We start from the raw sequence: 61,031 nt of genomic DNA on the forward strand, positions 1-61,031 counted from the left end.
CGGAGCCCCAGAGCCCCAGAGCCCGGCTTTCAGCCCCAGAGCCCCGGAGCCCCAGAGCCCGGCTTTCAGCCCCAGAGCCTGGCTTTCAGCCCCGTCAAACAGCACTGCAAGCATCTGGGGAGTGAACCAGCAGGCAGACGGGCGTCCTCTCTCCCTCTCCCTCTCTCCCTCTCTCCCTCTCTCCCTCTCTCCCTCTCTCCCTCTCTCCCTCTCTCCCTCTCTCCCTCTCTCCCTCTCTCCCTCTCCCCCTCCCTCTCTCCCTCCCTCTCTCCCTCTCCCCCTCCCTCTCTCCCTCCCTCTCCCTTTCCCTGTCTCCCTCCCTCCCTCTCTCCCTCCCTCTCCCTCTCCCTGTCTCCCTCTCCCTCTCCCTCTCCCTCTCTCTCTCCCTCCCTCCCTCTCCCTCCCTCCCTCTCCCTCTCCCTGTCCCTCTCCCTGTCTCCCTCTCCCTCTCCTTGTCTCCCTCTCCCTCTCTCCCCCACCTCTATCACGCACTCTCTCTCTCTCTCCCTTTCAAATAAATGAATAAAAATATACATTCTAACTTTATTCAGGTAATAGTTATGCTTGACCTAGAGACTTGGGGGAGATCTGTATTGATAAGTCTGGGGGGATCACAGGGGTGTACAAATTTATCAGTGTTTATCCCTTTCTCCACACCAGGACTCCCGGTCCCACTTCTTCCTGTAATGTCGCTATTCTCCAGAACCATGGCCTTTCTTCTCTTCTGCTCTTCAGTTTCAGGGTTTTAAAAAATTTTTTCAAGCTTTTATTTATTTATTTTCATTCCTTTTTTTAAAGATTTATTTATTTATTTATTTATCTGAAAGTCAGAATTACAGAGGAGGAGAGGCAGAGAGAGAGAGAGAGAGAGAGGTCTTCCATCCACTGGTTCACTCCCCAGTTGGCCGCAATGGCCAGAGCTGGGCTGATCTGAAGCCAGGAGCCAGGAGCTTCTTCCAGGTCTCCCATGCTGGTGCAGGGGCCCAAACACTTGGGCCATCTTCTACTGCTTTCCCAGGCACATTAGCAGGGAGCTGGATCACAAGTGGAACAGCCGGGAGTCGAACCAGCACCAGCACCGCCGGCAGCAGCTTTGCCTGCGGCACCACAGCGTCGGCCCCGCCTTCTTTCTTCAACTCTGAGAAATGTGTGTCCATCAATTCTTCCACCATCGGCTCCTTTGCTGCTGATTTTTCCTTCTTTGGGGCTTACCCGGAGGACGGTCCTTCCACCCCGGCCTCCGACTACTCAGCTGCCACTTGGGTTTTCTCCGGTTCATCTTCCCAGAGAGAGGGTTCCGGGCTCTCTGCACACCACATTCCAGGCTTGGGTGCACACAGAAGAGGCGCCTCCCCACTCTTGGTCTTGTCTCTGCCTCCTGTCTGTCTTTGTAGCTCCCCTATTCCACATTCCCTGTGTCCTTGGCTCATCCTTGTGTGTGTCCCTGTGTGGGCCGCTGGTTCTGCACCACACGCTTTGTTGGTAGCCCAGGAGTCCCGGGTCCTCCAGACCCCAGATTCAAGGGCAGGAAGGAGCTGAGCCCAGCACTGCAGACCACAGCCAAGGCCGCCCCTGCCTGCTGTCCCCTGCACACCGGGTCTGAGGTCACGGTTGCCCTGAGACCCCTGGGGAGCAGCCTTTGGGAGGTGCCTCCCCGAGGGCTAAGAGGCTGGTCCTGGGGGCTTGCAGGGGAAGCTCCTCCTGCCTCACCCCACGCTCTCCACAGCCCTGCAAGGACTCGGGGGAGCCGGCCTGGGGACGGGGCCGAGCAGGGACAGCCCCTGGGGCACCCAGGACCCCTGCTCTGGGCTGGTGGCCTCTCCCTCCCTCCCTCCCTTCTTCCCTCCCCTCCCCTTCTCCTCCCTCTCACCTTCCTCTCTCCCTCCCTCTCTCTCTCTCTCTCTCTCTCTCTCTCTCTCTCTGTTGTCTCCTTCTTCTGATTTATTTATTTATTTATTTGAAAGAGTAACAGAGACAGAGATCTTCCATCCACCGGTTCACTCCCCAAATGGCCACAATACCTGGGATGGGCCAGGCTGAAGCCAGGACCCAGGAGCTTCTTCTGGGTTCCCACATGGGTGCAGGGATCTAAGCACTTGGGCCATTCTCCGCTGCTCTCCCAGGCCATTAGCAGGAAGCTGGATGGGAAGTGGAGCAGCCAGGACTCAAACCAGCGCCCATAAGGGCTGCCAGCACGGACGGTGGAAGCTTTACCGGCTATGCCCAAGGCTGGCCCCTCCTCTGGGATCTTCTCAGAGCCTCCTCCAGCCACACTCAGCCCCTGCTCACTCGCTCGCTCTCTCTCTCTCTCTCTCTCTCACACACACACACACCTATACACACATATACACACATAACACCTACACATACCTACACACAGACACACACATACCCTACACACAGTCCTATCCATACACCTAGAGACACACCCCTACACACACACACACCCCACTACACACCCCTACACACACAGGCTCAAACAGCCATCCGTCTGCAGGAGGGAGGGGTGTGTCTCGCTTTGATTTTCTTCCCGAACTCCACGTTTCTCTGCGCAGGTTCTCCAGTGTTCCTGCCAGAGAGCACGCTGCCAGCTCGAGCGAGTTCACCTCCAAACCAAGGGTCAGCACACCGTGGACCTTGGCCGCTGCCTCTTTTGGAAATAAAGTTTTATTGGAGCCCGGCCGTGCCCACTCATTTACATGGTATCTGTGTTTGCTTTCCTGCTACAGTGGCCAAACCAAGGGGTTGCCGCAGAGCCCTGTGCTCCTCAAAGCTTAAAACATTTGCTGGGGCCGGCGCTGTGGTGTAGCAGGTAACGCCGCTGCCTACAGTGCCGGCATCCCATATGGGCACCAGTTCAAGTCCCGGCTGCTCCACTTCCGATCCAGCTCTCTGCTGTGGCCTGGGAAAGCAGAGGAGGATGGCCCGAGTGCTCGGCCCCTGCACCTGCGTGGGAGACCTGGAAGAAGCTCCTGGCTCCTGGCTTTGGATCGGCTCAGCTCCAGCCGATGCAGCTATCTGGGGAGTGAACCAGCAGATGGAAGACCTCTCTCTCTCTCTCTCTCTCTCTCTCTCTCTCTCTAACTCTGCCTTTCAAATAAATCTTTTAGAAAAACAACATTTGCCACTGCCCTTTGTAGGAAGTCTGCTGACCCCCCGCCTGGAGGAATGTCCCCCCCTGGAGCGGCCCCCCCCCACCTGCTTCACCTGCCCCGGGAGAGGCTGAGGGGTGCTCCCTAGCCACGCCGCCGCCCTGTCATCAACGGGGTGCAGCTGGGCACCCGGTCAAGCCCCGGCCAGCACACACCAGACGGAGCCAGTCGTTGAACTGGCCACCCCCAGCGGGCACGGGCGGGCAGAGCTGGCCTTCATCCCAGCCCTGTCCAGGAACTCCCCTCCCCCGGAAGAGACCAAGGGCAGGCCCACGGCGTAGCCACACGCTGAGCTGGTGACAGCTCTCGGGGACGCCCGGTAGTCCTGCAGGTCTGGCGACAGCTCTGGGGGACACTCAGACAGCCCTGCAGGTCTGGCCCAGGGCAATCTTCACTGCTATTGCTCCCGAAGCTGCTTCTCCTCCTCACTCAGCTTCCCCTCACTCAGCTTCTCCTCCTCACTCAGCTTCTCCTCACTCAGCTTCTCCTCCCCCACTCAGCTTCTCCATGCCGCCCAGCTTGCCGTGGACCTGGCTTGGAAGCCTGGCCTGGAAAGGGAATGTCTTCTAGGTCCTCACCACATCCCAGAGCAAGGTTAGGGCTCGGGGGGAGGGGCGCTATCTCACACGGCTGTGAAACTCCCTGGGGGGCACGCGTGCCCACCGGTCTCTCTCATGGGAGGACTTCTGTGAGATCCTCAGAAACACACACACACACGCGTGTCCTCTTGACACGGGCAACGTCTTTGTTCTGAGTTCCTGGGCTTCGGGGTCTTCCTGGGCAAGGGGCCCCTGAGGAGACCCCGGGCAGCTCCCTCCATGTCCTTCTGTCCCCGTCAGCTGATGTACACCCTGACTCCACGCTAGCATCGGCCCCAGTGCACCCCAGGAAGAGCTACCCCGGGACAGGGCAGCCCCTGCCACGTGGGAGGCCCGGAGAACAGCCCAGGTAGAAGAGCAGGAGCCACCGGGGAGTCCCGCGGAGACAGGGAGCCACCGGGGAGTCCCCGCGGAGACAGGGAGCCACCGAGGGGTCCCAAGGAGACAGGGAGACACCGGGGAGTCCCCGCGGAGACAGGGAGCCACCGAGGGGTCCCAAGGAGACAGGGAGACACCGGGGAGTCCCCGCGGAGACAGGGAGCCACCGGGGAGTCCCGCGGAGACAGGGAGCCACCGAGGAGTTCCCGCGGAGACAGGGAGCCACCGGGGAGTCCCGCGGAGACAGGGAGCCACCGAGGAGTTCCCGCGGAGACAGGCGCGGAACATCTGGCTGCTCACAGAGGCCGAAACCAGTGCAGGCCTGACACGCACAAACGAGGAAGCAGGAAAAACAAAGGCGACCAGAAACTCCTTCAGAACAAAAGGACGCGCCACAGAGAGGTGCATCTGCTGACGCTCCCGGGAGCGACGCATCGGCAGCAGGCAGAGCACAGGGCCCAGCGGCGGCTGCAGATAGCCCCCGTCATCAGCCTTGACCCTGGAAGGAGTTAATGACCGGAGCTCAGAAGTGAAAGCTGAGAGAGGAAGCGGTGGTTCAAAGGCCTGCACCTTACAGCAGGGAACCTGAGATGAGCTGTCGGTTACAGCGCGAGCTGACAGCTGCGTTTCTTACTCTCTGAACTAGGGGGACAACACGGCCATCAGGACCTGACAGAGGACCGGAAAGACCCCAGACTGACGGACCGAGAAGCAGGAAAAGAGCAGCCAGCACTGTGGCACAGATGGTTAAGCTGCCACCTGCGGCGCCGGCATCCCACGTGGGCAGCGGTTCGAGTCCCAGCTGCTCCACTTCCACTTCCAATCCAGCTCCCTGCTGATGCACCTGGGAAAGCAGTGAAAGAAGGGCCAAGTGCTTGGGCCCCTGCGTCCACGTGGGAGACCTGGAGGAGGCTCCTGGCTTTGACCTGGGCCTGCCCTGGGCATTGCAGCCATCTGGGGAGTGAACCAGCAGATGGAAGACCTCTCTCTCTCTCTCTCTCTCTCTCTCTCTCCCCCTCTGTCTCTGTCTCTGTCTCTGTCACTCTGCCTTTCAAATGCATAAATATATCTTTCTAAAAACAGTGAAAGAGAGAGAAAAGCCTTAGCAGAGCCGGACACGAGAGGCTGAAGGTTTGCCTCCAGGGACGGGAGCGGTTCGTCGGCTCTCGCCTGACTGATGCTTGCAAAGCTCCTCGTGGATTCTGCAGAAACGGTCCCGCGGCACCAGGACCTCCTCCTGTGCTCTTCACCCAGCTGGGCTCTCCTCAGGCTCGGGCTGGACGCAGCCGCCCCAGGGTTCTCTCCCAGCTTCTGGGCAGAGAGGGCGTGGAGGCGCCTCGCCGCCCCCGGCCGGCCCTCGCCCTGTGCGCCCCTTCCCCTGCCCGTCGCTGAGTTGATCCTTTGCCACACTGATCCGTGCGGGAAAAGTGTGTCTCTGAGCTTGTGAGCCTTTCGCACAAACTCCGGGGCCCGGCGGACAGAAATGCAGAAGCCAGCGCTTGTGGCCAGCGTCGGGGCGGGGAGGCTTAGGGGGCCAGCGCTTGTGGCCAGGGCCTTGAGCCGGGGAGGGCAGGCTTAGGGGGCCAGCGCTTGTGGCCAGGGCCTCGAGCCGGGGCGGGCAGGTTTAGGGGCCGAGCCGTACGCCTGCTCTAACCCGCAGCAGTTAGCGTCAGAATTCAGCTGCGCGTAGACACCGGCGGTGTCCGGGGATCTGACCTCGGAGCCTGGCGGTGGGAATCCTCCACTGCTCGTCCTCACTTCCACTGAGCTGCAGCAGCTTACCTCCCAGTCGCGGGTTCGCCGGCCAAGATGGGGGCGCCCACCCCACAGGGTGGCAGTGATGGAAAACACAGGGCGTGGCGGGGGTGAGCCAGGGAGCAGAGCACCAGGGCCAGGCCACGCTCGGCTGATACAGCCAACGGTCAGAACCGCCTCCCCCAGGCCCAGCTCAGATCTCCACCCCTAACCCGCCAGCCGCTAACAGGGTGTCAGGGGTCCCCGCCCCAGGACTGCGGGACTTGGGGGCTCCCAAGCCACTGTCCACACTGAAGCACCACCAAGGGTACGATGTTACTTTACGTTTGGAAAAACGGAGGAAAATCCTGACCCATGGATCCCTAAGCCAGACCAGCCTGAGCCCCAACTCCCAGGCCTCTGGAGTCCAGCGTCCCTCCGCTCCCCTGGAGCCCACCAGGCCAGCTACCCCCACCCCAACAAGGGCTGTCCTTGGGCATCCGGGCCCCCCAGTGGCCAGTGCCCCCAGCAGCCAGCCTCCGGCCTCCCCTCGGGAATTCCTGAACTCTCGTCCGCGTTCTCAGAGCACGAGGGCAGGGGAGCGCTGGCCGCGGGAAAGGCGTGGCGTGAGGCAGACACCCACACGGTGCCAGGACTCTTCTCTGGCTAAGTGTCCCTGTCCCTGCCCCATGTCCCGTGTCCCTGTCCCTGTCCCTGTCCCGTGTCCCTGTCCTGTGTCCCTGTCCCGTGTCCCGTGTCCCATGTCCCATGTCCCATGTCCCTGTCCCGTGTCCCTGTCCCATATCCCTGTCCCTGTCCCGTGTCCCTGCCCCATTTCCTGTCCCAGTCCCATGTCCGTGTCCCTGCCCGGTGTCCCTGTCCCTTGTCCCTTGTCCCTCCCTTCTTTCCCTGGAGGAACTAAATCCACATGATTTTAACAAGATTTTTTTTAATCTGGAAGTCAGACACAGAGATCTCCCTCCTGCTGGTTCGCCCACAGCAGCCGCCAGTCTCCCACCTGGGTGGCAGGGACCCAGCTCCTTGAGCGACACCTGCCGCCTCCCAGGGAGCTGGAATCAGAAGCAGAGGCAGGACCCCCACCCAGACAGGGGATGCGGGTGCCCCATGAGGAGGTGAACTTCGATGCTCGGTGCCCGCCCCGAATCCACACGATGCAAGTGACGCTGACCGCTCCTCCCGCAGGCTGGGCTCCCGGCCCCGCTGGCCGCATCGCCCTAGCCGGAGAGAGGACTCGGGGTGACGCCAGCGGACGGGGACCCTGAGCACGTGCTGTGTGCTCTGTGTGCTGGCGACACCGGACCCATGACGGCTGTGTGCTCTGTGTGCTGGCGACACCGGACCCATGACGGCTGTGTGCTCTGTGTGCTGGCGACACCGGACCCATGACGGCCGCAGAAGCTGGCCGGTAGGAGCAGCTTGAGCGTGGGGCCACGGAGCAGGAAGCAGAACCGAGAAGCCGTGGGTGAGGAGGAGGATGCGGGCCTCGGGATGCTCGGACCCAGGCGAGCGGCGCCCCAGCCGCCCAGTCGGCGGTGCCCGGACGGGCGTCTGACCACAGTGCGGCCGCGGCCTGGGCCCGTTTTGCTTCTGTGCTTCCCCATCCGAGAATCGCGAGCAGAATCCCTCGGAGACCTTGGCGTCTGCAGTTATTTTTCTTTGAGCCATTTTGGTGCCGAAACCCAAAGAACGCAGCCCCTGGAGGGCGGCAGGAGACGTCACCCCCCCCAGGAGCCCGGCTTCCTGGCCGCACCCCGGGAGCTGTGGAAAGTTCCTCTCAGGTCAGACTGAGGGGGCGGCAGGGAGGCCTCCGGTCTCTGACGACAGAAGTTGGGGGATCGGTTCAGGGGGTCCGAGAGACCTCAGGGCCAGACGCAGGCAGCTTTAACCCGACGCGCCACGGCACCGGCCCCATAGAGCAGGAACTTCCAAAATATTCTAAAAAAAATGTACTGGGTGGGGTCGGTGCTGCGGGGCAGCAGGGTAAACCCCCAGCCTGCAGTGCCGCCATCCCATATGGGCACTGGTTCGAGTCCCGGCTGCTCCACTTCCCATCCAGCTCCCTGCTGATGTGGTCTGGACAAAACAGAAGATGGCCCGAGTGCTTGGGCGTCTGCACCCACGTGGAAGACCCGGATGGAGTTCGAGGCTCCTGGCTTCCACCCGGCCAGCCCTGCCCATTGGAGCTGTGAACCAGAGAATAGAAGACCTCTCTGTGTCTCTGCCTCTTTCTCTGTAACTCTGCCTTTCCAATAAATAAAAACAAAGCATAAAAAAACCATAAAAAAACCATAAAGGCTTAAGCAAGGGGCTGATGGGAGAAACCTTGGGCGCACACTAACGGCTGTGCTTTGTCTGTGGCGTCCTCTGCCCCTCTGAATTCCCTGCCCCTTTGCTCCCTGACGTGCCTGGGGTGTGGGGGGGAGGCAGAAGCGCTGTCCGTGGCAGCTGAGCCGCAGAGCAGCAGGACCTGCGCTGTTCTGCCCAGCCGGAGCGTTCGGCCCCGCGCAGCAAGGGGAGGCTCAGAGCTGGGCCGCGAGCCTCACCTTAGCTCACCTGCCGCCTGCACCTGTCTGTCCTGGAGAGCGGAGGTGACCGGGCTGCTATCTGCTGGCTCTGCAGCCGAGCTAATAATTGCTCAGGGCAGGGATCAAACCGGTCGATCCCAGAGGGCAGGGGCCCTGGACTCCTGCTTTCCAGGAAAGCGAAGGAGAGGATCCTGGGGGAAGTGGTATGAGGCAAAGCAGAACCAACGGTGGCTGGAGACCGGGGTCTGTTTGGCCGGGTGTCCTGGCCTCCTCTCCTGCCGTGAGCAGGGGACTGGCGATCCTCGAGTCTTCCTTTTATATATAGTCTCCTAAAAACTGGCTTTACTTGGGATTCCCATAGCCCGTGTCGGGCCTGAGCCCCAGTCCTGCTCCGGATTCCAGCTTCCAGCTGACGCGCACCTCGGGAGGCGGCAGGCGATGGTCCAGGTCGTGTGGCTGCTGCCACGCACAGGAGAGCCCTGGAGGGAGTCCTGGCTTCCGGCTGCCGGCTTCAGCCTGCCCAGCCTTGGCTGCGGTGTTGCAGGCATTTTTTTAAAAAAAATATTATTTATTTATTTATTTGAAAGGCAGAGTCACAGAGAGGCAGAGGCTGAGAAACAGACAGAGAGAGAGAAAGAGAGAGAGAGGTCTTGCATCCGCTTGTTCACTCCCCAGATGGCCACAATGACAGGAGCTGGGCCAATCTGAAGCCAGGAGCCAGGAGCTTCCTCTGGGTCTCCCACGCAGGTGCAGGGGCCCAAGGACCTGGGCCATCTTCTACTGCTTTCCCAGGCCACAGCAGAGAGCTGGACTGGAAGAGGAGCAGCCGGGACTAGAACCAGCGACCAGATGGGATGCGGCGCTGCAGGCAGAGGCTTTACCCGCTACGCCACAGCGCCGGCCTTGGAAACGGTTTTCTTTTTCTTTCTTTCTTTTCTTTTCTTTTTTTTTAATTTGACAGGCAGAGTTAGACAGAGAGAGAGAGACAGAGAGAAAGGTCTTCCTTCCATTGGCTCACTCCCCAAATGGCCGCTACGGTCGGCGCTGAGCCAATCCGAAGCCAGGAGCTGGGTGCTTCCTCCTGGTCTCCCATGGGGTGCAGGGCCCAAGCACCTGGGCCGTCCTCCACTGCACTCCCGGACCACAGCAGAGAGCTGGCCTGGAAGAGGGGCAACTGGGACAGAATCTGGTGCCCCGACCGGGACTAGAACCTGGTGTGCCGGCGCCGCAGGCGGAGGATTAGCCAAGTTGCCATGGCACCGGCCTGGAAATGGTTTTCCTGATTGAAGTTCAGGACTGAGGACCCCTTTGCACGTGAGTCCTGCAGCGTAGCTCGGTGCACACGAGGTGAAGCCGGCAGCAGCTGAGCCACAGGCCCCGCAGCCCCACAGGCGCCCAGCTGACGCACGAGGCCAGCTCCGGGCTGTAACCGAGGACCCTGCCCCGGAAGTGGCCAAGGACGCTGTCCCGGAAGTCACGTCCGTCTACTGTCTGCTACATCTGAGCACGTGGCAGCCCTGAGTCCTCTGACAGCTTCCCAAACCCGAATCTTGGTCAAGGTCGGTTAAGATCTTTAAGTTTGCAGTCATTTTGTCCTTTGGAAAATTTTCTGTTATTTTGTTAGAGAGAGAGAGAGAGAGAGAGAGAGAGAGCGAGCTCATCTGCTGGCTCACTCCCCCAAATGCCCACGACTACCAGGGCTGGGCCTAGCGGAAGCCAGGAGCCAGGAGCTCCATCGGCTCTCCCACGAGGCGGCACAGACCCGGCTACCTGCTGCCTCCCAGCACGTGTGACCGCGGGAAGCGGGATCGAGAGCAGAGTGAGGACTGGACCCAGGCGCTCCGCCACGGGAGGCAGGTGTCCCCACCGGGCCGCGGCTGCAGCTCCTGACTCCTGGCTTCAGCCGGCCCCTGCCCCGCTGCGGTGGCCATTTAGGGAGTGAGCGAGCAGACAGATGGGAGACCTCGTTCTCTGTCTCTTGATGTCTCTCCACCTTTCAAAAGACAAAACGTGGTGTTCAGAAAACACCGCTCTCCCCCGGGACGTGAGGTCGGCAGGGGCGGCACTGTCGCCGTGACAGAGGCAGTGGCAAAGGGGCCGGCTCCTGAGGCCATGACAGGTGCAGGGTTAGCTGGTGCCTAAGTGCGGGCCCCCGAACGTCTTAACACAACAGACACCTGTCCGTCAGGGCTGCGCCGTGAAACATGGCCTCGGACGGCTCGCCGGGTTCTCGCCCTCCTTGGAGTCTTCAAATATTTGCTCTGTCATTTTCGTTGATGCGGACTCATCAGATTGAAGCCGGCTGAGGTGACAAAGTCCCCCAGGCGTCGCTGTGGGCGTGCACCTGCCACGACGAATTCTGTGTCAGCATGTCTTGGCCAGCACGCCCAGAGATAGAGCTGGTGCCGTCAGCAGCTTGGAGTAAGCGGAGAGACTTCTGGAACGTTGCGGGCGTCGTCTGACCGGCTGAAGGCCGTGGACGAGGGGCCGACCTGCCTCGCAGAGGGGGAGCCGATCTGCCTCGCAGACGGGGGCTCTGCCGCGTCCTGAGAGGGCACTGGCTGGGACCGGTCAAGGCGGGCCCCTGGGTGCTGCAGCTGCTGGCCGCACAGCGGTGTGTGTGACGTGTCCGCGCGTCCCGGGGGCAGGCACTGGCCTGGGGTGAAGCCACCAGTTAGGACGCCTGCCTCCCACGCGGAGCGCCTGGGTTCCAGTCCCAGCTGCCTCCAGCTGCCTGCGGGTGCCGGCCCTGGGAGGCCGTGGTGACGGCTCACGTGGTCGGGGCCCTGCCGCCCACGCGGGAGACCTGGGGGGAGTTCCTACCCCTTGCCCCCTGCCCCAGTTGTCGCGGCATCTGGGAGTGAACTGGTAGGCGAGGGACCCCGCCTGCCCTTCTGTGAGTCTCTCTGTCCACTAAATAAGTAAACAGTTTTGTTAGAAAGAGCAGTGGCTTCCTGTGTGCAGCACCGAGACCTCGGCAGCAGGGAAAATCCTGGTCTTCCCGCCTCCAGCCCACCCGGTGGCGGGCGTGGCCGTTTCTTTTCTTTCTTTCTTTCTTTCTTTCTTTTTTTTTTTTTTTTTTTTTTTTTTTTTTTTGATAGGCAGAGTGGACAGTGAGAGAGAGACAGAGAGAAAGGTCTTCCTTTGCCGTTGATTCACCCTCCAATGGCCGCCGCGGCCGGTGCGCTGCGGCCGGCGCACCGCGCTGATCCGATGGCAGGAGCCAGGAGCCAGGTGCTTTTCCTGGTCTCCCATGGGGTGCAGGGCCCAAGCACCTGGGCCATCCTCCACTGCACTCCCGGGCCACAGCAGAGGGCTGGCCTGGAAGAGGGGCAACCGGGACAGAATCCGGCGCCCCGACCGGGACTAGAACCCGGTGTGCCAGCACCGCTAGGCGGAGGATTAGCCTAGTGAGCCGCGGCGCCGGCTCTTTTTTTTTTTTTTGACAGGCAGAGTTAGACAGAGAGAAAGGTCTTCCTTCTGCTGGTTCACCCCCCAATGGCCGCTGCGCCGATCCGAAGCCAGGAGTCAGGTGCCTCCTCCTGGTCTCCCATGTGGGTGCAGGGCCCAAGCACTTGGGCCATCCTTCACTGCACTCCCGGAGCAGAGAGCTGGCCTGGAAGAGGAGCAACCGGGACTAGAACCCGGTGTGCCGGTGCCACAGGCGGAAGATTAACCAAGTGAGCCACAGCGCCGGCCCGGGAGTGGCCATTTCTACCCTGACGAGGGTGGAATCAGTACCCATGTTTGAAAAGTGGTTGTTCACAGATTGAATATTTGATTGTTTTCTCTGCTCCAAAAATTACTGAAGTGTCAGAACAGCCCACCGTGCAGTGGAGAGAAAAACAAATGAAATGAGAGAAGCCGACACACGCGCTGGCCCACGCGCACGACGCTCGGGGAAACGAGAGAAGCGGACACACGCCCACGCCCACGCGCACGCCGCACGGGGTCCCCGTCTGTCTGCCTCTCACCACAGCGCGGGTGTTTCGCCACACATAGTTTGTAGCCACGTGTCAGGTGTGTATAGATTTTGAATTTTTCTGATTTCCTGATAAACACTGAACCTTTCCAAGTCAACAGATTCCCCTCTACATCTTTACTTAATTTAATTTTAGGGATTCATTTATTTGAAAGGCAGAGGGGGGGGGTCCTCCATCTGCTGGTTCCCTCCCCAGATGGCCACACGGCCAGGGCTGGGCCAGGCTGAAGCCAGGAGCCGGCAGCTCCACCGGGGTCTCCCCTGTGGGTGCAGGGCCCAGGCACTGGGCCGTCCTCTGCTCCTCCCCTGGCGCATTAGCAGGGGCTGGATGGGACGGGAACCGTGCTCGGAGGTGGGACGCCCAGGTTGCAAGCCGGTTAACCCGCTGCCGATGGCGCCCGCCCAGGGAGGACTCCTGGGGCAGAGACCAGGCTGGGGGGGTTCCCTGCCGAGCGACAGGAAGCTGATCCCCAGAGGCTGCGCGGGGTTGGATTCCACTTCTGGAACGAATGTTCTCGAAATGACGGGAGAGGGCCCTGGAGAAGAGATCAGTGGTCGCCAGAGATAAGGGCGGGAGGGGGCGGGAGGAGGGGCCCTCGCGGTGACGTGGTGATGGGAGTGTGTACTTACCCAGGTGACTGCACAGCACTAAACACACTCACACACAGACACGCACACATATAGACACACATACACACACAGACACACACTGAGACACACACACGTAGACACACACAGATACACACATAGACACACACACATAGACACACACAGACACACACATAGACACACACAGATACACACAGACACACACACAGACACATACATATAGACACACATACACAGACACACACAGACACACACTGAGACACACACACTGAGACACACACAGAGACACACACACAGATACAACATAGACACAGACACACACAGACACACACTGAGACACACACATAGACACAGACACACACATAGACACACACAGACACACAGACACATACATATAGACACACAGACACAGACACACACACACAGACACACACAGATACACACATAGACACAGACACACACATATAGACACACATACACAGACACATACACACAGACACACAGACACACACACATAGACACACACAGATACACACACACATAGACACAGACACACACATAGACACACAGACACACACAGATACATACACAGACACACACATAGACACACAGACACACGCACATAGACACACACAGACACACACATAGACACACGCACATAGACACACACACATAGACACACAGACACACACAGACACACACACACAGACACACACCCCCATCCAGGTAACACGGGCACATCGGAACAAGAAGCGTAGATTGTACCGACGTCGGCCTCCTGGCTGTGCTACTGTTGGCCCAGCCCTGGTCACCGCGGTCGTCTGGGGAGTGAACCAGCAGATGGAGGATCCCCCTCTCCCTCTCTGTAACTGTTTCAGACAAATAATCAATCTCTTTAAGACAGCTCTTTACATTTTATTGCTGAGTATGTGAGCAGCTGGCAAAACGTGCGTGGAAATGTGTCTTCTGAAGAACATGCATGGGTTTCAAGACTTCGTGCACCAAAGTGAACGCAGGGACTCGTGAGGCCCCTCAGCTTCCGGGGTGGACAGCCGCGCTCTTCTCGCCGCGGAGCCATTGTCAGTAAACGGCTGGCACCCCCCCCCCATATAAGAAAGACGTATTTATTCGTCTGAGAGACAGAGAGAGGCAGACAGACGCCCGCCAGAGGAACGGGGCCCGGGCCTCCCACGTCGCGGACTGCAGCCCGGCTACTCGCCCGGCACCTGCTGTGACTGCGTTCGGAACCGCTGAACCACACTTGAGATGGTGAAGCTTTCACAGGCAGCGTTGTCTGGATTCCTGCGATTTTTTTTGACAGGCAGAGTGGACAGTGAGAGAGAGAGACAGAGAGAAAGGTCTTCCTTTGCCGTTGGTTCACCCTCCAATGGCCGCCACGGCCAGCACACTGTGCTGATGCGAAGGCAGGAGCCAGGTGCTTCTCCTGGTCTCCCATGGGGTGCAGGGCCCAAGCACTCGGGCCATCCTCCACTGCACTCCCGGGCCACAACAGAGAGCTGGCCTGGAAGAGGGGCAACCGGGACAGAATCCGGCACCCTGACCAGGACTAGAACCCGAGGTGCCGGTGTCGCAGGCAGAGGATTAGCCTAGTGAGCCGCGGCGCCGGCCGGGTTACTACGATTTTAACAGCTGGAGAAAGCGATCAGCGGGGCCTGCTGGTACAGGCTGTTTGCTGCGTTTCCTGGCCGGGTCCGCGTCTGCTCCCGTTGGTCTCCCCGGTGCTGGCTGGCACCCCCTGCCCGCTGTGCTGCTGACTCCAACCCTGGCCACCCCCGCTCCTCCCAGCAACAGGGCTAACGCAGCTCGGTCCTCCTGGCGCTGCCTGGAAACTGCCCACTCACCTCTCTCCCAAACACATGGCAAGAGAGGGCCAGGGGTCTAAAGTCGGCTCTCTGTGTCTGTCTCGTGAGCCACCCCCTCAGCCACGACACCGCCATCAGCTCCGCCTCCCCGTCCTCACAGCCTCGCCCGAATGGGAGCTTCGGCTGCAGAGGAAGCCCCTGGCCAGTGGATTCGGGATGGGCCACGGAGGGCTCTGATTGGCTCAGCTCTGATCACGTGCTCTCAGAATGACCTAGTCCCTGCGGCCAGAGTGCAGGTTCTGTGATTGGCCGGGCCCAGTCCCTGCGGCCAGAGTGCAGGTTCTGTGATTGGCCGGGCTTGGGTCACACGTGAACGCGGGTGTCTGGAGGTCAGGGCCTGGGACCCCCGGAGGATGCTGAGGGTGGTGGGGGTGGAGGAAGAGACTTGCAGGCGCTGCCGGCTCCACGCCCGGTGAGCAGGCCTGCTGCCTGTGCCACTGCCGCCTTAGCTGGTGTAGCCAGGTGAAGGTCCAAGTGGCCGCAATTTGCTATATTTATTTATTTGAAAATCAGAGTTACAGAGAGAGAGAGTCTTCCATCCACTTGTTCACCCCCCAAATGGCCACAAAAGCTGGAGCTGGGCCAATCTGAAGCCAGGAGCCAGGAGCTTCTTCTGGGTCTCCCATGCGGGTGCAGGGGCCCAAGCACTTGGGCCATCTTCTGCTGCTTTCCCAGGCCATAGCAGAGAGCTGGATCGGAAGCGGAGCAACCAGGACTCGAACCAGCATCTATATGGGATGCTGGCACTGCAGGCAGCGGCTTCACCTTCACGCCACAGCGCCGGCCCCCAAGTGGCCCCATTTTGGGAACAGTGGGAAAGAGCAACGGCGGCCAACTCCCACGACGCTGACTTTCCCCCGGGGAGATCTGTGGGAAGACGTGGAGGAGCCAAACTTGAGCTCTGAGAGGCCACCAGGTCCTCCACTGTCAGCCAGAGCTCAGCGGCAGACACAGCGGGGGGGGGGGGTCCCAAGCCTCCCTTCGACCTTCTCCCCCGAGTGAAGGGGAGGAGAGCGAAGCTCCCCCCTCCCCAGCACCCAGAGGGATTCATTTCCCTGAACTTGGGGCAGGAGACTCGGTCGTGAGGTCGTGAGTGCACAGTCCCCCCACCCCGTGCGAAGTCTCCCCAGGGCCGCCCTGGAGACGGAGGGAGGCTTCATCCCGTTCTCTGCAGGGACAGTGAGGGGCCATTCCCGGGCTCCGACCTGATCCCTGGGGACACCGGGCACTGCACCCATGGTGACCTCTCAGATAGCCACACCACGCCAGCCGCTGGGCTTGCCCAGACACAGTCACAGCGCCCTGGGCGGGAGGGGCCTCCCCACTTATCTGTCCCCTCCCTGGGCCTCGTTTGGCTCCCTGGAAGGCACTGGGTTAGGTGGGGCCCCCGGCTCCCCTGGGCACTCACAGGCTGATTCCTGAAGGCCACCTGCCCCGCTCCAGAGCCTGCCAGGGCTCCCCTGTCCCCTGGGCACCCACTTCCGTTCCTCAGCCTCCACCATGGACACCAGAGGCCCTGCCCACTGCACCCCCACAAGGGGCCCCTGGCTCCTGCCCGTGCCTGCGCTGTCTGAGGACCCCCGTGAGCAGCTCTGCGAGTCCGGGGCCGTGTGGCCTTGGACACGTCCCCTCCGTGCCTCTGAGCTCTGCCTTTGTCCACAGGGTTGAGTGGAGTCAGCACCAAGGTCCCTGGCATGAGGCCAGCACCGGGTGGGGCCAGCTGGCCCATGGGCTGGGGCAGGTCTGATAGGAGCGAGCGCCGAGCAGGCCGGTGACACCCCCACCGCAGGGGACAGCCCTGGCACGGGAGCGCGGGGCGGCGCTTCCTGACAGGTAGCGGTGAGTCAGCCACCTCTCCTGGGAGAAACAAGTGAACCACGCCAGGTCCCAGCCCTCAGGAGCAGGGTGTGGCAGGAGGGAGATCGGTGAGCAAGCCAGGCGCCCAAGCGGGCCGTGGGGGAGGCGGAAGTGCACGTGGGCGCCTGGGCCACAGAGGGGAGGGCAGGCGGCACCAGCGGGGTCCAGGCTGGGAGGGCGGCTCTGAGCCTGCAGAGCGGGGCTGGGGGAAGGGCGAGTGGGACGAGTGGGACAGGGCAGGGGGCGGAGAATGTTCCGGGAGGTGTCCTGTTGGGGCGGCAGGGTTGGGGGGGGGGGCTCTGGGCACGTCCTCGCGGCGTGTCCTGCAGCCTCTCACTGTCTCCCGGCAGCTGCAGCGTCCAGATGTGCGCCCCACCCTCGCGGCCCCCCAAAGTCCCCAGGGAGCACCACGCAGCTCCTAGGGGAGGCCAAGCCGTTCACATCCCGAGGCCTCTGAGACGCCGCGCGCTCCTCGGAGGCTGCAGGGCCCGGAGCTTGGGCCCAAAGCAGGGGAGACATCCAGGCCGTGGGGGGCCAGCAGCAGAGCTGGAGAGACCTCCAGGGCGGGGTGTGGGGGAGACAGGCTTCCAGAGCCGTGCGCGGCTGTCCCTGGCTCCGCCTCCGCTCTAGGGGGCCACCCCACTCAGGGCCTCGGTTTGCCCTTCTGAGAAATGGGCCTACAAGGACTGGGAGGGGCTGGACCCAGTGCTCACCTGGTCACCCGTGAAGAAGGCCTCGCTGGCCCTGGGCTGGGAGGGTCTCACTGGTCTTACCATCCTCCTGCAGACAGAAGTGACGGCAGGTAGGGGGCCACAGCACCAGCCTGCAACCCCTGCTCCCGCCGTTGTAGAGGTCCCCGGCCCCTGCCCCACCTTTCACCTGGGCCGCTCCCACAGTGCCTCTGCCCCCTTCCCTGGCTCCCGGAACCCTGGGGCTCAGAGACAGCCCAGGGCACGCTGGCCGAGGAGGAGACGCCATGTCCCTAATCAGTGCCTCTGGGATCTAGCCACAGGCCTGCTTGCCATGAGCGTGGGTTTGCCACATTCAGGTGTGGCCAGAGTGGGAAGTGGCGGGCAGGGATGTCCGCACGGAAGCCCCGTACCTCCCTAATGGCCCCTGGCCTGCACGGGCACGCACGGGGCAGGGGGGAGGAGCTGGCAGCCTCCTCCGAGCTGTGGCCCAGGAGGGCAGCCCCTGCAGGTGCAGCTCGGGCCCCAGGGCAGCTGTCAGCAGCCTTTCTGGGCTGGGCTGTCCAGGGTGGCAGGCGTCACCAGGGAGCAGCCCGGGGCTGGCACTGGGCTGGAACAGGGTGAGGCCTGCGGCCTGGAAGCGGGGAGCTGCCCAGTCCTGCGCTGGGCGCCCTCCCTCACACAGGAGGCCTTGAGGGACCCCTGCTGCCAGGACCCCTTGGTCACCACCTCCCTCTTCCAGCTCTGGCCCCGAGGGGTCAGCCTGGGGGCCGCCACAGAGGCCCAGCGTCACCGCAGCCCAGAAGGGGACAGGACACAGACCCTGACTTGGGAGCCTCCTGGGGAGGAAGTGCAAGTGTGGAGAGAGCGCGGAGGCCACAGCACCAGCAGAGCAGAGAGGCGGTCCCCGCCGGACCCCAGTGCCACGAGGACCTCGGAGGACACAGGGCACGGGCCGCCCGCAGGCTGGGGGGGGGCTCCAAGCCCCTCCCCGAGGGCCCCGCCCCCGAGGGTCCCACCCCAGGCCTCACCCTTTGGGAGCTGTCCCGACCTGGCGCCCTTTGTCTTCCCACCGCGGATGGGGGAGTGGACAGTGGTGCAGGGCAGCACCAGCAGAGCCGGTGGAAGGGGGTGGGGGTTCCGGACCCATGGGGCGAGCAAGGAGGACCCCGCGGGGCTGTGGGGCCCAGAGCAGCAGGCACTCGGCACGGAGGGGGGCGGCAGCCAGGGTGGATTTGGATTTGCTCTCCCGCTGCGCCCCGCCTGGCCCCGGGAACCGGGAATGTGCTGAGTCACGAGTGAGCGAGTGAGTGGGTGCTGCCCGGGCTGTCCAGGCAAGGAGGCGCCGGGTGTGGCGGGGGCAGGGCCAGATGCACCTGCCAGGGCGGGCCTTGCTCTTTAAGCCAGCACGCAGTAGGTGGTCAATAAATGCAGGGTGCCCGAATGAAAGTAACTTTAGTTTTTTTTTTAAAAAAGACCATGCCCACTTACACTTGATAGTAATGGCAGCAGGCTCCCCCTTAGGGCTCCCGAAGACTGCCGCGGGCTTTGTATTCCTGTGTGTTACACAAGGCCACGAGGCAAACAGGGAAAGCTGGCTCCCGCCTCTTCCTTGCTGGACGCTCAGCGGTCTACCCTCGCCCCTTTCCAACCCCACCCCTCCCACCTGGCCAGATTCCCGCGGGAGCCAGAGCTCGCGGCCGCCTGGTGAGTGGGGGCTCAGCCGCTGCGGAGCTGCCTTCTTTGGCAGGGTTTTTCTCTTGTCTTCTGATAAGCTCCACCCAGCCAGGAACCCCCGCATCTTCAGGGTTCAAAAGGTCGCCTCCAGGTCGCCTCCACACCCCTCTGTACTGAGTCTGTGTGCTGCGTCCCCTCACGCAGGAGCTGGGGCTGGGGACACGGGCGGCCAGGGAGACGCGAGGACCAGGAGCAGCCAGGCCTCGGGACTGCTCTCAGCGCACACAGTGAGCGGTCCTGTCCCAGCCCCAGCAGTGGGGGGTCCTGTCCTTTCCCAGCAGTGGGGGTCCTGTCCCATCCCCTAGCAGTGGGGGTCCTGTCCCAGCCCCCAGCAGTGGGGGTCCTGTCCCAGCCCCAGAGGTGGGGGGTCCTGTCCTTTCCCAGTAGTGGGGGTCCTGTCCCAGCCCCCAGCAGTGGGGGTCCTGTCCCAGCCCCCAGTAGTGGGGGGTCCTGTCCCAGCCCCCAGGAAAAGGAAGGTGTCCTTCCCAAAGCACCGAGGGCGGGACCCCCGGGGGGCATGGCCTGGTCAGAAGCGGCACCTGCAGCCAGGGCTCGGGGTGGGGAGCACTGTCCAGCCCTGCTCCCCTTGCGAGACCCCAGCTGCCTGGGGCTGGGAGGGGCGGGGGGGGAGCCAGAGCTGGGCTCTCATCCCGGACTCACAGCTGGACGAACATCTGCCCAGCAGGAGCAGCTTACCAAGAGCTTTCATGCAGTCCCGGGCGGGGGGGCAGCGGGAGAAGGGAGCCTTGTTCCCATTTTACAGCCAGGGCCATCAAGGCTCAGAGAGGTTCATTCACCTGCTGTGGCCTGGAGCGTGCACACCTTCCCCCATGCATCACAGACCTGGGCGGGGGGGGCCCTGCCATGGGGCCGTCCCTCTGGGCAGCTGGGCTCTGCGGCTGTGGGTCAGCTCCTCGGTGGCCAGCGGGGGCCTCCTCGTGGTCCCAGGCCCACAGGTCAGGCATCTCCCTCTGCGCGTCTCCTGCCACAGTCTGTAGACACCGGCACCATCGTGGGTGGGACTTAGCGATTCATAAACAGCTTTACTGACACGGAAAATGCTCCCGTGTAAAGCACACATCCGGGATTTCTCAGTACCTTCCGTGTCGCGCCATCATCACCACCATCTAACTCCGGAACACCTCCGTCACAGCCAAAGGGAAGCCCCCGCACCCATCCACAGCCCCTCGCCCTGCCCCGGGCCCCTGGCAGCCAGCAACGCACTTCCTGTCCCCGTGGACGTCCCTATCCCAACGCGGCTCCTACAAGCGTGTCCCTTCGTGCCGGGACGCTTCACGCCACGGCGGGTGTCGCTGCCTCGCCTCCTGCCGTGCAGGGTGATACGGCCTCGCACAGAGACAGCCTGGTGATACGGCCTCGCACAGAGACAGCCTGTGCGTACTCGCTGGCTGCTGGGACGGCTGCTCCGTGAACACCGGTGTGGACTCCGCTGTGCGCTTCGGCTCCCTTGCATCTGGAGCCCAGAGCAGCCGCCCAGCTCCAGGCAGAGCGGCCGCAGGGCTGTGAAACCCCGGGCTTACCAGGTCCCCGGCCCTGGGTGGGGCCCGCAGAGAGCACAGAGCGGCAGAAGCTTTGCCGTGGGAACAGTCACCGTTCAGACGGGGGAGACAGAGGTCCTCACACGAGGGTCTCCAAAAAGTTCACGAAGCGCGTGCCGTGGAAGAACCATGCGTGGAGTTAAATAAATGTTCTTGCACCTTTTAATTCTGTTTTTCACTTTTTTTTTAAGTCTGATGAGCAGAGAGACAAAGAGAGAGCTCCCTCTGCCAGTTCATCCCCCTGATGCCCATAACAGCTGGGACTGGGCCAGGGATGCACCCCAGGTCTCCCCTTGCAAGACCAGAAGCCAAGGACCCGGCCATCGCCGCTGCTGCTCCTTGACCACCTGGCCCTGGCCGGCAGCCGCTGCCCTGTCGTCCTGGACTATCTCGGGTGTCATCCGTGCCTTGGGCGCGGTGCAGGCTCTGTGGCCGCCCCCTTCCCTGCTCTCCCTCTTGGGCGCTTCCTCAGCCTTACAAGGCCTCTCAGCAGCCTGGAGGGGCCTGGCCTGCATCCCCACCTCACGCCACCCACCCTGCTGAAGGGGCATCCCTGCACCAGGGCGAGAGTCCCGGGCTGGTTCCCGGCACCCAGGAAGGCACAGAGCAAACGTGTGCTGGAGACTCGGCTCCCACCTCTGGTCCACTTCACCTCTCCAGAGGCTGCTGACCCCTGCCCTCGTCCCTCCCCGGGGCCCTCACCCAACAGGCCCTGCAGGGTTAGGTCTCGGCATACTCCAAGTTCACGCTGAACCAGGGCACAGGTTAAACCTGGGGCTGCCGCCTCCACGAAGATCGGCGTCACTAGCACAGGGAGCTGTCCGGCGGCCCTTGCCAAAGTTTGATGCACCCAACAGAAGTGCACCCAGGGCAGGTGGGGGTCTGTCCCTCAGGCCGGCTCCCCGCAGCCTCCGACGTTGGTTGAAGGAATACCTGAGTGGAGGCCGCGCGTGGCCGAGAGGCTGAGCTACCAGCTCAGGTGGCAGGTGTCTGGCGGGATCTGGTTCCCTCGGACAAAGGCCAGCGTGGGGGGCAGGTGAATAAATCATGAGGGGCCTGGCTGGACAGGGGCAGGACAGCTGGCCTCGTTCTGGGAGCCGAGGAGCCGCAGCTGGGTGGTGAGCAGCCAGGGGCACAGCACGGGGCGTAGGAGGCTGCGGGGGGCTGGCGGGCCCACCTCCACCTTTTCTCCCCAAGAAGGGAGAGGTCGTGGGTCAGCAGGACCCGGCTGGAGGTGGGGGCGGGGCACAGAGGCATCTGGGGCTGCCATTCTAGAACCCTGGTGCTCTCCTGGGAGGGGTGGAGGCTACAACAGGAGGGTGAGGGAGCCCCAGGGAGACACAGGGTGTGAGCGGATCAGAGACACCGCTGGGCAGAGGTGGAGATCAGAGGCGGCTGGAGTGAGGGGGGCAGGTGAAGCCGACTCAGAGACACCTGGGGCGGAGGGGGTGGGGGTGGGGGGTGCAGGAGCCGGGGAGCGGGAGAGCAGATGCTGGGGTGGCGGCCGGGAGTCTGGGTGTGCAGGAACGGTCAGTGGAGCCCAGGGGGCTCGGTGTGGCCCACGTGTGGGCTGGAGGGCGGCAGCATGGGGGCAGGGAGGACTTCGAGAGAGGGGCTTTGCCAGGCTGGCAGAGCTGCACCAGGGGCCATGGGGAGAGGGACCCGGAGAAGAGCAGCGGGGGCCCTGGGGACCACACCTGCAGCTGCCCACAAAGCTGTCTTCCTACAGGACTGGGAGAGCGCAGCGGGGGGCCATCCCCATGGCCCTGCCCCAGGGCCCGGCCGAGGGCAGCCTCCCGTCCGGCGAGACCAGCCCTTCGGAGGGTGCTTCAGGGCCCAGCCAGGCCCCGGCCAGCCCCGCAGCCAGCAGGCGCCGGGCGCTCCTCCGGGATCTCGAGGCCCAGGTGCAGGCGGCCTACGGGCAGGTAAAGGGGGCAGGGAAGAGCCTGCCCCGGGCTGTGGGGACAAGCGGGGTGGCAGGGACCCTGCTGGGGGCCGCCGTAGCACAGACCCAGGCCTGAGTCCAGGGAGAGGACTCGGGACACCCTGTGGACGGGGGACCAGCAGCCGCGTCCCCCTTCAGCTCCTAGGGCACGGGCTGGAGCAGGCAGGGGGTGCCCGGGAACCCGCTGAGCCAGGCTGAGCCCGGGTCCCACAGGGAAGGCAGGGCTTCCTCAGGCAGGGCCGGGGTGCCTCCCCTCTCCAAGGCCGGCTGTTCCAGGGAGAGGTGCCTGGCACCCAGCGCCGGCTTCTGAAGACTGGGAAGGATTAGGGGCAGCCATGAGGGGTGTGGGGAGCCCGGACGACCCCCAGGAGGAGGCGTGGGGAGGCTGTGCCTTCCAGGGGGCCCCAAGTGGCCCCCCTCACGGCAGTGATGCTCAGAGATAATCCCGGATTAGGACCCGGGCCCCCGGGGCCCAGGGCCCCCCGCCTGCCCACCCGCCCCCGATCTTGCCCACAAAACCCTAGGAAAATCCCAGCAGTGCTCCCCGGCTCTTGCTGGGAGCGGCTGGGGGCTGGCGGCAGCCACCGCCTCCGCGCCCTGGGCTCCAGGCCCGGCATGGTTCAGGAGCCCATGGGGAACTGTGCCAAGCGGCCCTGGCGCCGGGGACCTAAGGTAGGCGGGGCAGCGGGCTGGGCTCCAGCTCTGGCCAGAGTGCTGGCCAGGGGTCGGAGCAGGGGTGTGGCTGTGGGATGATGGGGTTGGAGACTCCCCCCCCATGCCCCCAACTCTGCCCTGTCCTGGTCTCGGCTCATACAGATCCCTGGGTCTCCCCCGCCGGGCTCATGGGGACCCCAGCCCCCCGACCCCACAGTGGGCCCCACTCTGACAGCCAGCCATGGCCTCAGGGACCTTGGCCGAGTCTGCCCACTCCTCTGGGCCTTGGTTTGCCCAACTGAACCCTTAAGGGAGAGGCCTCTGCCCTGACCGCTAGTGGGTGAGGACCCCAACCATCCTGAGTCCCTTCCCCACCGCCTGGCGCTGGGTTCCAAAGACACGCGCCGCCCTGGAGAGGCGCTGGGGAGGGGCATGCGGCCACCGTGCCAGCTCACTGCTCCCTCTGCTGCAGGACCCCTGGCAGTGGTCGGGCTCCCCGACAGGGGGCTCCCACCCCGGGCCCGGCCCCAGCCCCGAGGAACAGGGGGGCGTCCCGGGCTACTCGGTGCTCGGCAGCCTGGTGGGGCCAGCCTGCATCTTCCTGCGGCCCAGCATTGCCGCCACGCAGCTCGTATGTACGGCCGCCGCCAGCCCTCGTCCCCGGGCTCTGCCCCTCCTGGAGCAGGACGGAGAGGCTGGAGCAGGGACGCGCGATCAAAGGCGCCAGACCCGGGGTGGGGGCAGCCAGGGGCCCTCAAACCCAGACAGCCCCAGGGAGGCAGCCGGGAAAGAGGGGCCAGGGGTCAGCCGCAGGGGCGGGCCTCTGAGACGACCACGGAGGGGCAGGGCGGGAGGGGGCAGGGCCCCCAGGAGAGGGACCGAGTCTGAGGTTCCGCCTCAGCCCCAGAGGGAGCTCCCCGTGTTCAGGAAGAGGGGTACGGGGGCCGGCGAGGCCACAGGAGCCACTGGCCGGTGGCAGGGAAGGGGCCAGGCAGTGTCAGACAGATGCAGGCCTTGGGTGTCCGGGGTGGGGGTGGGGCACCCCCAAGGGATGAGGGGGAGGGCTCCAGGGAGGCCCTAACCGTTCTGCGTGTGCCCCTCAGGACCGGGAGCTGCGGCCCGAGGAGATTGAAGGTACAGAGCTGGCGAGGAAAGCAGACACCCTGGAGTGGGGGGCACGGGGCAGGGGGCACGGGGCGGGGCCTGGCAGTCCCCGGGCGCAGCGGGGGGCGAGAGGGCGGCCAGAAGCAGCGGGGGGCGGGGGAGGCTGACAGGACAGCCCCGCCCCCCCGCCTGCTGTTGCTGCCTTGGTCGCGTTCACAGGCAAGCCGGTCATATCTGTTCCCCCACGGACACTTCCTGGGTGCCCGGCCCAGGACTAGACTAGAGGTGGCCACGCCCCCGGAGGTGGACGTCCATCACAAGTAGACGCTGCCAGGCGCACTCCAGGCCTGGGCAAAGGGGCTGCAGGGGACACGTTACGGGGGAGGTGACAGAGAAGCGAAGCAGAGAGGAACGTTCCGGAAGGCAGGCTCCATGAGGTCAGGGATTTGCTTTCTCTGTCTTCCTCCCTCCTCCCTCTTGCCCCCCCTCCTCCCTTTTCTTAGTCCTCGGTGCCAGAGCGCAGCCCGGCTCACGGCAGGTGCACCTTAGAACAACTAGAAGGGACAGCTGTGCCAAGGCCCTGAGACGCCTGAGAGCTTGGTTGTGTAGGGGGATGTAGGGGGAGGCAATGATGGGGCCAAGGAGAGGAGGGTGGGCTGGTCCAGGCCGGGATTCCGGGGGGCGTGGGGGAAAGACTGACCCGACCCTGCCCGGCAGAGCTGCAGGCCGCCTTCCAGGAGTTCGACCGAGACCGGGACGGCTACATCGGCTACCGGGAGCTGGGTGCCTGCATGCGGACCCTGGGCTACATGCCCACGGAGATGGAGCTCATTGAGATCTCGCAGCAGATCAGTAGGTGCCTTGGGCCCGTGCCCACCCCTGGGGCCTGCCCAGCTCGCCCCCAGGACCCCGCGGGCCCTTGGTCACCCTCATGGCAGGACGTCTGCCTCCCAGAATCTCACCAGCCTCTGGGGGGGGGGGGGACAAGGACCATGATCCCATTTCACAGATGGGGAAACTGAGTCTCTGAATGGGTAGGGGGCTCGCTGAAGGCCGCCCAACCTTGCAGACAACAGAAACGCGTGGGGGAACGTCCTAGGGGAAGCCCCAGGAAGTCTGAACAGTGCTGTTCCCCTCCCGCCCCTGGGTGACTCCGATTCCCAGCAGGCACTGCGCCTGGTCCAGCCGGTGGGCACACTGGGAGGGAAGGGCCAGGTGCGGGGCCAGGGGCTGCCGGGCAGCGGTGTCTGATGGACGTGGCCCCCAGGTGGCGGGAAGGTGGACTTTGAAGATTTCGTGGAGTTGATGGGCCCCAAGCTGCTGGCGGAGACGGCGGACATGATCGGGGTCAGGGAGCTCCGAGACGCCTTCCGGGAGGTGCGGCCGGGCGGGGATGGGGGGCGGGGGCGGGCTGCCCTGCGGGACTCAGCCGGTGACCCCACGGCACGACCCCTGCCACCACAGTTCGACACCAACCGGGATGGCTGCATCAGCATAGGCGAGCTCCGGGCAGCCCTCAAGGCCCTGCTGGGCGAGCGCGTCAGCCAGCGGGAGGTGGACGAGATCCTGCGAGACGTGGACCTCAACGGGGACGGCCTGGTGGACTTCGAAGGTGCCCGCCGGGGGGGCTGGGGAGGCCGTGGGGGGGCCCTGGGTGCCGGGAAGGTGCCCGCCGGGGGGGCCAGGGAGGCCGTGGGGGGGCCCTGGGTGCCGGGAAGGTGCCCACTGGGGGGGCTGGGGAGGCCGTGGGGGGGCCCTGGGTGCCAGGAAGGTGCCCGCCAGGGAGGCTGTGCGGGGACCCTGGGTGCTGGGAAGGTGCCCGCCAGGGGGGCTGGGGAGGCTGTGGGGGGGCCCTGGGCGCCAGGAAGGTGCCCGCCGGGGAGGCCATGGGGGGGCCCTGGGTGCTGGGAAGGTGCCCGCTGGGGGGGCTGGGGAGGCCGTGGGGGGGCCCTGGGTGCCGGGAAGGTGCCCACTGGGGGGGCTGGGGAGGCCGTGGGAGGGCCCTGGGTGCCAGGAAGGTGCCCGCCAGGGAGGCTGTGCGGGGACCCTGGGTGCTGGGAAGGTGCCCGCCAGGGGGGCTGGGGAGGCTGTGGGGGGGCCCTGGGTGCCAGGAAGGTGCCCGCCGGGGTGCTGAGGAGGCCATGGGGGGCCCTGGGTGCCGGGAAGGTGCCCACCAGGGGGGCTTGGGAGGCCGTGGGGGGGCCCTGGGCGCCAGGAAGGTGCCCGCCGGGGAGGCCATGGGGGGGCCCTGGGCGCTGGGAAGGTGCCCGCTGGGGGGGCTGGGGAGGCCGTGGGGGACCCTGGGTGCCGGGAAGGTGCCCACCAGGGGGACTGGGGAGGCCGTGGGGGGGCCCTGGGTGCCGGGAAGGTGCCCACCAGGGGGGCTGAGGAGGCTGTGGGGGGCCCTGGGCGCCAGGAAGGTGCCCGCCGGGGAGGCCATGGGGGGGCCCTGGGTGCCGGGAAGGTGCCCACCAGGGGGACTGGGGAGGCCGTGGGGGGGCCCTGGGTGCCGGGAAGGTGCCCACCAGGGGGGCTGAGGAGGCTGTGGGGGGCCCTGGGCGCCGGGCTCCGCGTGCCTTGAGCTTTCCCTGTTAATGACCGCCAAGAAGGGACTGTGTCCACCCTGTCGGTAGACAAAGAAGGGCTTTTCTCAGGAAAGCTTAGGTCCTGGCTAAAGGGGTCAGGTTTGAGCCTGGGCGGCTGATCCAGAACCAGACCGGTCTTCCTGGATGGTGCCGGCCCATAATGGGAAAGCCAGGATCAGCTGAGGCCAGGAAGCCGAGGAAAATCAGCACACAGGAATGTGTCCCCGAAGTAAGCCCTAGACAGCAGCTGAGCTCCCCCTTCCCAGCAGCCAAAGCGAAGAAGGAAACCGGTTCCGTGGCAAGGTTACTATGACTGCTGCCCCCTTCTGGCCCCGCCAGACACAGGGTGCCCCAATGACCCTCCCTAAGCCCAAGTCCTGCCCACCCCAAGGCTGCAGGATCCCCCTGGGCCCCTAGTGGAGCAGACCTAAGACCCTGGCTTTGTCCTGGCAGAGTTTGTGCGGATGATGTCTCGCTGAGCCAGTGCCGAAGCTGGAGGCGGCATGGCAGGTGGGATCCGGGAAGGCCGCCGTCCCCAGCCGACCCCTCCCCAACACCGGGCGCAGCGCCCCCTGCCGGCCGTCTCGGCCCCTCCGCGGTGCAGCTCTGTTTCTGGGGCAATAAAAGTTTTCAGGTCTGGGGAGGTGGCCTTCGCCTCTCACTCGCCTCCCTCGAGGTCCCTAAAAGCCAAGGCCGGGGCTGCCGTCGTGGGCCACCAGTGCCCTCAGCTGTGAGCCCGGGCCGGCGGGGACCCCCTCTTCTTCCTCGCTGGATCCTGGGCGCAGCTCCGCCCCCAGATCAGCGTCTCCCAGGGTCTGGGGTGCGGGGCCTGCCGCGTGGGCGGTGCGGCGGCGGCTGGAGGAAGCCCTTGGCTGGGAGGCCTTCCCCGAGCTTGCTTTGGGTGCTGGGCGCCCTTGGAGGGTGCGGCTGAGTTGACGGGGGCTCGGGGGCTGGCCCTTTCCGGAGACCCCTCAGCACGGGGAACCGAGACCCTCAGTGGGTCAGCCGAGGTCAGCCAAGGGGGTTGCGTCTGCCTGGAATCAGAAGGTGTCTGCTGGTTCTGCCCGCCCCCCCTTTGTCTTTTTTTTTTTTTTTTTTAAGATTTTGGGTGCTGGCTGTGGCGTAGAAGGTAAAGTCACCACCTGCAGTGCCGGCATCCCATATGCGCGTGCTGGTTCGAGTCCCAGCTGCTCCACTTCCAATCCAGCTCTCTGCCAATGCACCTGGGAAAGCAGTGGAGGACGGCTTAAATCATTGGGCCCCAGCACCCGTTTGGGAGACCCAGAAGAAGCTCCTGGCTTCGGCCTGGCCCAGCTCTGGCCATTGCAGCCATCTGGGGAGTGAACCAGCGGATGGAAGACCTCTCTCTGTCTGTCACTCTGCCTTTCAGATTTATTTTTTAAATCTATTGATTTATTTGAAAGGCAGAGTGACAGAAGCCCAGAACTCCATCCGGGTCTCCCGTGCAGGTGCAGGGACTCAAGTGTTTGAACCCCGGGCGCAAGAGCAGGGAGCCCGACGGGCAGCAGAGCTGCCGGGCTCCCGCTCTCGCCCACCTGTGCCCCTCCCCGGCACCCGCCTCCTGGAGGACCCACAATGCCCGGCGTCTCCTGCAGAGCCTGCCCAGGCCCCTTTCCCAGCCTGGGACAGCAGACGGGGAGCAGTGTCTCCACCAGTACCCACTGCGGTCACACCACAGCTCAGGCCGGGACGGGGTGGGGGGTCCCCAGTCATCAGGAACTACTGCAGGCTGGGGGCCCCCAGGCAAGGCCCGGGCAGCTTCAATGCACCTGAGGGTCCTGGGGCTCGGGGGCGGCAGAGGGCGGCAAGGGCCGGGTGGGGGCGCTGCAGCCCCCGTAGGAGGCACATGGCCGTCCCTCTGGTCTGGTCGCAGCTCTGGCGTCTGCTGTGGGGACAGCGTCTCCACGGCACTCCTAGAGGGGCCTCGACCCGCACACCGAGGCCCGGAGTCTGAGGCTGGCACTCCCCGCGAGCTGCCACCCGATGCCACTCGTCTTGCGCTTGGTCGCGCTCTCGTTCAGGAACCGGCCTGGACTGCCCCCCCTGCTGCCCCCAGGCCAGCCCAGCCCATTTTCCTGGCACAGAAGATTCCAGAATCACCCAGCGCTGGCATAAAGTCACACACGATGGGATGGAGGAAGGCGACACGGCACCCAGGCCCGGGGACTGAAAACCCGCAGTGTGGAGCGGGGAGGGTGCCTCGCGCCGGGGCCACCCAGGAGGGGCCACGCTCGGCAGCCCCATCCGCGGGGGGGGGGACGAGCCCGGTGCCCCGCCCGGCCTGTGGCCTGCATGCGAGGTGCCAGGGCTGGCTGCAGCTGCCTCAGCACCACTCGCCTGGCAGATCCCAATTAATCCTTAATCTCCAATTAGGCACTCCCCGCTGCCAAGCCGGCCGGCCTGGGGATGAGGCTGAGCCCCCCGAGCCCCCGCCGTCTCGGGGAGCCCGCACAGATGGCACAGATGGCACTGCTGCCCGGGAAGAAGGCCGTGGCCTCTCGGGGCTGGGGGCCGCGGCAGACGTGAGCCAGGGAGAAGCCGAGGCTCGTTCACGGTCGTGTCCACGCGCCTGCCCGGCCCCAGCCTGGTGGGCTGTGCAGGGGAGGCGGCAGGGGCACTGCGGGGGGTTTTAGTCAGCCGCACGGGGCCCCCTGCCCCCCACCCCAGCTCTCACACACCCTGCTGGCGCACAGCATTCCTGGTCCAGGGGCAGGGGCCGGGGCCAGGCGAGGAGCAGTGGACTGGCCAGGACCACGGTGAGCCAGGAGCCCCTCAACCAGCTAACCGGGGCACCTGCTGCCCGGCAGCACCAACCGTCGCCAGCACAGCAGGCTGAGCCGTGAGAGCGGCTGGCTTCCCGAGGGAAGCTTTGCCTTCAGAGTTTGCCATTAAATCCATTTCAAATCCTCCTGGAATGGGGGCATGGACTCGGTGGCCTGGACCTCTCACGCCCCCAGGCGGCCAGCACCCACCTGGGGCGACACCCACTCACTATTTCACTGTGGCTTCAGAATTATGGGGGCGGCTGCCCAAAGAGGGTCCCGTCCAGGGCACACGCAGGAGTGGTCCCCTGTGTGCCAGTTGGCTCTGCAGAGAGCGGCGGCCACAGGTTATCTGCATGGAGCAGACAGATGCCGCGTGGCTCCCCGGGACACAGCCCCGCCCCGTGTGGTTCGCTCGGTGGTGGTGGAGGGGGTGGGGGGGTGGGGGGGTGATTTTTGAATCGGGCTCTTGCTCTCTGGTGCGCCACCCAGCCCAGGTCACTGTGTAGATTTCCTGCCGCCGTCCTAGGATCCAGCCTGTCAACCGGGAGCCCTGATTCGCGTTCCTGGAGAAGAGCCTTGGAGACCACATCCCGGCCCTGCACCAGGCTGCCTGGTGCTTCTGGGTGGGGGGACCGGTGCTGGCTCCCAGGCCCTGCTGGCTGAGACGGCGAGGGGCATGTGTGTGTATATATATAGCAACCTCTGTGTGCACGCTTAGGACGCACATTTATAAACATTTTAAAATATTTATTTACCTTCAAGGCAGTTACGGGGTTTGGCGCTGTGGTGTAGTTGGTAAAGCCGCTGCCTGCAGTGCCGGCGTCCCTTCTGGGCACCATTTAGAGTCTCGGCTGCCCTACTTCTGACCCAGCTCTATGCTGTGGCCTGGAAAAGCAGCAGAAGGTGCCTGGGCCCCTGCACCTGCGTGGGAGACCTGGAAGAAGCTCCTGGCTCCTGGCTTCAGATTGGCACAGCTCCAGCTGTTGCCGCCATCTGGGGAATGAACCAGCATATGGAAGACCTCTCTCTGTCTGTCTGTCTGTCTCTCTCTCTCTCTCTGTCTCTCCTTCTCTCTATGTTAACTATTTTATTTACTTGAGGGGAAGAGTTACAGAGAGAGAGAGAGAGAGAGAGAGGTCTTCCATCCACTGGTTCACTCCCCAAATGACTGCAATGGCCAGAGCTGCACCAATCTGAAGCCAGGAGCCAGGAGCTTCCTCCGGGTCTCCCACGCGGGTGCAGAGGTTCAAGCACTTGGGCCATCCTCCACTGCTTTCCCAGGCCATGGCAGGGAGCTGGATCGGAAGTGGAGCAGCTGGGACTAGAACCGGTGCCCACATGGGATGCCAGCACTGCAGGCGGCGGCTTTACCCACTATGCCACAGCGCCAGCTTCTAAAAGCAATATTTTGAAAGAAAGAGAGAAAGAGAGAAAGAGAGAAAGAGAGAAAGAGAGAAAGAGAGAAAGAAAGAAAGAAAGAAAGAAAGAAAGAAAGAAAGAAAGAAAGAAAGAAAGAGAGAAGACAGTTACAGAGAGAAATAAAGGGAAAAACAGAAGGAGGGGAGCGATGCAGAGAGACTGGCACTGTGACGCAGTGGGTTAAATTGCTGCCAATAACACCACACCAGCGAATGGGAAAATAGAAAATCTCTCTCTCCTCTAACTCTGCTTTTCAAAGAAATAAAATAAATATTTGAGAGAGAGAGAGAGACAGAGAGCGAGCGCGCTATCTTCCATGTGCTGGTTCACTCACACCCCAAATGGCCAAAACAGCCAGAGCTGAAGCCAGGAGCCTAAAACTCCGTCCGGGTCTCCCACACAGGTGCAGGGGCCCAGGCACTCGGGCCGTCTCCGCGGCTTTCCCAGGCGCGTTAGCAGGGAGCTGGACGGGAAGTGCGGCACCGGGACTGCTCGCGAGCCACGCAGGACCCCACCCTGAGGCCTCCGGCTGCAAGCCATTCCCGCGTGGGCCGCTGCGGGCCCTGCCCCGGCGTGTCTGTGGCTTCTCATGCCAACACCCAGGAACCCGACAGCCAGCGCCCACCCTGCGTGGACTGAATGTATCAATGTCTTTTCGTGTCCACCTCTGGGCTCAGAAGGGTTCCCTCGGCCTCCTGCAGGACACGGCTTCAACCAGCAGGGTGCAGCGCTGCTACCTGTAACCTGCGGAGCCGGCCACCTGCTCCCCGACCGCTCCCAGGGGGGCCGCCTCGCGGGCCGCGCACCAGGTCCACCAGACCCTTGGGGCACGTTCTGCGACCCGTCCATGACGTCCTAAACGGCTCTTCTTAGTTGTGTACAGGAAGTCCACTCATTGCCAAATGGGTGACGCCTGCGGCCCCCGCCCCAGCGTCGGGAACCCGGGACAGCTCTGCCCGGCTAACAAAACCACTCTTGAGCCATGGAACCGGGAATCGTCCCTCCCAAGGGGGTCGCGGGGCTGGAGTCCCGCAGGATGCGGGGTCCGCGTTGGGCGGCTTGTCGGCCGTGAGCATCTGACACGCGCCGCTTGGCTGGGCTTCCGTGGCTCCGCAGCCCAGAACACTTGCGTTCAGGTGTGCCACGGTTGTGGTTCGCTGCCTGTGGAGGGCAGGCTCCACTGCCCCAGCGCGGCGGTTGTGAATCTGCCGTAAACACGCACCTGCGAGGACGGGCGTTTTCAGATCAGCTGGGTCAACACCCGGCCGATCGCTGGCTCGCAGGATGAGGTCAGGCTGGGGCCTGGGAGAAGCCGTCACACTTCTCAGAGTGGCCGCGCCGTCCCAGGCCATCACTCCCGCACTTGCTGGCCGCTGGCAGGGTCAGGGTCCGGCTTTCAGTCGTTCCGATGCGTGTGCAGTGGCCTTTCCTGGTTGTGTAGCCATTCACTTTTCAACCTTTCTTTACAAAATTTGTCAAACATAAAATTGAAATGTACATGGGAGACCAGGAGAAGCACCTGGCTCCCGGCTTCGGATCAGCGTGGTGCGCCGGCCACGGCGGCCATTGGAGGGTGAACCAACGGCAAAGGAAGACCTTTCTCTCTGTCTCTCTCTCTCACTGTCCACTCTGCCTGTCAAAAAAAAAAAAAAAAAAAAAAAAGAAAGAAAAGAAAAAGAAAAAACTGAAATGTACAGAAATAGAATGTTACCCACTAATATAAAGCTTTTTTTTCCTTTACAAAAAAAAAAAAAAGAGATTTATTTATCTGTTTGAAAGGCAGAGTTACAGAGAGGCAGAGAGAGAGAGAGAGAGAGAGAGAGAGAGAGAGAGAGGTCTTCCATGTGCTGGTTCACTCCCGAGATGGCCTCAACGGCTGGAGCTGGGCCAGCCTGAAGCCAGGAGCCAGGAGCTTCTTCCAGGTCTCCCATGTGGGTGCAGGGGCCCAAGGACTTGGGCCATCTTCCACTGCTTTCCCAGGCCACAGCAGAGAGCGGATTGGAAGTGGAGCAGTGGGGACTCAAACTGGCGTCCATATGGGATGCCGGCACTGCAGGCGGCAGCTTTACCCGCTATGCCACAGCTCTGGCCCCTATAAAGCTTTTTTTTTTTTTTTTTTTTTTTTTTTTTTTTTTTTTTTTTTTTTACTTGAGAGGCAAAGTGACAGAGAGACAGGAGAGGTCTTCTATCTGCTGGTTCACTCCCCAAATGACCACAACAGCCAGGACTGGGCCAGGCAGAAGCCAGGGGCCTGGACTCCATCCGGGTTTCCTAAGTGGGTGGCAGGGGCCCAAGCACTAGCACCATCATCCGCTGCCTTCCCAGGTGCATTAGCAGGGAGCTGGCCCGGGACTTGAACCGGTGCCCATAGGGGATGGCAGTGGCGGCACTGGCGGGCTTTACCTGCCACACCACAGTGCCGGCCCTGAACCCCACTTTCAACTTCCGATTTGGAGGCTGTGACGTTGAGAGGCTCCAAATCCAGGGAGAGGGAGCCCCGACATGTCTCACCAGCAGGCAGGTGCCCTCCCCGGAACAGGCCATGGCGGTCACCTCCACCTGGCAGCCCTGTCTCCTCCTGCACAGCTCTCAGCTGCCGGGAGAGTATCCAGGAGTCTCAGGGCAGGACCCCCAGCACCCCCAGGCGTGTCCCTTTTGTGGCAGGGATGGACTGAGTGTGTCCCCCCAAAATCATATGCTCGGGACTGGCGCTATGGCGCAGTGGATTAGGCCACTGCTCGGGACGCCAGCATCCCAGGTGGGTGCCGGTTCATGTCCCACCACTCCACGTCCAATCCAGTTCCCTGCTAATGCCTGGGAAAGCAGCGCGAGATGGCCCCAAGTGCTTGGGCTCCTGCACACACAGAAGACCTGGAGGAAGCTCCTGGCTCCTGGCATCGGCCTGGCCCAGCCCCAGCCGTTGAGGCCATCTGAGGAGTGAACCAGCACATGGAAGATTCCCTCTCCTTTCTCTCTCTCTCTCTCTCTCTCTCTCTCTCTCTCTGCCTTTCAAAAAAATACATCATGGGCCAGTGCCATGGCTCATTTGGTTACTCCTCCACCTGTGGTGCCGGCATCCCATATGGGTGCCAGGTTCTGTCCTGGTTGCCCCTCTTCCAGGCCAGCTCTCTGCTGTGGCCAGGGAGTGCAGTGCAGGATGGCCCAAGTGCTTGGGCCCTGCACCCCATGGGAGACCAGGAGAAGCACCTGGCTCCTGGCTTCGGAATGGCGCAGCGCCGGCCATGGTGGCCACTTGGGGAGTGAACCAATGGAAGGAAGACCTTTCTCTCTATCTCTCTCTCTCTCTGTCTAACTCTGCCTGTCAAATAAAAAAAAAAAATCAAACAAAATACAATACATCATAACCACAAAATCCGCGTGCCCCAGCCCTAGCCCCACTGTGCTCCTGCACCGGAGCTGGGCCGGGTGAGACGCGCTGCGGGGGGCGGGGGCGCCTCTCTGAGGGGACGCGTGTCCTGGAAGACACCAGGAGCCCAGCGTCTCCCTGCACCAGCCAGGAAGCGAGCCTGCGCCGGAAACCAACACGCGGCCGCCCAGCCTCCAGCACCGAGAAAACAAATGTGTGTTTGAAGCCGCTCCGTCTGTTCTGTCCTGTCTGTGTGTCCGCACAGGCAGGCCAATGTCGCGGGCATGGGAGACCGGAGGGGGCGTGGCCTCAGGGCTTCTCTCCAGCCTCGCCCACTGCAGGCTTCCGCAGAGGGACTCCCGTGAGCAGGGGGCGTGGGGGAATTGGTGGACCCCTTGTCAACAGTATGAGAGTATGAATGCATTGGAAACTACAGAGAGTAGAGAGAACAGTTAAATGGACACTACTGTTATTTGGAAGGCACAGTTACAATAGAGAAGGAGACGGGGGGAGAGAGAGAGAGATAGAGAGAGACAGAGAGAGACAGAGGGAGGGAAAGGGAGAGAGAGAGAGGGAGGGGGAGAGGGAGGGAGAGGGGGGAGAGAGAGGGGAGGGAGGGAGGGAGGGAGGGAGGGGGAGAGGGAGAGGGAGGGAGGGAGGGAGAGGGAGAAGGAGGGGGAGAGGGAGAGGGAGAGGGAGAGGGAGAGGGAGGGAGAGGGGGAAGGAGGGGGAGAGGGAGAGGGAGAGAGAGAGGGAGAGGGAGAGAGAGAGAGAGAGAGGGAGAGGGAGGGAGAGGGAGGGAGGGAGGAGGGGGAGAGGGAGAGGGAGAGACAGAGAGAGATTGATCTTCCATCTGGTGGTTCACTCTCTAAATGGCCACAGTGGCCAGTGCTGGACCAGGCCGAAGTCAAGAGCCGGGAACTCCACCTGGATCTCCCACGTGGGTGCAGGGGCTCAAGCACTTGGGCCACTGGCTGCTGCCTGCCCAGCCCATTAGCCGGGAGCTGGATGGGAGGCAGAGCGGCCTAAACCCAAACTGGCCCTCGGATGTAGGCTGCTGGCTTCGTAGGCAGCGGCTTAACCTGCTCTGTCACCACCTTCTGTTTTTTGCCTTTTTTTTTTTTTTTTTTTTTTTTTGACAGGCAGAGTGGACAGTGAGAGAGAGAGAGAGACAGAAAGGTCTTCCTTTTGCCGTTGATTCACCCTCCAATGGCCGCCGCGGCTGGCGCACTGCGGCCGGCGCACCGCGCTGATCCGATGGCAGGAGCCAGGTGCTTCTCCTGGTCTCCCATGGGGTGCAGGGCCCAAGCACCTGGGCCATCCTCCACTGCCCTCCCTGGCCACAGCAGAGGGCTGGCCTGGAAGAGGGGCAACCGGGACAGAATCCGGCGCCCCAACCGGGACTAGAACCTGGTGTGCCGGCGCCGCTAGGCGGAGGATTAGCCTAGTGAGCCGCGGCGCCAGCCTGTTTTTTGCTTTTTATCGGAGGTTTTCCCAAAAGTGAGTTGAGGGGGTTGGGGCTGGTGTTGTGGTGTAGCAGGTGGAGCGGGCCTGCCGCACCACCAGCATCCCATCCTGTATGGGAGCCCCGGCTGCTCCACTTCCCATCCAGCTCCCTGCTGTGGCCTGGGAAAGCAGCAGTAGACGGCCAAGTCCTTGGGCCCCTGCACCCAAGAGGGAGAGCTGGAAAAAGCTCCTGGCTCCTGGCTTCAGTCTGCTCTAGTCCTGTCTGTTGTGGCCATCTGGGGGAGTAAGCCACCAGATGGTAGAAATCTCTTATGCTCTTGCTCTCCCTCTCCCTCTTCCTCTTTTAGGTGACTAAATAAAAATTAATTTTTTTATTTACTTGAGAGGTAGAGTTACAGAGAGAGAGAGAGAGAGAGAGAGGTCTTCCACTGCTGGTTCACTCCCCAGATGGCCACATTGGCCGGAGCTGCCCTTTTCTGCCAGTACTCCAGTGGCTTGAGCTCTCACACTTGCGGACCTCTGCCCCTGACAGTCCCTCTCCTGAGTGCCGCCTCGCAGCTCAGCTCCCACTGACGGGGTAGGCCTAGCAGTTAGCAGAAGCCCGATCCTGGATCTGAGTTCTTGGGATCAATTTCTGGCTCTGAATCCCAACTCCCAGGGAAGCCCTGGATGGCTCAAGTACCTGGGTCCCTGCCATCCCAACGAGGGACCTGGGCCGTCCCCGCTCCCAGCTTCAGCCCAGCCAAATCCCAGCCATGGTGGGCACTTGGGGCATGCGCCAGTGGGCAGGGCACTCGTCTGACTCTCTCTCTCTCTCTCTCTCTCTCTCTCTCCTCCCAAGATTTATTTGAGAGGTAGTTACAGACAGTGAGAGGGAGACAGAGAGAAAGGTCTTCCAGCTGGTGGTTCACTCCCCAGATGGCCTCAAGGGCCAGGGCTGGGCCAGGCAGAAGCCAGAAGCCTGGAACTCCATCTGGGTCACCCACGTGGGTGGCAGGGATCCAACACTTGGACCATCATCCACTGTCTCCCCAGGGACATTAGCAGGGAGCCGGACTGGAAACGCAGAGCAGGGGCTTGAACCAGCTCTCCCATGGGATGCTGGCATCACCGGCAGCTATGCCAACGCCAGCCTTTCTCTCTGCCTCTTGAACAATGAACTTTAAACATTTTTTTTTGGGGGGACAGGCAGAGTGGACAGTGAGAGAGAGACAGAGAGAAAGGTCTTCCTTCCATTGGTTCACCTTCCAATGGCCGCTGTGGCTGGTGCACCGTGCTGATCTGAAGCCAGGAGCCAGGTGCTTCTCCTGGTCTCCCATGGGGTGCAGGGCCCAAGCACTTGGGTCATCCTCCACTGCACTCCTGGGCCACAGCAGAGAGCTGGCCTGGAAGAGGGGCAACCAGGACAGAATCCGGCGCCCCGACCGGGATTAGAACCCGGGGTGCCGGCGCCGCAGGCGGAGTATTAGCCTAGTGAGCCACGGCGCTGGCCTACTTTAAACATTTTAAAGCGCCACCTGCGACGTCAGCAGATGGTCCCTCCCTCCACGTTCCAGTCTCCACTTTGACCCCCATCTTATTGCCTTGCAAGCCTCTGCTGTCTCCCAGAGGACCGAGGCCAGGCCCCGCCATTCTGGAACCTCCGTGCTGGCATGGCGGAAGGGAGTTAGGAAATGTTTGTTGGACAAATGAACGAATGAATGAATGCATGAATGACTACGTTCTGGGATGAAGCTCTACAGAGCGTGAGGGGCAGAGGCTGTCGGGAGAGCGCCCTCGGTGCCTGGGCGGGGGCGGCTCTGAGCGCCAGGGTCGTGGGGACTGGACGGGGGTGGGGTCTCCGCGGGGCAAGAGAGGCCCAAGTGGCAGGCATCACTTAGTCCGCACACCCACCCTGAGATGGCCACTCTCCCCATTTGACAGCTGGGGAAACTGAGGGACGCCGAGGCGTGCGCCTTGCCCGGGGTGGGGGGAAGATCACCAGGGCATGGGGGCGGTGCTGAGGTTCCAACACGGGGGACCCCAGCCGGGGCTCGCGTCCATGACCCGTGTGGCCCAGCGCGGCACCCAGCAAGCACTCCCACCGACTGTGCAGACGCCGCCGCGGGCCGGAGCTGGGCTCCAGGGTCTCGGAGGCCGCGGGCGGCTCTAGCTCCGCCCCGAACCCGAGTGCCAGCCAATCCAGAGCCGGAGCACCGGGGGCGGGCGTGGCCGGCGCCCGTTGCCATGGCAACAAGCGGAGGCCGCGGGCGCGCGCGTGCGCAGACCGTGGAGCGGGTGTTGAACCGGCGAAAGGTGACGTAAAAGCGCGCGGGGTGGAGCGCGGGGCTCGGGACGTCGAAGCCCTGCGTCCTCCGGCACCCGGAGCGCAGGGAGGGCGCGCGAGGCGGCGGCGGCGGCGGCGGCCCCAGCCCCAGCCGGACCGGGCCCGGGAGGCGCGGAGCCGACGAGCGAAGCAGCGCCGAGCGCACCGCGCGGCCGGCGCCCCGCCTGGGCCAGGCCCGCTCGGCGCGAACCGCGACGGTCCGGACCCTGGCCCGGGCTCCCGAGGCCCCGCCCTCCTCGGGCCTCGGGACTAATCGGATTGAGAGCGCGCCGGCTCGGGCCGCGAACTCGCCAATTGCGGAGGGCGGCGGCCACCGCCCAATCCGGAGCAGACAGGTGCGAGGTCCGGAAGACGGCGGCCAATCGGCGGCCGTTGCGGCCTGCGGGGGCGGGGCCCGGCCGGTAAGGAGGCTCGAGTGACGTCTCCGCGCGCCAATCGGGAGTGAGGAGCGGCCGTGCCCGCCCGCCCTTCCGGCCGGAGCGCTCTTTACCAGGGGCGTGCAGCCCGCCTGCCAATCAGAGCGCGGCTGGGCGCCCGGCAGCCAACCCCGGAGGAGCGGCCGGCCGGCGTCCGCCGCACCCAGGAGCCGGGGATGTCCTACAAGCCCATCGCCCCCGCCCCCAGCAGTACCCCTGGCTCCAGCACGCCTGGGCCGGGCACGCCGGTCCCCACAGGTGAGGCTCCAGCTGCAGCCCTGCCCGCCTGCCTGGGCGACCGAGGTCCGCGGCGCTGGGCCCGCTGCCTCCCCGCGCGGGGCCTCAGTTTGCTGGCCCGTGGAGTGGGCGTGCCCACGTAGGGCGCGTGGGTGGGGTCCGTGCCCGAAGTTGGTGCGCGTGGAAGGAAGCATCCTCCCGCGGGTCTGGGGCTTGGACAGCTGGGGGGCGGCGTCCCCGCCCGCGCTGACCTCTGCCCCGCGCCTGGTTGCAGCCGGAAGTGTCCCGTCCCCGTCGGGCTCGGTGCCGGGAGCCGCTGCCCCTTTCAGACCGCTGTTTAACGACTTCGGACCGCCGTCCATGGGCTACGTGCAGGTGGGTGGCCAGGGGCTTGGGGGGGCCCGCGCTTACTGCCCTGGGTCGCCTTTTTTTTTTTTTTTTTTTTTAATTCGAGAGGCAGACAGAACAGTGAGCGCCCATCTACGGGGTCACTCCCCAGCTGCCCGCAGCCGCCAGGTGTGCCCGGCTGAAGTCGAGCTGGGGACTCGAGGCAGGCCTCCCCGCTGCATGGCAGGGACCCGGCTGCTTGCCTGCACCTGCCGCCTCTCGGGGAGGGGGCGTCTGCGGCAGGGGGCTGCACGCGAACCCAGCCTGAGTGGGACGTGGGCATCTCAGCCAGGCCAAATGTCCGGCCCCTCTCGTCTCCTGCGCTAGGCGATGAAGCCCCCCGGCGCCCAGGGCTCGCAGAGCACCTACACGGACCTGCTGTCGGTGATCGAAGAGATGGGGAAGGAGATCCGGCCCACCTACGCGGGCAGCAAGAGCGCCATGGAGCGGCTGAAGCGAGGTGAGCGAGCCGAGCGAGCCCGGCCCCTGATGTGTGAGGCAGAGAGGCCGGGGCTGGACCAGGGCTGGGGGCACCACCAGACAGAGCCAGCCCCTCTTCCACCTGTGCCCTGGGGGGGGCGGAGACCCTGCCTGTCACCTCCCGGTCCCCAACCCCGCCCCTGGGCTGTGGAGACCCTGCCTGTCACCTCCCCGTCCCCACCCCCGCCCCGCCCTGGGGCTGTGGAGACCCTGCCTGTCACCTCCCTGTCCTCACCCCCGCCCCTGGGCTGTGGAGACCCTGCCTGTCACCTCCCTGTCCTCACCCCCACCCAGGGGCTGGACCAGGGCTGGGGGCACCACCCAGACAGCCAGCCCCTCTTCCACCTGTGCCCTGGGGGGGGCGGAGACCCTGCCTGTCACCTCCCCGTCCACACCCCCCACCCCGCCCCGGGGCTGGACCAGGGCGTCACCACCCAGACAGAGCCAGCCCCTCTTGCACCTGTGCCCTGGGGGGGGGCGGAGACCCTGCCTGTCACCTCCCCGTCCCCACCCCCGGCCCCGGGGCTGTGGAGACCCTGCCTGTCACCTCCCCGTCCCCACCCCCGGCCCCGGGGCTGTGGAGACCCTGCCTGTCACCTCCCCGTCCCCACCCCCCCGCCCCGGGCTGTGGAGACCCTGCCTGTCACCTCCCCGTCCCCACCCCCCCGCCAGGCATCATCCACGCCCGGGCCCTGGTCAGAGAGTGCCTGGCGGAGACAGAGCGGAACGCCCGCACGTAACGGACCTCTCCGGCCACTGCAGCGCGCCTGCTTCTCCCTGGCCCTCGCCCCGAGCTGCACTTCCGGCCTGGGCTTCCTTCCGGGTCCCACGGTGGGTGCCCGCCAGGGCCCCTGGGTGGCTCTCGCTGCAGCCGGCAGCGGGCAGCACTGCCCCGGGCCCCTTCCCCTGCGGGAGCAGCACGGCCACTGGGAGCGCCTCCCGCCACGACCGGCCCCCAGCGAGGAACCCACTGCCGATTCTCGCACCCAGCTTTTCTCCTTGCCCCCGGCCGCCGCCTCCCCCGAAGGCCTGGCGCCTCCCGCCTTGTCTCCCGGGCCGTAGCCACTCTTTTTCTTGGTGTGTCTTTTGCTAACTATGCCCTTTTTATAAAAATAAAAGATGATTTGGAGTTGTTCTCTCAGCGCCGAGCCGGTCTGGGTCTGGGTCGGGGTCGGGGTCGGGGTGGGTCGGGCTGGGAGAGGGGCAGAGCAGGTGCGGGGAGCGGGGAGGCCGCCCGGACCCGGGCCCTCTGCCCTCGCCCCGGGCTTGGCGGACCCCGCTGACCTTCGCGTGCCACCACCAGGGGGCAGCGCAGGGCCTTGGCCGCCTCCACGCTGGAGGCGCGGGCCCTGCCGAGCCTGGAGGGCGCTTCCTGGGGCGGGGGAAACCGCGCCCTTACCTGCGTGAGCGCCCGGCCCTGGAGGGCTCCGAACCAGGACCCCGCCCGAGACGGACACAGGTGTGGGGGAGGGCACGCCACTGCTGCTCCCTCCCCCAGCACCCGGGCAGGGCTCCAGGGGAGATTCCAGCGTCGGGAGACCCGGCCCATCCCTGCGCTGACACTGCCCCGGGGTCTAAGGGCAGACCTTGGGACACGCTCAGCGGCTAGCCCAAGGCCCTGGGGTGGCAGCAGTGGCAGAGTGACCGTAGGCCTGGGGCCCCGGTACCCCAGCTGCGGTGGAGGCGAGTCCGGAGCCACCGGCTTCCGCCCAGACCCTGGCCCGCGTTCCCGGGAAGCAGAGCGAGGAGCCGGCCTTGCCAGGCTCCGCCCCTCGTGGCCCCCCGGGAGGGCGGGGCGCACCAAAGGAACCCAGGGTCTCAGGGGACTCGGAGCCGCACCGGAAAGAACCGGCACTCGGGGAAAGGCCTCTGTCCCGCGGCCTGCCCTCCGCCGCCCAGGGCGGGGCTGCGCGGACCCCGCCGGCCGGGCCCAGGAAGGGGGCGGGGCGGCGGCGGTGACGCGGCGGGGAGGGGCAGCAGGGGCGCGGGCGGGCGGGCCGGCCGGGAGAAAGGTCGGGGCCATGGGCCCGCGCTGCACCTCCAGAGGGGCCGGCCTCCGCTGGAACCCGAGGCCGGGGCTGGGGGCGCTCCGGGCTCTGGCCCGCAGGCCGGCCGCCCCCGCATGAGCCCTAAACTGGAGGTAAGCGGTTGGCTGGCGAGCCAAGGCGCAGCAGGGGACGGGGACGCCTGGGCGCAGGGGGAAGTGGGGACAGCCGGGCCTCTCGCCCGCTCGCTGGCGGGGGGGATGGAGGTGGAGGTGGCGGCGAGGGTGGGGGGCGGGGTGCCCGCGGCAGAACCTTGGTGCCTGGTTAGGTCGCAGGTGGGCGGAGCGGTCTCCTGGGGCCGGAGCCCGCGCGATCCCTAGTGGAGCACCCTGGCTTCAGTCCTAGGGGGTCAGCCCTGGGGGAGGAGGATGGACCAGGACAGAGCGCGGGGCGGGGGTCCTGGAGGGATGCTGGCCGGGGGGAGTACATGATTGGCTGCCTGCCGGGCTGTCCGGTTTTGGCAGGTGGGTTCGGGTGCGGCGCGCGGCGGCGGGGGGGGGGGGGCAGTGTCAGAGATGCTGGGGCGCACGGGCGCGCTCTGGCGAGGGCCAGAGGCAAGGTTTCGGTGGACGTCCGGCAGCGGGGGGACGCGGGACCGGACAGACCTGGGAGAGGGGTCCAGGGGGCGGGTCCCCGGGGGGCTGGTCTTGGAGGGCGGGCCCGGAAGGAGGGGCTCGGGGGCTCCTAGGGGCGCGGCCCCGGAGGGATGCCGTTTCCAGGGCGCTAAGGACGAGGCCCCGGCGAGAGAGGGGAGACTGGCCGGACCCTTGCCCGCTGGCCCGTGCCCGCGGCTCCGAGGGGGGCCCGCGTCAGCGCGCGGTTGCCATGGCGACGGGCGGGCGGGGGGCGGGGGCTGCGCGGAAAGGAGGTCAGCGCCGAGCGGGGCTGCGGCTCCGGCCCCCGGCGGCGCGGGTGGCAGCGCTGGGCTCGCCTCCGCCTCGCCCGCGGCGGGCCCGGGCATGGGGTCCCGCAGCCCGAGCCCTCGGGCCGGCGCGCAGGGCTCGGGGCCGCGCGCCGCCGCCGCCCCGCACTGACGGCCGCGCCGTGCCCTGCGCCAGGCGGAGCGGAGGCCGCGCGCGGCCCGCCGGGCGCCGTCAGGATGCTCATCAAGGAGTACCACATCCTGCTGCCCATGAGCCTGGACGAATACCAGGTGGCCCAGCTGTACATGATTCAGGTGAGGGCGAAGGGGAGGCGCGCCGCGGGGGGCGGGATAGGCCGGGGGCGGGAGGGGGGAGAGGCCGGCCCGACCCCGGCCAGAGAGGTGCGGGGCCTGAAAGGGGCTGGGGCCCCGGGGAGCAGAGGCCCCTGCTCCGGTGCGGGAGGGGCTGGGGTAAGGGCTTCGGGCAAAGGGGCAGGGAGGCCGAGGGGCGCCCCCACCCGCAGTGCCCACCCCACTCCGCCCACGTCTGATCCCCTGTAATCCTCCAAGCTGTAGTCCCCTGGGGAGGCAGCAAGGAAGGGGGGGGCCGGTGGGGACGGGGTCTAGAGCACCAAGCCCCACAGCTGGGACAGGCGCGCGCCGCAGGGACCCCAGGCTGAGGGAGGGGTCAGCACTTAGTTGGAGAAGAGTGGGCCTGGGCAGTTCCAGATCTGCCCCCCAGAACGGGGGGGTCAGAGACCAGAGGTTCTCGGGGTTGAATGGGCCAGGTTTGGCCTCCAGAGCCCTAGACGGTCGGGCTGTGAGGACGCTCTCAAGCTATGAGGGCTGCGGCAGGAGCTGGGGCTGGGGTCCCGGGAGGCAGGGGCCGGGTCGGGTGCCCCAGAGCTGGGGTCTCGGCTCGTCTCCTTTGATCCTGCCACCCTGAGCACCCTGGCAGGCAGCCCGCCAGCCGCCCTCCCCTGCCTCCAGTCCTTCCCCCCGCCCTGGCCGTGTCCACAGGGGGGTCCGGTTGTCATCTCGGCCAGGCCTTCCCCATCGCCAAAACCGCCATCCCTACCTCGTCACCCCTCTCCGTTCTGTTTCCCGTGGCGCTTACCAGCCCCTGCCATTGCTCTTTGCGCCCCGAGAAGGTAGCCTTTGTTCTGCTCATCAGCCCTATCACGATCGTCCCGATCAATGGCTGGAGTGGAAGACACTGCCCCTTGCATGCGGGGTTGCAGAACCCCACAGGGGACCAGGGACCCGGCCATGCCCTTGACCCTGATCGCAGGGAGCCAGGGTCGCTTCAGGGAGTTGGAAAGGCCGTGCCGGGGGCCAGGCCCAAGCGGTGGGGGGTTTGGGGGGCTCCTGGAGCTGAGCTGGGGCTGAGCTCGCTGCTATGCTGTGCCCTGGGCTGCAGAAAAAGAGCCGGGAGGAGTCTAGTGGTGAGGGCAGCGGCGTGGAGATCCTGGCCAACCGACCCTACACGGATGGGCCCGGAGGCAGCGGGCAGTACACGCACAAGGTGTACCATGTGGGCTCCCACATCCCAGGCTGGTTCCGGGCGCTGCTGCCCAAGGCCGCCCTGCAGGTGGAGGAGGAGTCATGGAACGCGTACCCCTACACGCGGACACGGTGAGCACGCAGCGAGGGCGTGGGGCGGGCAGTGGGGAGCATGCCCGGTGGGCACACGAGTGACCCTTGCCCTCGGCCCAGGTACACCTGCCCCTTCGTGGAGAAGTTCTCCATTGAAATCGAGACCTATTACCTACCCGACGGCGGGCAGCAGCCGAACGTGTTCAACCTGAGCGGGGCTGAGAGAAGACAGCGCATCCTGGGTGAGGCCTGGAGCCCCCCTGCCACCCCCTCCCCCGGGCGCAGCTCCCCACGGGCCTCAGCTTCCTCTCTGGGAACCCCTGGGGGAGACAGGGGCTGGAAGGGGCAGGCGTTGTTCAGTGCCTGCTGGGACCCCGCAGACACCATCGACATCGTGCGGGATGCCGTGGCCCCGGGCGAGTACAAGGCGGAAGAGGACCCTCGGCTGTACCGCTCGGTGAAGACAGGCCGGGGGCCGCTGGCGGACGACTGGGCGCGGACGGCAGCCCAGACGGGGCCGCTCATGTGCGCCTACAAGCTGTGCAAGGTGGAATTCCGTTACTGGGGCATGCAGGCCAAGATCGAGCAGTTTATCCACGACGTCGGTGAGCACCCGCCCCACCCCCAGCCCGACGAGGTGGGGGATGGCACAGCCGGGCGGGGCTGGAGGTGCCGGAGCGGTGAGGTGGCGGGGAAGCCAGTGACACTCACTCCGAGGTCCTCATTGGCACCCTGGGTCAGAGACGCTGCCGGTCCCAAAGACCCCGTGGCCGCCGCAGGAGGGACCCGGGCCCGGACGCGGGCTGAGGCCGCGACTCCCAGGTCATTCTCCCTGGTGTCCGGCAGCCCCCGTGGACACCCCTCCCCTAAGCCAGACCCCACAGCTCCTGGGGCAGCCCCGCCCCCTCCCCGGTGGGGGGAGCCAGCAGCCTGGTCTCTGACGCACCCCCTGGCCATGGCGGCACCTTTGTTCGTCTTCCGTGCACGGGGGAGGCTCAGCGCGGACCGGGGGCCTCCACGCATCAGTTTCAGGGCCGGGGCTGCTTTCGAACTCCCGGCCGCCTGCAGGGTCGGGACCACCGAGGAGGTGCCCAGGCTCTGCCTTGTACCGAGAAAACTACCAAAAAGGCCCCCGCGAGAAGAGTACACCACGCACCTGTCCAACTGCCCGTGCACTCAGAGCTGTTTCCTTCCCGGAGCTGATAACGGCAGCATTACTGCTTTGTTTATTTTAACACAAGATATTTAAAAGTTTCCTTATTTCTCTGCTGGAGATGAAAATATCCCAGACCGGGTATCATCTTTCACTCAACTTCCTTCGAGTGCCAGCAGTTCCATTAACTATTAACACCCTCCGTGACTGGCAGCAACTTCATTAACTGTTAACACTTTAATTGACTGTTAACTCCTCAGATGTCCACAGGAACGCAGCGCAAAGCAAGCAAGAACCAGCCCTGGTCCCGGCTTGTGGAGTGATGCCAGGGCAGCGCTCAGAATCAGGGTGTCCAGGGAGAGCCGAGGCAGTGGGCAGCGAGGAGGCAGGAGGACAGATGCCCCAGTTTCCACTCGTGTCCCCTGGGGGCACTGGCCCACTTCGAGGCTCTGGTGGGGGGTGTGCCCAGGGGACCACTGCCTGACCTCCAGGGGAAGCGGGGTGGGGGGAGGCCCGGCTCTCACGCCCGGGCGCCCGCAGGTCTGCGCCGCGTGATGCTGCGGGCCCACCGCCAAGCCTGGTGCTGGCAGGACGAGTGGACGGAGCTCAGCATGGCCGACATCCGGGCGCTGGAGGAGGAGACCGCGCGCATGCTGGCCCAGCGCATGGCCAAGTGCAACACGGGCAGTGAGGGGCTTGAGGCCCAGCCCCCCGGGAAACCCAGCGCGGAGGCTCGCCCCGGGGCTGGCCACGCGGCCACTCCAGATGGGCCCGCCGCGGCCCCCGGCCCCGACGCCTCGCCGGACACCAGCTTCGGCAAGCAGTGGTCATCGTCCTCCCGCTCCTCCTACTCGTCCCAGCACGGGGGTGAGGCCAGGGCCGTAGCCGGGGTGGGGCTGGGGGGGAGTGGAGGGGCGGGCCGGGGGGGGGCAGGGACGGGGCCGGGGGCACGGGGCGGGGCCGGGGGGGCCCTGGACTCGGGCCGGGCCGGAGCGACCCTCCTGGCCGGGCTCGGGCTGAGGCGCAGCCGCCCCGCAGGGGGCGTGTCTCCACAGAGCTTGTCCGAGTGGCGCATGCAGAATATCGCCCGCGACTCCGAGAACAGCTCCGAGGACGAGTTCTTCGACGCCCACGGTGGGCACTGAGGCCCTGGGGCCCAGGCTCGGGGAGGGGGCGGGGCCTTGGGTAGTTCCGCCCCCTGGAACAGCCCCACCCCTAGAAGGCTGCTGGGTCCTTCGGTCGCTCCGCCCCCAGAAGTCTGCTGGGGGCGGGGCCTTGGGTCGCCCCGCCCCTGACGCGGCCCCGCCCCCTCAGAGGGTTTCTCGGACAGTGACGAGGTCTTCCCCAAGGAAATGACCAAGTGGAACTCCAATGACTTCATCGACGCCTTCGCCTCGCCCTCGGAGGCTGAGGGGGCGCCAGGTAAGGAGCGTGCCTCGGACGCCATGCGGCCGGCGGGGACCCTGGCATTCTAAGAGGGCGCCGGGCTGGGCCGTCAGAGCCAGGGGCCAGGGGCTCCTTCCAGGTCTCCCACGCGGGCGCAGGGGCCCGGGCACTTGGGTCATCTCCGCTGCTTTCCCAGGGCACTAGCAGGGGACTGGGGCGGCTGAGGCTCTCCGCTCCCCTCACCGGCTCCCCCTGCCCCACAGAGCCTGGAACCGAGGCCACTAAAGGCCTGGAGGATGGGACCCGCGCACCCCGGGACTCAGAGGCAAGCACACCCGCCCCGCGGACGCCCTGCCCGCCCGCTGGCCCCGCCGCCGCCTGACAGCCCGGCACCCCGGTGCACCCCCAGGGCCCCGATGGAGCCAGGGAGCTGGGCGCCGAGGCCTGCGCGGTGCACGCCCTCTTCCTCATCCTGCACAGTGGTAACATCCTGGACTCGGGCCCTGGAGACGCCAGCTCCAAGCAGGCCGACGTGCAGACCCTGAGCTCGGCCTTCGAGGCCGTCACCCGCGTCCACTTCCCGGAGGCCCTGGGCCACGTGGCGCTGCGGCTGGTGCCCTGCCCGCCCATCTGCGCCACCGCCTACGCGCTCGTCTCCAAGTACTGGCCAGCGGACGCCCGGGGGCCCGTGGGGGGAGGGGGAGCCCCACCCCGGCTCAGCGCTCACCGTGGTGGCGCCTGTTTCTAATCAAGTGCTCTTGGGCGCTGATGCTCCCCACAGCAGTCCCACGGGGCTGGGGGCTTGGGTGGCAGTGGTGGGGCTACAGGATGCCCCCCACCTGCCTGTCACGCCCCTCCTCCTGCAGCCTGAGCCCCTACAGCCACGATGGGGACAGCCTGTCCCGCTCCCAGGACCACATCCCGCTGGCCGCCCTGCCGCTGCTGGCCACCTCCTCCTCCCGCTACCAGGGCGCCGTGGCCACCGTCATCGCCCGCACCAACCAGGCCTACGCAGCCTTCCTGCGCTCGGCTGAGGGCGCTGGCTTCTGCGGGCAGGTCAGGGGCTGGGGACGCTCCCTGGACACTCCCGGCCGCCATGGCCAGGCCTGGGCGGTGACAGGTGTCTCTCCCAGGTGGTGCTGATCGGAGACGGTGTGGGCGGCATCCTGGGCTTCGACGCGCTCTGCCACAGCGCCGGCACCGGCACCGGGAGCCGGGGCAGCAGCCGCCGGGGCAGCATGGTCAGTGTGGCCGCGCCCAGCCTCCTCGGGAGGGGGTGTCGCTGTCCGCCTTGGGTCTCTGCCCCCTGGATTCTCCTGTGGCCTGTGTAGCCCCTGCTTCCCGAGGGGCTGACCCCTGCCCACCCCATCCTCTCTCCTCGCTCCCACTGAGTAGGAATGGGACGTCCGGGCCTAAGGTTTCCGCCCCCTGTTCCATCCAGAACAATGAGCTGCTCTCCCCGGAGCTGGGCCCGGTGCGGGACCCACTGGCCGATGGGGTGGAGGGGCTGGGTCGGGCCAGCCCGGAGCCCTCCACCCTGCCTGCCCAGCGCACGCCCAGCGGCATGGCCCGTCCTGAGCCCGAGGGCGCTCAGAACAGGTGAGAGTGGCCTCGCCCCTGCCCCGGCCGCAGGCCCCGGGAGGCGGCCGCCCTGAGCGCCCCTCTGCCCCGCAGCCTGCAGGCAGCCCCTGCTGTCGCCTCCGGGGAGCCCCGCCGGGCAAGCACAGCCTCCTGCCCAGCTGCTGCCGGCCCCGAGGCGCCCGACGGCCCCACCGGCGCTGCCCGCCTTGACTTCAAGGTCTCCGGCTTCTTTCTCTTCGGCTCCCCACTGGGCCTGGTGCTGGCTCTGCGCAAGACCGTGATGCCCGCCTTGGAGGGTGAGCCTGGGGGCCCCTCTCCCCGGCTCCCCTTGCCTGTCCCCTCCCAGATGCCCCCCACGAGATGCTCCCCGAGATGGGGGTCAGCGGGCACCAGGAGTGTGTCATCCTGAGCCGAAGGCTCCCATCGCTTCTTGGCCGGAGCAGCGGGAGGAGCCTGTCACTGGCCGCCGCCCCCAGACTGACTCCTCCCACCCCATCTCCTGGGTGCCCAGTGGCCCAGATGCGGCCGGCCTGCGAGCAGATCTACAACCTCTTCCACGCCGCTGACCCCTGCGCCTCCCGCCTGGAGCCTCTGCTGGCCCCCAAGTTCCAGGCCATCGCCCCACTGGCTGTGCCCCGTTACCAAAAGTTTCCCCTGGGAGACGGCTCGTCCCTGCTGCTGGGTATGCCCCCAGGCAAGGCAGAGGGGACGGGGAAGGAGGCGGGTGCTAGTTCCCGCAGTGTGGGTGCCCTCTGGATCCCTCGGAGCCCCTGAGCTGTGTCCAGGCCCCGGGGCAGCCGTGGGGGCTCAGCCAGACTGCCACGCGGGCATCGGGGCGGCCGTGAGCGGGTGGTCGCTGTGTCTGGGGCTCCAGGTGCACTTGCCTGTGGGCCCCCTGGTCTGTCCCCCGGCCCCCGAGACCAGTGGGGCTGTGTGGGGACAGGTGTGCGTGTGGGGTGCTGCCTCCTGGGGTGAGCCAAGGTGGAGACAGCGCCCCCCCACTTCCACTCAGCTGAGACCCGTGGGGGTGGAGGGAGGCGGGCAGGGGTGCAGGGCCCGCTGCTGAGCTCGCGGCGCCCCGCCAGCCGACACTCTGCAGGCACACTCGGGCCTCTTCCTGGAGGAGCTGGACGCGCTGGTGCCCTCGACGCCCACCTCGGCCGGCGGAAGCTTCTGGAAGGGCAGCGAGTTAGGCGCTGAGCCCCCCGCCCAGCCAGCGGCCCCCAGCACCACCACGGAGGTGGTTAAGAGTAAGACGGGTGCCGGCCTGGGGGGAGCGGGCTCACTCCCACCGCCCAGCCCCGCGTGCAGCAGTCCTGCACAGGCGGGCAGACCCTGACTGACGGCCCCGTGTGCAGTCCTGGAGCGCTGGTGGGGGACCAAGCGCATCGACTACTCGCTGTACTGCCCCGAGGCGCTCACCGCCTTCCCCACCGTCACCCTGCCCCACCTCTTCCACGCCAGCTACTGGGAGTCGGCCGACGTGGTGGCCTTCATCCTGCGCCAGGTGGGCCTGCGGAGGGGTCCCCGGCGCCCAGGGCGGCGCAGCGCCCATCAGCTCCGGCCCGCCCCCGTCACACGGCCTCGCCCCGTGTGCCCCACAGGTAATTGAGAAGGAGCGGCCGCAGCTGGCGGAGTGCGAGGAGCCGTCGGTCTACAGCCCGGCCTTCCCCCGGGAGAAGTGGCAGCGCAAACGCACGCAGGTCAAGATCCGGGTGCGTGTCCTGCCCCTGCGCCCGCCCCCAGGAGCCGCGCCCCGCAGCTGCGGGTCTGGAACCAGAACCGCTGTCCACACACAGGCACCCATGATCCCAGGGGCCGGGTCCCCAAACGTCTCCCCCAGGCCCGTTCCGCGGGGTGGGCGCCGGGGAGCCCCTCCAGCGCCGCCTCCCCCTTCTGTCCGGGCCGCACGCACTCACCCTGTCTCCTGCCTCCAGAACGTCACTTCCAACCACCGCGCAAGCGACACGGTGGTGTGCGAGGGCCGCCCCCAGGTGCTCAGCGGCCGCTTCATGTACGGGCCCTTGGACGTGGTCACGCTCACCGGGGAGAAGGTCAGGAGCCCGAGGCCCTGCTCCCCCTCTGTCTGCCCTGGCGCAGCGCCGGCTGCCTATGGACCTCCCCGCCCGCCCCCGCAGGTGGACGTCTACATCATGACGCAGCCGCTGTCGGGCAAGTGGATCCACTTCGGCACCGAGGTCACCAACAGCTCGGGCCGCCTCACCTTCCCCGTGGCCCCCGAGCGTGCGCTGGGCATCGGCGTCTACCCCGTGCGCATGGTGGTCAGGTGAGCTCCGGAGGGCTGGGGACAGGCTGGGGCCGGCCACGCCCCGGGCCACTCACGGCCCCATGGACTACAGGGGCGACCACACGTACGCCGAGTGCTGCCTGACGGTCGTGGCCCGTGGCACAGAGGCCGTGGTCTTCAGCATCGACGGCTCCTTCACGGCCAGCGTCTCCATCATGGGCAGCGACCCCAAGGTGCGCGCCGGCGCCGTGGATGTGGTCAGGTAGGAGCCGCCACCCTGCTCGCCGCCGAGGCCCGCGGCGCCCGTGTGGCCGGCGGCGCTGACCCAAACCGTGCTCCGCAGGCACTGGCAGGACGCCGGCTACCTGATCCTATACGTGACGGGCCGGCCGGACATGCAGAAGCACCGCGTGGTGGCCTGGCTGTCCCAGCACAACTTCCCCCACGGCGTCGTCTCCTTCTGCGACGGCCTCAGCCATGACCCGCTGCGCCAGAAGGCCATGTTCCTGCAGAGCCTGGTGCAGGAGGTGTGCGGGGGGGGGGGGGGGGGCAGACCCTGGGGCACGGCAGGGGGCTCCGCGGTGCTGGGCACCCAGCCCTGACCGGCTGGGACCCTGTTTCTGTCTCCACCTGCCCGGCCTCCCCACCACAGGTGGAACTGAATATCGTGGCCGGCTATGGGTCTCCCAAAGATGTGGCTGTGTACGCGGCGCTGGGCCTGTCCCCAAGCCAGACCTACATCGTGGGACGCGCGGTGCGGAAGCTGCAGGCACAGTGTCAGGTGAGGGCCCAGGGAGTGAGGGGAGCCAGGCCCTGCCAGGGCCGAGCAGCCTGCACCCGAGGCCGTGAGGACCACTGCGCCCGTGCAGGGCCTCGGGGACCCTGGGTTCCTCCTAGGACGGGCTCGCGGCCATCCTGGCCCAGCCAGGCTGACCTGGGCGGTGACCCAGGCCAGGGCACGCCAGGCACACTCCCCCACTCTCACGGCCTGACGGTGGCCTTGACCTCAGCAACCTGTAAAATCCCAGCCACGGGCACAAAGCAAGGGCCTGCCAGATACCGGCAGAAAGACCCCATTCCCAGACGGGAAGACTGAGGCCCGAGGGAGGCAGACGTGGTAGTGAAGCCAGGACACCCTGGGCTCCCTGCGTACCCAACGGCCTCAGGGTGGGCTGTGCTGGGCCTGCCAGAGACCCCACCCCGCTGCAGGAGCCTGCGTGGACCTCACCCCTGCCCGCTCTGCCCACAGTTCCTGTCGGACGGCTACGTGGCCCACCTGGGCCAGCTGGAGGCGGGCGCCCACGCCCACGCGGCCCCAGGACCGCCGCGGGCAGCCTTGGCCAAGAGCAGCTACGGCGTGGCTGCGCCCGTGGACTTCCTCCGGAAGCAGAGCCAGCTGCTGCGCTCCAGGGGCCCCAGCCAGGCGGAGCGCGAGGGCCCGGGGACCCCGCCCACCGCCCTGGCCCGCAGCAAAGCCCGGAGCGTCAGCCTCAAGCTGGACAGTGAAGAGTGAACAGGACCCCGCCCTTCGCCAAAGCACACCAGGGCTGCGGGGGGGGGGGGGGGGGAGGGGGCGCGCCCCTGCACCTGTGTCTGCCCCTTGGTGTTACTTCCCTTTTGTGGGGGACCCAGCCCCGGGGGAGCGAGGAGGGAGTGGGTGAGGGCCCAGCGGCTTCTCCCGTGTGTGTAGACCCACGAAATAAACACCGCCTGCAGCCCACTGCACTGCCCACCCGCCCGGCCCCGCAGGGAGGGAAGGGGGGGTGGGAGAGGGGCCGCGCCCACCCAGGGGCACCGGCCAGACCTGGCTTCTCCGTGGCGCCAAGGCAGGGCGGGAGGGCTGCCCTGGGAGATGAGCCGCCTGCTTCTGCTGCCCCGTCCCCCCCAGGCCACACTTCCTTTGTGACACAGCTCGCCCTCGGCACGTCCCCAGGGGGGCACCCGAGACCCCTGGTGCTACCCAAGCACAAGGAGATGAGCACAGCCGGGCAGGCGCAGGCAGCGATAAATAAGGCCTTTATATACAGAGACGTGGCCGGGGCGGGGCGGGGGAGGGCAGGGGGTGGGGCGGGGCGGCCGGGGCGGGGCGTGCAGGGCGGCCGGCGGGCGGCGGTCAGTGAGAGAAGATGCCCCGGAAGCGGGCCTTGTCCTCCTCGTCCTTCTGCCGGATGCGCGCCTCCAGGGCCCGCAGCTCCCGGCTCACCACGGGCGCCAGGGCCGGGTCCAGCTCCAGCACCTTGGCGAAGTCAGCCTGGGCCTCCTGCGCGTTCCACACGGCCGCGTGGGCCTTGCCCCGCTTGAAGTAGGCCTTGACGTTGTCTGCAAGGCACAGGGGTGGGCGGCAGGCCGGCAGGGGCGTGAGTGGGGGCCCAGCAGCGCCCAGCCCCCCCCACCTCCTGGCGCCATGGGCCACCAGGGAGCCGAGACAGGCCGTCGGCGTGGGGGCATTTGGAGTGCAGCACGGGTGCTGAGCGCCAGTGGCGCCCCCTCCCGCGGGACCCCTCCCCCGGGCCGCGCCCAGCGCTCACCGTCGTACTTGCTGAGGATGGAGGAGCAGTGGTCCAGCACCTCGTAGTACTCCTCGGCCACCAGCTTGCACTGGCAGTAGTTCAGCAGCAGCGGCGTGATCTGCTGGTCCAGCTCGATCCAGTCGGGGGAGCCAGGCTGCTCCTGGGGCGGCGGGGAGCGGCGCTGGGACCCGGGACCCAGCCGGCCTGGCCTCCCCGGGCGCACCACGCCCCCCAGCCCGGCCTCCCCAGGTGAGCCAGGTGAGCCACGTGGCCATGGCGGCCCCTTTCCCAGCCCGGCCTCCCCGGGCGAGCCACGCAGCCACGGCGGCCCCTGCCCAGCCTCCCGGTGAGCCACGTGACCACGGTGGCCCCTGGCCTCCCCGGGTGAGCCACGCAGCCACGGCGGCCCCTGCCCAGCCTCCCAGTGAGCCACGTGACCACGGTGGCCCCTGGCCTCCCCGGGTGAGCCACGCAGCCACAGTGGCCCCTGCCCAGCCTCCCGGAGAGCCGCACCTTCATCTGCAGGTTCTTGAGGCAGGCGATGGCGTCGTAGTACTTGGCGGCCGCCTCCTTCACCTGCCCCTCGCGGTACAGCCGGTTGCCCTCCTGGTGGATGCGCGGCACGGCCTTGGCCTTCTCCTCATCCGTCATCGCCCACGGGTCCTGCTGGTACGTGCCGGGGCTCTCCACCTGCGGGCGGAGCCGAGTCACGGCGGCCGGCCGGGCCCGGGGGCGCTCTCCCCACCCCGGGAGCTCGGGCAGGGCGGCGGGCGGCGGCCTCACCTTGAGCAGCTCGAAGTGGAAGACGAGGGGCCGCGGGCTGTGCTGCAGGGCGTCCAGGTCGGCGTGGCCCAGGGAGCTGTGCTCGTGCATCTGCGCCATGCCGCAGCAGTGCCGCTGGCCCTCCAGGGGGTCCTTGCCCGCCGCGATGTTGCGGAGGCTCTTGGCCACCAGGGGGTACAGGACCACGTGCTGCGGGGGGCGAGTGCGTGCTGGCCACTCCCTCACTGCCCGCCCCAGCCCGCCCCGGCCCGCCCCGCCACAGCAGTCCCCAGCTCCGCTACACTCTGGGCCCCACACGGTGCTCACCCCGCCCCGCCCCTGCCTGAGCAGTGGGGGCCATTCTTACCTCCCCACCCCCCAGGGTGAGGCCCACCTGCCCCAGCCCACCCTGGTCAAGGCCTACCCCAGACCCGGGCATGTGGGACCCAGCCAGCCACCCTCCACCCAGAAAAGCTGCAGGCGTGACAACGCCCCCACCCCTGCAGGCGTGACGGCAACACCCCCACCCTGGCTGCCTGTGGGGTCCTCCCACAGACCCCTCCCCAGTGTCGGCTCTGGGCTGGCCCACGCTGGCCATTTGCAAGCTGGAGGTATTGAGGCCAGACCACTGCCCCGCGTAGCTTAGGAGCAGACAGAAGACCGCATCCCAGCCCTGCAGGGCACGAATGTTATAGGACCCAGAGAGGGGTTCGAGCCAATCACTGGCAGTCAGGGAGGGCCCCCTGGGGGTGGTGACTGGGGAGTTAGCTTTGAAGCAGGAGGAAGGATGTTGGCTAAGGCGAGGATGGAGAGGACGGGCAGAGAGGCCGAGAGGAGGACAGGCCGGACTCTGGAGGGCACGTGAGCAGCCCCAGCCCCTGTCTCTGCTGCCCCTGCCACGGGCCGTTTGCATCTGAGACTGGTGGGCAGGAGAGGCGGTCGGGGGCCGGGTCTGGGGAGGGCGTGTGTGCACGTGCGTGTGCAGCCCGGCGGGCGGCTGCACCGACCTTGGTGTCGCACAGGAACTGGGCGGTCTCGCCCTCCCGCATGCTGCGCACGATCGTCTCCCACACGGGCAGCTTGAACTTCTTGCCGATGATGAGCTCCATGGGCTTGCCGCGGGCCCGGCTGTCGTCCAGCACCGTGCCCTCGCGGTCGCTGTGCAGGGTCCGGTAGTGGAACGTGGCCTGCGGGCCACACGCGTGCTCATGAGGGCAAAGCCGGCCCCGAAGCACAAGGCCAGCCCCCAGCCCCCAGCCGGGCGTCACCCTGCGAGCCGGGGCTGGTGGGCGGCCCGCATCCGGCTCTGACCCTCCCTTCGTAGCTAACGGCGCCTACTATGTGCTCGCTCTGTGCTACCCCCCCGAACACTGCAGTGGACAAGGCAGGCAGAAGTCCCAGTGGCCATGGGACTGGCAGAGGGAGGAGGGCCGGGTCAGGCGGGGCCAGGTGCTGTGGATCAGAACACAGAACACGGCAGGGGCGAGAGGCGGCGAGGCCAGTGGGCGGGCGCCGCGGGGCCCCGGGGTCAGCGGGGACGGCTCCCACCCGGCCTCTAGGCGGCGGGCAGGACCCTGGGTTTTACCCAGTGGCTTGGGGATGTGGGTTTGTTGGCCGGGCTGGGGAGAGACCGTGGGAGGGCAAAGGCAGGGGCCTCGGGAGACCGGGGACAGGTGGCCTGGACCAACGCCGGGTCGGCAGGCGGAGGCGAGCGGCCAGGCCTGGCGTGGCCAGTGAGAGACACGGGGCTCTGGCCGGAGCAGGCCACGGGCAGCAGGAAGCGGCCGGCCATGCGGCTGCGAGCCGAGAAGGCAGGCGGGGAGGCTGGAGAGGACGTTCCGGGGTGAGTTCAGACAGCAAAGAGGAAGTGGGCAGGGGAGCCGGCGTGGTCACCGCCCGCACGCGCACGCTGCCGCCGCCCTGACCCGGGTTTCCACTCAGCAGCCCGGGACAGCAGCGGCGCCCACTCGCGTGGCGGGAACAGGCGTGGGCGGCCCCCCACCGACCCCGCTTCCACCGCTCCTCTCGCGCTGCGCCTTCGGGCCTGGGCCTCCCGGGCCCACCCCGCACCCCCTCTGCTCGCGGGGCACTGGCCCTGCACCGGCACCGGCGCCGAGGTGGGAGGTGGTCGAGGGCAGAAGGCCGGGGTCAGGGGAGCCCGAGGAAGCTGCGAGGGTCCTTACGACCCCGCGCCCCTGGAGCCCCTGGAGCCCCTGGAGCACCGGGAAGCTCCCGGCCCTGGCTTCCACAGGACCCGGCGTGGCCTGTGTTTCCGTCCAGAAAACAGCGTGGCCACAAAGGCCCGGGACCACTCCCGGGGGGGCCCGGGTTGCCCCTAACTCTGCTCTGCCTGAGCGCTGAGGTCAAACCCCCCACAACATGGGTGTCGCTGAGTGACGGCCGCCCCGGCCAATGCAGCCACAAGGCCGGGCCGGGAGGTGGGACAGACGCGACCGGATTCACCCCCCACTTAAATTCAGACCAATCAGCGTCGAGCTCCGCACGTGAGCGGCTGGAGCACCGGCCGCTGCCATCTGGGCATGCGCAACCTCTCGCCTCAGGCCTCCTCCCGCCTCGCATGCGCACCGCGCCGCAGTGGGACACGGGAGGGGTCGCCACGAACCTTGGTTCCATCCTGATAGTCGGGTAATTCTCCCCGGCCCTCCTGGATCACGCGCTTTTGGATTCCGTCCTCCCGGAGTCTTGCGATGATATCCGCCATCCTCCTTCCCCACGGCTGTCTTTCGGCAACTTCCGGACTCGTTCGGTAGCTTCCGGACCTGCTTTCGGCGACTCCTTAAAGCCTCGGCGGCTTCCGAGCTAGCGCCATTTTGACTGAGGGCAGAAGCCAAACGAGGGCTGACCGTGGCGGCGGGCAGTGATTGGTGGAGCTCTGCGGGCCCGCCCAGGGGCGGGGCCTCGGGACGTCTGGGGGCGGGAGCCGAGCGCGTCCCGGAGGCGTGGTCTGGGTGACGCAGAGGACGGGGCGGGGCGGCGCTAGCAGTGCGTGCGGTTGCCGGGCGCGGTTGCCCGCGGGCGCGGCTGTGTGCGGCTCCCGAAGCATTAGTGCAGCGCTGGCTGTGTTAGGATATCCAGTGGAGGTATTAAGGCCATACAGAAAAGGAAAGAGAAAGCAAATGTATATATATGTGTGTGTGTGTATATATATATGTATATAATTATATAATCTCACCCCAAACACAAAAACTTACCATTTTGCGGTAAACCCTTACAGTTCTTTCATACCTGTTTATTTAAGCTATCTTTTATTTTAAAAGTAGCATATGAAAGTTACTGATTTATTTATTTATTAGATATTTGTTTTATTTATTTGAAAGAGAAGGGGCGGGACCGAGGGAGAGGTCTGGTTCACGCCCCAGATGGGCGAAGCCAGGAGCCTGGACCTGCACCCGGGTCTCCCTCGTGGGTGCAGGGGCCTCGGCTGCTCCCTCAGGTGCGGTCGCGCGGAGCTGGGTTGGAACCCGTGTGGAGGCTGCAGGCAGGGGTCTCCCGGGCCCAGCCTCTGCCTGTGGCGCGCCTTCCCGCTTGCACGGAGTCGGCCTTCTGCATGCCCTGAGCCACCCTGTGCGCCGGTAGAAGTCCCGTAAGGACACAAAGGAGTTAGGGCGGGGACTCACCGAGAACCCACACTAAACACAGTTCCCCGGCTTTGTGTCACGGCCAGGACTTCGCACCCTGGGTTCTTTGAAAGAAGAAAGAGGAGGGGGCTTTCTGTGCCCCGTGGAAGCCCCGCCCGACGCGGAGTGCCTGGCGGCCGGCAGGTGGCCAGCAGAAAGCCCGTGGTGGAAGCCAGGGCCCCTGGGTCGGCGCCGGGGCTGGGCAGCAGCTGGGCGCGTCCCCTGCCCCCACCCGCCAGGGTTCAGGTCACAGGCTGGGACCCCCGTGCCCACCTGCTGAGGCGGGGAACCTGAGGCACAGCGCTGGGAGGAGGGGACGCGCGCTCTGTGTGTGGCGTTAGCCAACGCAGGCTGACAAGTCTTACCAGCATCAGATGTGTTACACAAGTTATTCCAGAAGCGTGAGGTTTAATCCTGAGTCCGCAAACAGATGAGCCAGGCCAGAAAGGTGTCCTCCTGTTTTACTGATAAATATGGATGTGAAAATCCTCATTAAAATATCATGCTAATTGGGGCCGGCACTGTGGTGTAGTGGGTAAAGCCTGCAGTGCCGGCATCCCATATGGGCATCAGTTCGAGTCCCGGCTGCTCCTCTTCCGATCCAGCTCTCTGCTGTGGCCAGGGAGTGCAGTGGAGGATGGCCCAAGTGCTTGGGCCCTGCACCCCATGGGAGACCAGGAGAAGCACCTGGCTCCTGCCTTCGGATCAGCACAGTGTGCCGGCCGCGGCGGCCATTGGAGGGTGAACCAACGGCAAAAGGACCTTTCTCTCTGTCTCTCTCTCACTGTCCACTCTGCCTGTCAAAAAAAAAAAAAAAAAAGAGAAGAAAGAAAGAAAGAAACCCTGAGACGAGTCTTCCACGCCTCACCTGCGCAGGTGGGCAGCCGGGCGGCACTAGGCCCGAGAGCACCCCCTGCTGGAGGGGTCAACAGGTGCAGAGCTCCGTGGTCTGGAGGTCCAGCCGGTCAGGGGACGGAAGCTGTGGGTGGCCGTGGTGGCTCAGCAGGAGCCACGCCAGCGTGGGGGCACGTGGAAACCATTAGTGTTGCGCAGAGAAACGCAAACAGCCCTGCGCCCACGTGGGAGACCCGGAGGAAGCTCCTCTCTCTGCCTCTCTGTGTAATTCTTTCAAATAAATAAAGACATCTTTAAAAAAAAACGAGGGGCTGGCTCCGTGGTGTAGCGGGTTAAGCCGCAGCCTGCAGTGCCAGCATCCCTGTGAGCACCGGTTCAAGACCCGGCTGCTCCTCTTCCTGTCCAGCTCCCTGCTGTGGCCTGGGAAAGCAGTGGAAGGTGCCCAAGTGCTTGGGCCCTGCACCCGCGTGGGAGACCCAGAGGAGGCTCCCGGCTCCTGGCTTTGAATCAGCACAGCTCTGGTCGTTGCGGCCAACTGGGGAGTGAACCAGCAGATGGAAGACCTCTCTCCTTCCCTCCCTACCTCCCTCCCTCCCTCTCTCTCTGCCTCTCCTCTCTCTCTCTGTGTAACTCTGACTTTCAAATAAATAGGATTAGCCTAGTGAGCCGCGGCGCCGGCCATAAATAAATAAATCTTAAAAAAAAAAAAAAAAAAAAACTCATGCCAAGAACTGTCTCTGTCTCTCCATCTCTGTAACTCTTTCAAATAAATCTCAGAAAAGGAAAAGGCAATTGGCCGGCGCCACGGCTCACTAGGCTAATACTCCACCTTGCGGCGCCGGCACACCGGGTTCTAGTCCCGGTTGGGGCGCCGGATTCTGTCCCGGTTGCCCCTCTTCCAGTCCAGCTCTCTGCTGTGGCCAGGGAGTGCAGTGGAGGATGGCCCGGGTGCTTGGGCCCTGCACCCCATGGGAGACCAGGAGACGCACCTGGTTCCCGGCTCCGGATCAGCGCAGTGCGCCGGCCGCGGCGGCCATTGGAGGGTGAACCAACGGCAAAAGGAAGACCTTTCTCTCTGTCTCTCTCACTGTCCATCCGCCTGTCAAAAAAAAAAAAAAAAAAAAAAAAGGCAGTTGCAGGAAGGCGCTGTTGTGTAGTGAGAGGCGTCGGCGTTGTCTCTGAACCGTGCGGTCTGAGCAGACGTGGAAAGAGCCAGCCACGGAAAGGGCACAGCAGCCAGCGCGTGCAAAGGCCCTGAGGCCGCCGGGGCCGAGTGCGGCCTGGAGAAGGAAGATGGTGAGGCGGCCAGCCCGGGGGGTGGGGGGATGAGGAGGGCGAAGAGGAGAGGAGAGCAGGGCCAGCCCGGCTGGCGAGCCTGGGCAGGGCTTCGGAGTGAGCAGGGCTCCAGGCGGGCGAGTGGTTCACATTCTGTGCTCACTTCCAGGGGAAGCCAGAGTGCTAAGAAGAGGGTTTTTTTTTTGTTTTTTGTTTTTGTTTTTGTTTTTGTTTTTTAGATTTATTTATTTGAAAGTCAGAGTTACACAGAGAGAGGGGAGAGAGAGAGAGAGGTCTTCCATCGACGGTTCACTCTCCAATTGGCCGAAATGGCCGGAGTTGCGCTGATCCGAAGCCAGGAGCCAGGAGCTTCCTCCAGGTCTCCCATGTGGGTGCAGGGGCCCAAGGACGTGGGGCATCGTCCACTGCTTTTCCAGGCCACAGCAGAGAGCTGGATCAGAAGAGGAGCAGCCGGGACTCGAACCCGCGCCCATATGGGACGCCAGTGCTGCAGGCCAGGGCTTTAACCCACTGAGCCACAGCGCCGGCCCCAGCACACTTTTCAAATAACTTAAAAAACAGCAAAGGAAGACCTTTCTCTCTGTCTCTCTCTCTCATTGTCCACTCTGCCTGTCAAAAACAAACAAACAAACAAACAAACAAAACAGCAACAAAACAATAGCGCCTGCGCGCGCACGATTTAAAAGCTCACTTGGGCCACTCTGTGGACCCGCACGGGAGGGCATGGGAGTGACACAAAAAGCCAGGAGCCTCAGGCGCCACGTCTGGAAAACGGGGAGAAACCCCCCTCCTTCAGCGAGTAAGGCGCGGAGAGGCACGCTGCGGGCCAGAACCAGCCCGCCCGCCGACCCGCTCGGCGCTCGGCAGCTCTGGCCTCCCGTGCCGCGGCCTGTGCGGGGGGCGGGACTCCAGCCGGGCGAGTCCGGAAGGACGGCGCAGGGCGGGGCCTGCGCGGGGACGGGTCTGTGCTGGGGCAGGGCGGGGCCTGAGCGCGGGGGCGGGGCCTGAGCGGGGACGGGGCCTGTGCTGGGGCAGGGCGGGGCCTGAGCGCGGGTGGCGGGACTCCAGCCGGGCGCAGTCCCGAAAGGGCGGGGCGGGGGCCTGAGTGCGGGGGCGGGGCCTCAGCGCGAGGGGCGGGACTCCAGCCGGGCGCAGTCCCGAAAGGACGGGGCGGGGTGGGGCGGGGGCCTGAGCGCGGGGG

At 65.5% G+C, this 61,031-nt stretch overlaps 4 protein-coding genes and 1 long non-coding RNA gene across 9 annotated transcripts; 3 read left to right on the forward strand and 2 right to left on the reverse strand.

The window, feature by feature from the left end:
- Nucleotides 1–15,367: 15,367 nt before the first annotated feature.
- LOC138847479 (uncharacterized) lies at nt 15,368–18,730 on the reverse strand. Its single transcript, XR_011385312.1, has 3 exons — nt 18,461–18,730; nt 17,454–17,520; nt 15,368–15,750 (listed from the first exon to the last, which is right to left on the reverse strand). It is a non-coding gene; the product is annotated as an uncharacterized lncRNA (long non-coding RNA).
- Nucleotides 18,731–22,460: 3,730 nt separating this feature from the next.
- On the forward strand, nt 22,461–27,650 carry CABP2 (calcium binding protein 2). 4 transcript variants are annotated; one of them, XM_070061537.1, is made up of 7 exons: nt 23,286–23,342; nt 23,797–23,955; nt 24,428–24,458; nt 25,146–25,280; nt 25,696–25,805; nt 25,893–26,040; nt 27,467–27,650. In XM_070061537.1, exons 1-7 carry the CDS (start codon nt 23,286–23,288, stop codon nt 27,490–27,492), a joined length of 666 nt encoding a protein of 221 aa, XP_069917638.1. In that variant the 3' UTR covers nt 27,493–27,650. The 4 variants fall into 4 exon arrangements, with proteins under 4 accessions (XP_069917645.1, XP_069917633.1, XP_069917638.1 ...); XM_070061544.1 differs by lacking the exons at nt 23,286–23,342; nt 23,797–23,955 and adding an exon at nt 22,461–22,650; XM_070061532.1 differs by lacking the exon at nt 23,797–23,955 and having other exon boundaries at nt 23,227–23,342.
- Nucleotides 27,651–38,362: 10,712 nt separating this feature from the next.
- On the forward strand, nt 38,363–43,120 carry CDK2AP2 (cyclin dependent kinase 2 associated protein 2). The gene is made up of 5 exons (XM_070066776.1): nt 38,363–39,052; nt 39,306–39,406; nt 39,746–39,878; nt 40,571–42,038; nt 43,002–43,120. The coding sequence occupies exons 1-4, from the start codon at nt 38,971–38,973 to the stop codon at nt 40,636–40,638; spliced, it is 384 nt and encodes a 127-aa protein (XP_069922877.1). The 5' UTR covers nt 38,363–38,970; the 3' UTR covers nt 40,639–42,038; nt 43,002–43,120.
- On the forward strand, nt 42,286–52,489 carry PITPNM1 (phosphatidylinositol transfer protein membrane associated 1). Its single transcript, XM_070066357.1, has 24 exons — nt 42,286–42,407; nt 43,002–43,120; nt 44,226–44,440; nt 44,522–44,643; nt 44,782–45,006; nt 46,095–46,421; nt 46,593–46,688; nt 46,869–46,976; nt 47,204–47,265; nt 47,350–47,600; nt 47,807–47,996; nt 48,074–48,181; nt 48,382–48,539; nt 48,615–48,817; nt 49,033–49,203; nt 49,607–49,771; nt 49,880–50,028; nt 50,126–50,236; nt 50,459–50,575; nt 50,660–50,808; nt 50,882–51,031; nt 51,113–51,296; nt 51,422–51,550; nt 52,019–52,489. Exons 1-24 carry the CDS (start codon nt 42,371–42,373, stop codon nt 52,280–52,282), a joined length of 3,810 nt encoding a protein of 1,269 aa, XP_069922458.1. The 5' UTR covers nt 42,286–42,370; the 3' UTR covers nt 52,283–52,489.
- A 279-nt stretch (nt 52,490–52,768) lies between these two features.
- AIP (aryl hydrocarbon receptor interacting protein) lies at nt 52,769–56,907 on the reverse strand. Of its 2 annotated transcripts, none has more exons than XM_070066674.1 (6): nt 56,665–56,907; nt 55,049–55,228; nt 54,063–54,251; nt 53,793–53,969; nt 53,306–53,439; nt 52,769–53,088 (listed from the first exon to the last, which is right to left on the reverse strand). In XM_070066674.1, the coding sequence occupies exons 1-6, from the start codon at nt 56,761–56,763 to the stop codon at nt 53,016–53,018; spliced, it is 852 nt and encodes a 283-aa protein (XP_069922775.1). In that variant the 5' UTR covers nt 56,764–56,907; the 3' UTR covers nt 52,769–53,015. The 2 variants fall into 2 exon arrangements, with proteins under 2 accessions (XP_069922775.1, XP_069922758.1); XM_070066657.1 differs by having other exon boundaries at nt 53,298–53,439.
- Between the last annotated feature and the right edge of the window lie 4,124 nt (nt 56,908–61,031).

The sequence above is a fragment of the Oryctolagus cuniculus genome, chromosome 1 (genome assembly GCF_964237555.1).
Source record: "Oryctolagus cuniculus chromosome 1, mOryCun1.1, whole genome shotgun sequence".
NCBI lineage: Eukaryota > Metazoa > Chordata > Mammalia > Lagomorpha > Leporidae > Oryctolagus > Oryctolagus cuniculus.

Bases quoted from the DNA above. Each gene is read 5' to 3' on its own strand.
- CABP2 (XM_070061537.1), top strand. From the start codon at position 23,286: ATGGTTCAGGAGCCCATGGGGAACTGTGCCAAGCGGCCCTGGCGCCGG. The intron at 25,281-25,695 runs GTAGGTGCCTTG...CGTGGCCCCCAG, and splicing joins TGAGATCTCGCAGCAGATCA to GTGGCGGGAAGGTGGACTTT. The intron at 25,806-25,892 runs GTGCGGCCGGGC...CTGCCACCACAG, and splicing joins TCCGAGACGCCTTCCGGGAG to TTCGACACCAACCGGGATGG.
- CDK2AP2 (XM_070066776.1), top strand. From the start codon at position 38,971: ATGTCCTACAAGCCCATCGCCCCCGCCCCCAGCAGTACCCCTGGCTCC. The intron at 39,053-39,305 runs GTGAGGCTCCAG...GCCTGGTTGCAG, and splicing joins GGGCACGCCGGTCCCCACAG to CCGGAAGTGTCCCGTCCCCG. The intron at 39,407-39,745 runs GTGGGTGGCCAG...CTCCTGCGCTAG, and splicing joins CGTCCATGGGCTACGTGCAG to GCGATGAAGCCCCCCGGCGC.
- PITPNM1 (XM_070066357.1), top strand. From the start codon at position 42,371: ATGATTGGCTGCCTGCCGGGCTGTCCGGTTTTGGCAG. The intron at 42,408-43,001 runs GTGGGTTCGGGT...GCCCTGCGCCAG, and splicing joins GGGCTGTCCGGTTTTGGCAG to GCGGAGCGGAGGCCGCGCGC. The intron at 51,032-51,112 runs GTAGGAGCCGCC...CGTGCTCCGCAG, and splicing joins GGCGCCGTGGATGTGGTCAG to GCACTGGCAGGACGCCGGCT.
- AIP (XM_070066657.1), bottom strand. From the start codon at position 56,763: ATGGCGGATATCATCGCAAGACTCCGGGAGGACGGAATCCAAAAGCGC. The intron at 55,229-56,664 runs GTTCGTGGCGAC...TGTGGCCCGCAG, and splicing joins ACTATCAGGATGGAACCAAG to GCCACGTTCCACTACCGGAC. The intron at 54,252-55,048 runs GTCGGTGCAGCC...CGCCCCCCGCAG, and splicing joins AGTTCCTGTGCGACACCAAG to CACGTGGTCCTGTACCCCCT.